Source organism: Stylophora pistillata, chromosome 14 (assembly GCF_964205215.1).
Source record: "Stylophora pistillata chromosome 14, jaStyPist1.2, whole genome shotgun sequence".
In the NCBI taxonomy this organism is placed as follows: Eukaryota; Metazoa; Cnidaria; class Anthozoa; order Scleractinia; family Pocilloporidae; genus Stylophora; species Stylophora pistillata.
Window position 1 is genome coordinate 7,811,146 of NC_142532.1, and position 72,089 is coordinate 7,883,234.

Below are 72,089 nucleotides of genomic sequence, written 5' to 3' on the forward strand. Positions count from 1 at the left end.
ACCATCGCTTTACTCTCACCTGTAACAGTGGCGGGGAATGCGTTGATTTTGGCGGCGGTATGGAGGAAAAATTTTATGAGGACACCATTTCATATACTGCTGAGTGGTTTGGCTTTCACTGATTTGTGTGCGGGAATCATAGCCCAACCTTTCTATTCCGTGACGTTTTTGATGTGTTCAGGGAATTCAACAGTGATATACGACTCGCCAAGACTCCTTACAGCTTTGCGTACAATTGGCGAAGGTAGCGGGATTTATTTTATTGCCGCCACTGTTTTAATCCTAACAGCAATCTCCATTGAACGATGGCTGGTTATTTCTCGCCGATCGTTCTTCACACAGCGCCGCGCGTGTTTCACTATCATCGCATTGATGTTAGCTACGACTCCCACATTTGTCCTTCGTGTTCTAGAGAATGTAAATATGAGTTATGGACGTTCACTACGATTCGTGCTCATCGCAAATATGCTGTCCTGTTTTCTTGTTATGACAATAGCCAACTTAAAGGTTTATCGAAGTATTCGGCGACACCAGAGGCAAATCCAAGGCAACACAATATTGCACAATTTCGGTAGATCGGCGATAAACGTAACGAAATACAAGAAATCTGTAACGACGTTGGTAGTTGTTTTGTTGGCCTTTTTAGTATGTTTCGTTCCATATGTTATATCGACTGCGATATATTTTGGTGTTGGCCACAGGACTTCAGAAACATTTTCCGCTTTCAGAGTAACGGTAGTATTTGTATTTTTGTCCTCTGCTATCAACCCAGCCCTTTATTTATGGAGAATGAATGATATTCGAAATGAAGTAAGAGAGTTATTTTGCTGAGTTTAACCCGTTTGTATGCGAAAAAATAATCGCCAAAACTCGTCAGTACAACGCAACACACGAAACAAATCCATGATGGAGATAGACGGGCAAGACTACGCACGATTAATTCGTCGAGCTTCCATAATAAAATGAAACTCAATTAGACTTCTAAGTGCAGACTGGATTGTCTTGAACTGTAAACAGCAGTAAACGGATTTATGAAAACGTAACTGTTTAATTCGGAACTTAAACGAGGAAGGTGTATCCGAACACTGGTGAATCTGGAAAGTTTCGTAAAGTTTTTTTTCTTCCACTTTCTTTTGAATTGAGGTGTTTTCAGAATCATTCAGTGTTGCTCGTGTATCTCCCTACATCTCACAGTAGATATGAGCTTGAAAATATTTTCTTGTCATTTAGGTCCGATCTTTTCCAACAAGGAGCAAGAATAGAAGACATCCGTAATCCATGTTGAGATTTTAAACTTGACGATCTCTAAGAACTAGACTAAGTAATTTAATGATAATAATAGTTATTACTCGTGCGTAAGGTCTTCAGTCTATCTATTCCTAGGAATGTCGCCTGCTGGGTTGCTGACTTTCTTACAGATCGCTAGCAACGTGTCAAGCTGTCCAGGGACTGTTTCTCGGAATGGGGCCCTGTCCCTGCTGGCGTTCCGCAGGACACTAAACTGGGCCCTTGGTTATTTATCCTAATGATAAATGACCTGAGGATCCGTGGATTCCATTCCTGGAAATATGTGGATGACACTACTGTAACCGAGATCGTGCCACGAGGAGAGTCAAGCAACATCCTGAGTGCTGTTCACGCTGTTGAAACCTGGTCGTGCGATCAACCAATGAACCTAAATGCCGATAAGTGTAAAGTCATGATCATTGAGTTTAAGAAGAACAAGCATACTTTCAAGCCTGTAACCGTTAATGGGAAGGATCTCTCTGTTGTTAGCTCTGCCAAGATCTTAGGTGTGACTCTCTCTAATGATCTTACGCGGAATGATCATATATCTGAGGCTCTCAAGAAAGCCAATAAGAGATTATATTTCCTGGTTCTCATTAGGAGAGCGGGAGTGGACCCTCGTGACATAATAAACCTGTCCTAGAATATTGTTCGCCCGTTTTTCACCATGCATTGCCTGTGTATTTAAGTAATGATATCGAACGAGTACAGAAAAGGGCGTTAAGTATCATCTTACCCGATTGTTCGTACAGTCTATGCTTGAGTAGCTATAATTTAGACACTTTGCAGTCTCGGCGCGAGGAACTGTGTTCTAAACTGTTTGATGCAATCTCTAAAGACCACAAACTATCTCACTTATTTCCTACCAATCATGTAACCGTTATAACCTAGGGAGAATTAGAAAGTACGACCTCCATGGCGTGCGCACCAAGCGTTTTCAGCGCTCCTTCATCCCGAGAATGTGCCGACTAGCAAACAACACTGTATGAATATTCGAATTATCAAGCCTGCCTAGTATTACTCGATCTTAGTGATATTTTATCTTTTTAGTTTCTGATACAATTGTAGTTTTTATTATATTCCTGTATGTATTATACTCCTGTATGTATCTATTACAACACAGTACATCATTGTAAAATATTATGCAATTCAGCCCCTTGAATTGGCTGCGAGGTAATCATTTTTTTTAAACTACTAAAACTATTAAACTAAACTTAAACTATGATTTGACACATATTGGTAGGCTTATTTTCTTCTTTGAATACTCCTGCAATTCACATATTTACTCAGTTATTAGACCGTTTTTCGATTGAATTTCGTAAAACCAAAACCAAAACCAAATTATCTTAACGACCAATCAGAAGGAAGGTAAATACTTTAAGAGCCAATGAGAACTAAAAAAAAAAAGGTTATTGTCGAAAGCGCGGTAAAGCGCGGGAAAACGCGGGCGACCAAGTCCTGTTTATTTTTAATTTTGCATCAGATCAGTGCAAGTGATAAAGCAAAGCAATTGCAGTCTCGGACTACTTATAACACTCTATTGTAATTTGCTCTAATTCGTTAGATAATCATTTTATTTAAATCAATACATCTTATTCGAATTTTCTTTTAGGCTCTTTTGTACTTTTTTGGCTTATTTCACCATGAAGGCAGATGAATATCATACACTACCCGCCTAAACTAGCTTTCGCTATTCTCAACTTAACGTCCCAGAGGATAGGCAAGTTTTAAGTTCTAGGCTGTGGCATTCAGGAGGGCCTTAATGGCGTTGACCGATAGCTGTAAAACGGCCACAAAATTAACTGTTAGGCGTAAAATGTGATAAATTGTACCCATTACGCGTAAACTGAACTGAATACAGTTTTTGTGTAGAAGTGTTTCCGTTCTAAGATGTCATTTTGAAAGTGCCAACAAAATAGACTGTTGTGTAGTGTTTGTGGCTTATGCGTTTTCAACTGGTACACTTTGTATTCTGGTACCGAAAACAAAGAAACTTTGCTCAGGTCCTGCAGAGTCATATTCCGCGAACCAGAACTTTTCGCCCTCGAGATGCATTGACAGCAGTCTATGTTTAGAATATTCATTTTTTTCCCTCATTGTACTTGTGACAGCGGTTTTAAAAGGAATAGTGGTTAGTTTGTATCGATCTGTAGAGGAGAAGCCAATCGAAAGGCATAAGGCGAGAACACAAATTGGAGAGGTACACTACTCCATGTTATCGTTTAAAAAGCATGTCACCGATTTTCTTAGTCTCAACAATCAAACCAAGAAGTTTGATATGGGGTCATTTTTCCTGGCACCATAAAGCCTAGTAAAAATCTGCGGAAAAACAGAAAACTAAGCGCCTTATTTCAACTCGAGTTTGAATACCCTTCTTGTTTCATTCTGATGGTGAAAGCGAGTGGAATGGTCAGTGGTTTAATTAGTGACTTCAGCCCTAACATAGGTTAAATATAGTTACATATTTCATATTTCGTATTCAACGCAACTGCACGCGTATGCTGCCAGGCAGTTCACTAAGTCTACCATTGTAGGTCTTGGTTACTCGACAAGCAGATACATTCTCTTCGTTGGATTAGCATATCTAGCGGAGGACGTCTAGTTATTCCCAGAATACATTTGATTTCTTAAAGCTCAATGGATACTATTCAACGCCAGTATGTCCAATTCGCTCAGCATTTCAATATGGTACAAAGTCAAAAATTAAACAAAGAAACAGTGATTTTAATTCTTTTGATACAAATTTGGCAAAAAAATTTTAATATGGGTTGATAGAGATCCGGCCATCTTTTCTTTCCTCTTTCTTCTTTTGAAATACTTTTGTCACAAGCGAGGCTTTCGCGTCATAAAACTTAAGATCTTTGCACGTGAAGTTAACATTCTCGGAAGAGGCAGCTGCTCTTATTTCTCGTTTAGGGTTTATAGTTTAAATAAATGTCTAATGTATGCGCCTTCATGGCTGCACGTAGTTTTTAGCGCTCCGCTTATTTTAAATTTTAAGCCTTCAATACCTTACTCGAGCTACTAGAATGGTTCAAGCCCCAATATTTCTTAGTAAGGAAGCTATTAAGGGGACATTTTGGTCTTCTTATCGCGGACGACGAGCTGGACGACAAGTCAAAGAACGCGAAATCTATAGGCGCCATTATCAGGCAGTACTATAGTGAGACCGACATATGTGAATAGTCCATTTTACAGTTGTGTGCTTGGTTGCCAAACCTTTGAATGGGAGTGAGGCTGAGGGTGACCTTGTTATGATACAAACCTTGTTGCCTTTCAAATTGAAATCACTTTGTTATCATGCTAACTAGATACAGGTCTCTATCATGACAAGGTCACCTTCAGCCTCACTCCAAATCAAAGGCTTGGCAACTAAGTACACAACTGTAAAATGGCCTATTGTGGGTGTTCGGAACTACACAGGACGTAAAGGAACATCTCCAAATGCAAGATTATTCGCCCCGACGTCGGTTCTGGCTCTAAATCTGCGTTTGTGCCGTCATTTTTGCTGTCGAATGTCATGTCTTTGGTTCCGAAAACGGACGAACTCCGAGTGGCAATCCGTAATGCAAATTTTTGCTTTGGTAGAATTACTGAAACATAGCTCAAAGATCATATTGACGATAATATCGTGTCAATATCGGGCTATAACACCATCCGTCGTGATAGAAAGGATATCGATCATGGCGGGATTTGCAGGTATGTACAAGATTCTATCCGGTTCAAGGTGCTGCATGATTTTATGAACGATGAATTCGAAGTTCTGTGGATGCAAATCTGGCCTAAGCGCCTCCCCAGGGGAATGCAGTCTATAATTGTTGGAGATGTTTACCATCCACCTAGCGCCTGCAAACTTTCAATGGGATACTATCTGTACGAGTCAATGTCCAGGATTGAGGCTCTGTTCTCTGATTGCGGTGTTATTCTACTTCGTGATTTTAACAAGCTGGATCTCTCGTGTATTGCAAACGCTTTCGGTGTTAAACAGGTCGTTCGCTTTCCAACCCGTGGGCAGAGCAAACTGGACTTGGTTTTTAACAATCTCAACGCGTTTTATGATGTGCCCAAAAAGTTATCACCTTTTGGGCTCTCCGATCACGCCACAGTCGAAGTTCAACCTTGAAAAAAATAAGCTACCTTCTCCGAAGGCCGTACTGCATTCGAGAGACTTGAGGGCGACAAAACGATTAGCCATGCGAATATATTTGGAGGAGGAGGTCGATGTTTGTTCTCTGGTGGGTAGCTTGCAGACGTGTCAAAAGAAAACTGACACCTTGGAAACTATTTTTAAGACCGGTAAGGATATTTTACTGCCCCTAACACCCAAGACTGTTTTGAACGACGACCCCCTATGGATCAGCAAACAGTTAAAATCTCTCATCCATCAGCGGCAAGTAGCGTTCGCTCGAGGAGATGTGGTTTCTTTCCGCAGTTTGCGGAATCAAGTAAATCGTCTGCGCAAGTCGTGTCGCGCCAAATATTACGCTCCAAAGTAGAACATTTGAGGAACTGTAACCTCGTATATGGCGGAAATAAGTGAAGACTTTAGGGGGGATAAAGTCCGCCGCTCGAACAGATCCCACCTCTGTCTTAGGGCACGTTGATCCAGGGCATAATTCTGGTCCTACTGCCCTTGCTAATGCTGTTAACGAGGCTTCTCTTACGCCCATGAGCACATTCGCGCCTCTGGCTCAGGAAGCTACGTCAGATGTTTGTTACCCCATTCCAGCCTTGGTTTCCGAATATCGCGTATTAAAGAAACTCTCTGCACTGAATCCAGCCAAGTCCTCAGGGCCGAACATGATACCATTTTGGCTGCTAAAGGAAAATGCGGATTTTTTGGCCCCAGTTGTTGCTGACATCATCAACTGTTCGATTGCAGAAGCCCAACTGCCGCAGTCCTGGAAGCATGCCGATATTGTTCCGATACCAAAACAAGTACTGGTATATGATGTAAACAGGCACTTGCGGCCTGTCTCCCTGACACCTGTCATGGCCAGAAATCCGTGACAGCATGGCCGCCACGCATGCGCATCGATATCGAACTCCGTCTTAGGTTACAAACGAATCGCAAAATCACTACAAGGAAAACAGTGCAATTTCAGCTAACCTTCTTTTAATAATTACACTTGTGTTACAATCGCCAAAGGAGACATGTTCTTCCAGATCGCAAAATAAAGTGGACTATTTGTACTACCTTTCGCTGCATGCTCTGTGGATATTTACGTGTGTTAAAGCGGTTCCCGAAGCGATTTTTGTTGGACGCATAAATCCTCGCATTCCGCCTTACATTTTCTTGCAAACAGCCCAAAGGTAGCATAAACTAAAGGTAGCATAAACTGTTGAAAATCACCACACTTCGCAGGTACGCAGAAACATTCTTCAGGATAAAAATGTTTTGTTTACATGCTAAAATTCATTTATAGTGCAAAATTAGGAGCCATTGAAGCCACTAAATCGGTTCCAAACTTGGTGGAAAACCAGCTAAAATACTGCTGAGGAATCCTTAATGTGACGTCATTTTTAAAGCCCGAGGAAAATTACGAGAAAACGCCATGTTTTTAGTCGGCCGTAAACGGTAGTTTCTAGCTCATTTATCCTCCATCTTGAATCACAAAATACTTTTCTTGAACTTTGTAACCTTGCCTTTAATAAATTATGAAATTGCGTTACACAATCGCGCTGAAAATTTGCAAGTAAAATGATTGACGAATTTAGTCAATGTTGCTCGCGTTTTACCTAAGACGCAATCATATTCACTCAACCAGAAGTAAGATATGAAGCGAGGGAAAAAGAGAAAAGAGTGCTTTTAACCTTGGAAATTCCCTATCCTCTTTTAAAGAATGGCACGAAATTGTACAAGAAAAAAACGTGCTGTTGCGTGACATATCCGAAGGAAGTTTCTTCGCATACATGAGCTTCCGTTCCAAACCGCTGACTGTCACGGATTTCTGGCCATGTGCTATCAAGAGTGGCTGAAGAATTCGTGGTCGAACAGTACGTAAAACCTGCTGTGTTTGCGAAAGTGGATCCAAGGTAGTTTGGTACTATCCAGGGTCGAGCACCACAGAGGCACTCATCAGTATGACGCATGCGTGGAATAGCGCCACCGACGGGAACGGGGCCACTGTAAGGGCAGTGTTAGACGCGCTATGCAAAACGAGTATCCTTCTGTAGGGATTGGTAACGATTTTGCACCAAAACGAGGTCGGTCAGCCCTCGCCATTTGGTTGAATGCTTTTGAAACAAGGATTTTCTCGAAATCCTTATTGATATTTTGCCTTTGTAAATGCTTACACACTGCTGTGTTCCTCATTGTACCTTTAAGGGCCATCGCAATCCAGATGGGTAGAAAGTTTCATTCTTTAACTTCCCGAAGAATGCAGTTTTGCGAAAGAAATGGATCCATGCGATTCGAAGAGATCCTGAAAATATTTTGAACTAACTCGTCGGACTAAAGTGTGCTCCCGTCATTTCAAGAAAACTGACATGAAAAAAATAATTGAATGGTATTATAACACTGAAGCCAGGTAGCGTCCCATGGAAATTCTCGTGCCATGTGGCATCGCAAAAGAAAAGAAAATTGCCTACGAAACGCCAAACAGTAACAACACCTGTCCAAGATGAACCTACAACCGCCGTTTTAATCACAGCGGAACCTATAGAGATTGTACGCGAACCGACAATAGAAGAAATACTTATAGAAGCACAAGCAGAGAATGCTAAACTTAAAGAAAAAATGAATGCACTTGAATCTCAACTTCAGGATCCTCGACTGAGGTCAGAACGATTCGCCAAAGCAAACAAGTTACTAAAGGCTGAGCTCGACTATGGCAAGCCAACTGTAGCAATATTCAATACTAAAATTCATTTTCAATTCAATGAAATTCAATTTCACTTCAAGTTCAATTCAGTGAAAATTCAAGCTCAATTCAATGAAATTCAATTTCAATTCAATGAAAATTCAAGTTCAATTCAATGAAAATTCAATTTCAATTCAATGAAATTCAATTTGACTGAAATGAAAAAAAAATACATTCAAAATTGCTTCCGGTAACTGACCGGAAATGATAACTAGCATACGGGAACTTTCAGGCTTTATGTTTTCTAAATATAGAGGCAAGACCGATACAACGTATATAAGTAAATTTAAGACGGAGCACTATATTTCGGCTGGCCAAACCAGCCTTCTTCAGGTGCAGTTAACTAGCATCATGGCGGACGCAGAGCCAGAATTTGACGTGAAAAAAAGACTTACCTGAATTTTTATCGTCAGTGCTCGAAAGAACAGAGCAGTATATACATAATAATGAAACGGATATCAATGACTTGCAAGCACAATGTGTAGTTCTCGATCGAATCGTTAGTCTTTTGAGTTCTATTGCCTTAACTGACATTGAGCAACTGAAAATGGGATCGAGTGGAAATCTCTAGCTACTGCTTTTACAAAAGCACTACAGGATATTGAAAATCATCTCAAAACTCTAGCAGTAAGACCCTCATCAATTTTTCGACGTAAATGTAAAATTCTCAGAACGGGATATCGTGGGAGTAAACAGGTCGTCATGGAATAATAACCGGGAACATACCTAGCCGGGTATGTACCTTAAGTCACTTGGACTGAGGATTCAAAAAGGAAGAGTTCGTGAGTGTTTAGCAAGGGTGAATCTAGCGAATACAACCTTGAGGTGGGGTAATTGTTTCTCGTAGGCAATACTTCGTCCCATGGCCAAATTCTCTGTGGCATTTAGATGGTCATCATTCTCTCATTCGCTGGGGTTTTGTAATCCACGGATGCATAGTTTCTCTAGAAGAGTTGTGTTTCTCAGATGTAGCAATAACAATCTTTCACAAACTGTTCCGGTGACGCCATGGTGGAAGCAAGAGGTGAAGGTAGAGGTAGTTTTTTTCTTGCCGGTCCCTCCACGAGAAATCAGAGAATTCAAAGACTCTGGAGGGACGTCTTCAGATGTGTGTGTCACCTTTTCTATTACGTGTTTTACGCAACGGATGATATTAGCCCTGCTTAACATTGATAACGCAACGGATATATTTGCGCTACATTTGACATTCCTTCCAAGAGTAAATCTTGCGCTTCACGAATATGAAAGAATACGAAAATGAAGACCCTGCATTAACCAAAAGAATTGCTTACTTTTTAACGAGAATTCTCCAGCAGAAAAGGCTTAACGACCGTCAGAATCTATTTTAGCTACGAAATACAGGAGACATATTATTTATTGACAAAACCCAAGAGTCATTTACTGTACAGAATACGTTCTTTGTTATTATGCCACGATATGCTAACTATAAATCAAAGGCGGCTAGCGTTCGAATTCTGCCTGCTGTTCCAGAATAATATGTGTGGTAAGTTTACCCGAGGAAACTCTCGAGAATATCAACACCACTCACATAGCGAAACAGAACAGACAAGACGGGCCAGTAGTACTGGCAGTATAATAATGGTAAGAAACGCGTGAAGTGTAAAGTATTATATTACTACGCGTTCTTTCTGTTTAATGTGTGTTTAACTTGTTATTTCTACGGTTTTCTGTTTACAGGGTCTTCGTTTTCGTAGTACGAAAATACCGGGGTCTTCGTTTTCGTACTACGAAAACGAAGATCGGGTCTTAGGTCTTAGGTCTTCGTTTTCGTAACACTTCCTCTACCCCACCCCCTCAAATATGTGCTATATGGTCAAAACATTTGAAAGTGACGTTTCATCGATCGTTTCACTTGTAAAAACTAACCAAAGCGATGAGCTAGATTGTATTTACACGTTAATAGAAATGGTTGTGCGCTACAATAAATTGTCCAACGAGTCATACCAAAAATTTTTTTACAATGAAAATCCAAGTCCGAGAGGATCTTCCAACGTGTCAAGAAATATATAGAACTGTGGTCTCCTAGGGTTTCCCGTTCTGAGAATTTTACATTTACGTCGAGAAATTGATGAAGATTTTACTGCTAGAGTTTTCAAATGATTTTCAATAGCCCGTAGTACTTCTGCAAAAGCAGTAGCTAGAGATTCCCACTCGATCCCATCTTGCTCAATGCCAGTTAAGGCAATAGAACTCAAAAGACTAACGGTTCGATCGAGAACTACAGATTGTGTTTGCAAGTCATTGATATCCGTTTCATCATTATGTAGACACTGCTCTGTTCTTTCGAGCACTGACGATAAAAATTCAGGTAAGTTTTTTTTTCACGTCAAATTCTGGCTCTACGTCCGCCATGATGCTAGTTAAACTTACCGCGCGAAAACATAAAGCCTGAAAGTTCCCGTATGCTAGTTGTCATTTCCGGTCACTAGCCGGAAGGAATTTTGACTGTATTTTTTTTCATTGAATTGAAATTGAATTTCACTGATTTGAAATTGAATTTTATTGAATTGAAATTGAATTTTCATTGAATTGAACTTGAATTTTCCCTGAATTGAACTTGAATTTTCATTGAATTGAAATTGAATTGAAATTGAATTTTATTGAATTGAACTTGAATTTTCATCGAATTGAACTTGAATTTTCCCTGAATTGAACTTGAATTTTCATTGAATTGAAATTGAATTTCATTGAATTGAACTTGAATTTTCATTGAATTGAACTTGAATTTTCATTGAATTGAACTTGAATTGAAATTGAATTTCATTGAATTGAAATTGAATTTTAGTATTAATTGAATATTGCTACAGTTGGCTTGTCATACTCGACTCAGAACGACAAGAATCACTTCAGACTTTGGTTGATAATGAAATAAGGAAAGATGAATCCTTTCCAGTTCTTACATACTCTTCTACCCTACAGAAAGAAAGAAGAAACATTCTGATAAGATCGCGAACAAAAGCAAATAAGAGGGTTGCTATGGTTACTAGTCCTTGTTACTCCCAAATAAAACTTTGATTTACATTGTAAAATCGAATGAAGTTTCCCAATAAATCATCAATAAACCATTTTTACTTCTTAAAAAGTCAACATTCCACTATCATGTAAATAATCGATTCTCTATATAGAGATTTTAGTAAGCAGTCCACACATACTCGATTAACTATGGTCCACTCGTCAGCGAAGCTCCGAAGCGACTACAACTCAATACTTATCAAGCATTTAATGGCGACTTCAGAAACAGTTTTATGACTTTTGGATCGATAAAGAAATTTTAAGCCGTACTTAATTCTTTTTAGCATTAAAATGCGTAATTTGGCTGTCGCTAAGAATGAAAGAATCCTGAACCTACCGCCGGCTTACAAGTTTCGTCTTAGTCTTCAAGCCATTTGAGCCAGAGTTTTAACCCATCTACTTTTAAATTACTTGGGTCTCTTTCAGCAAGGGAAGAACCCGGAATATCCGCTTCCGTAAGCGTAGAATTGCTCATATTTCAGTCTAAAACAGTTACTAATAACTCACATCTCTCTAAAACTTCTGAATAGTCACACTTGTGCAAGGCTGACCGACCTCGTTTTGGTGCAAACTCGTTACCAATCCCTACAGAAGAATGCTCGTTTTGAATAGCGTGTATTTGACTTTAAAAAAGCATTTGATCTTATTGATCATGGGATACTGGTCCAAAAGCTTCGCCTTTTTGACATTCACGAAGCTGTCATCTCATGGATTACTGACTTCCTACGTTGCCGAAAGCAGTGAAACTTGGTCAAGATTGTTTTTCAGAGTGGCGTGATGTACCGACGGGGGTCCCCCAAGGCACCTAATTATAGGCTATTCATAATTAAGATCAATGACCTTGACATCCCAGGTTTTGATCTATGGAAGTATGTTGATGATTCTACGATCTCTGAAATAATACCTAAGGGACAAGCAAGCAACATCCAAATCGCTGTGGACGCCTTTGGTTCGCGTGCTGCTTCGGACAAGTTCCAGCTGAACGAGACGAAGTGTAAGGAAATGAGGATTTCTTTTAGTACAAAAGAGACTCTCGATCCTATTGTTATAATGACAAGCAAATCGATATTGTTTCGCGTGCGAAGATCTTTGGTGTAAATGTTTCGAGCGACTTAAACTGGAACCATCATATTGACGAAGTTGTTAAGAAGGCTACGAAACGCCTGTTTTGTCTCTCTCAGTTAAAGCGCTCAGGTCTAGGTTCTGATGACTTAGTACAGTTCTATCGTAGCTGCATTCGCCCTATTACTGAATATGCCTGCCCAGTCTTTCATGAAAGTCTACCTGTGTATCTTTCTCGTGAATTGGAAGCAGTACAAAAGAGGGCGATGCGTCTTATTTTTCCATGTATTCTTTATGACGAGGCGCTAGTTTAGGCAGGACTTGTAACTCTGTCAAGCAGAAGACAAGCCCTGACGGACAAACTTTTTAGGAACATTTTGGAAAACAAATACAGTAAGCTTAAGAATTTACTCCCCCAACAAAATACCAAGTGTACCTCAGAAAGTCACGCATGTTCAACCCGGTGTTCAAGACTTAGAGATTTCGTAAAGACTCATTGTTTCAAATGCACCTAAGGCATAAGATTTCTGATTCCATATTTTAATGGTTTGCGCTTGTAGATCTAGTTTTAATCTCTTTAATTATGTAGTGATTTATATAAATATATATATATATATATATATAACATTAAGTGACTAGAAGGAAACACACATGATTCGCTGCAACTCTGAGTCTCGTGCGTTAAGCACTCATCAGGCGTGATTGACCTGTTTCTATCCGTTGGTCAAGTTAGGTCGCTTTGTTCGGTTCCTTTGTAATGTTGCCACCCGTTGAGGGGAGTCTGTTAGTAAACCAGCTTTCCAAAGTGAGTCGTAAAAAGTAGTTAGTGCTGTAGGTTAGGCTTTGTGCAGAGTCGCAGTCTATGTTGTGGTACGTAAGTCGATGATGTTCCGCAATGTGATTGTTGACATCACCATTCCTCATTCCCCTTTTGTATTCAGTCAGTCTTGTTGCGAGATTTCTACCAGTCTCTCCAACATAGAAGGCTTGGAAGTCGGAGCAATTGATCTTATAAATCGCTCCCTGCCTGTTCCTCGGTTCGTCATTGTCTTTAAGGTTGGTTAGTAACTGACGTAGTGTAGTGATGGGTTTGTGGGTGACGCGGATATTGAAGGGTTGTAGGATGCGCGTGATGTTCTCAGACATGTCTTTTATGTACGGTGTGATTGCTGTAGTCGTAGGAATTGCGGTGTCACTGGAGACACCATGGCTGTGCCGCGTACCTGTTTGTAGTGTTTACCCTTGTACTGAAAGTAAGTTGACGTTAGGCAAAGGTTCAGTAAGTCCATAATGTCGTCTGTCGATAGCGGTGGTGGGTCGGTAGATTGTCGGATTGCAGATAACTTGGCAAGCGAGGCAATGAAGCTGAAATAAGCCGCTTTCATGATGAAAGTTCTCCGGGCATTGAGCAAATCACTATTTTGCTTGATTTACTCTAAATCCTTCAAGAAATTTTTGGTTCTACTTTGTAAAAATGATACAAAGTGATAATATCATAGAATTAACTATTTTTCTTCTTCGATAACCCGTCCTGAGGGGATTGGGGCCCATAGGATCCACTAAGGATAAGTATCAAATCATGAGTTAACCCGTCTGAGATATAGTAATTCAGCCGTCTCCGCTTTTTTCAGTTCTGAAACGTTTAATAATCCTTAACAGATCTCAAAAATTATAAATAAATTTTGACTTCTGTATGAGGTTTGGCTTTTTAATTTGCACAAAATGACGTTTCGAAACTTCCTCCTGTTAATACACCCGAAAGAAATTTCAAACTGTCTTTTAAACCCTGCTGTTCATCCATGTTGTAAATGAGTATAAATTCCCAATAATTTTTCAGTTTAGTTCAGAAAGAAATCTTGTACTGCAAACCCAAGTCCCTAACAGTCGTTACTACATTGTGATTCACTCAACCTCGTTCCCAGAGCCTTTTCCACCCCCAGCTAAGGGAAAATGCCCTGAGGACGATGTTGTGATTCACTCTGTTATTTGACGAAAACTTTATTTTCCTTTCAATTTTAACAGTCCGATCAGGAAGCCGGTGTTATGAACAAGACGATCATGACTAATAACAGGATCAGAGCTTCTAACGTTAATGCATTGCAGGCGAAGTTTTCATTGGAACGTGATCTGCACTTATTTAACTAAAAGAATCGTGTCTGGGATTTGCATTAAAACGCGTATGTTTTTCAGCCATTTCAAAGCAACTCTTTTTAGCAAGGTTTTAATTGTAGATGCTTTATTTCAAAAAGTATAAAAAACCCAAAAATTACGACGCATTCATCTGATTACCATTTCAGCTTTCTCGAGTAAGCTTCATTCAGATTTCTAAAACAAAGAGTACTGTAATTGACACAGGAGCAGGTAAAAATGATTGAGCATACTGCAAGTAGCCAAGTTCGCCAAGGTGTAAAGCTAATGTTTGAAAATGTAATTATAAGAAGTTAAACAGAACAGTTCAGGTACAGCTATTTAGATTGGGAACATCATCAAACTTTGTCTTTAAAACGGAATTCTCTGCTTAACTTAGGTTATTGTACGAACTGCTTTTTCCATGTGATCATCGTAATGCTTTTGCAGAGAGTCCTCAATACGAAATAACTTCTGACAAATCCAGAAGCTAAACTCTCTACCCAAATGTACTTTGCTATGAAGAGGGCTTTTAGCTCGGCCAAAGGAATTGTCATAAACCTTACACTTAAAAGGCTTTTCTCCAGTATGTACCCTGTTGTGACGGCTAAGATTTCCTGCTTGACTAAAGCGCTTATCACAAATCTTGCACTTAAAAGGCTTTTCTCCGGTATGTACCCTTTGATGATATCGAAGATATCCTGCTTCGCTAAAGCACTTATCACAGACCTTACACTTAAAAGGCTTTTCTCCAGTATGTACCCTGTTGTGACGGCGAAGATTTCCTGCTTCACTAAAGCGCTTGTCACAAATCTTGCACTTAAAAGGCTTTTCTCCCGTATGTACCCTGTTGTGACGACGAAGGGTGTCAACTCGGGCAAAGGACTTGTCACAAACCTTACACTTAAAAGGCTTTTCTCCAGTATGTACCCTGTTGTGACGGCGAAGAATTCCTGCTTGACTAAAGCGCTTGTCACAATCCATGCACTTTAAGGCTTCTCTCTCGTGTGTATCATGTGATGATTGCGAAGGATTCTTGCTTGGCTAAAGCCCTTGTTGCGAGCATTGCTTTTCATCGTCCTTTCATCCGAATGAACTTTGATAAGTTTGCGAAGTTTTTGTGCTATACCAAAACATTTGTCACGATGGAGGCATTGAATGTTTCGCTATAATCCTTTTTACTGTTCTTGTCTGTAACAGAATAACAATAAGAAGGTTTATTAGTAATGACATTTGATTCATAATGGTTTTAATTCTGAGCACTTTTGGAGTTGAACCATGGGAAGAGTCGTAAACTGATGGATGATATATTCCGAGGGGGCAAATATCTACAGAAGCTGTAGATAGTGGAGGGGAAATATAGATTGTAGATGCGATCAGGATAATCTTTTAACTCCACTTTAGGATATCTCTGTTATCCACTGGGAAATGACATTAAACAAAGTACATCTAAGCTGTCAAACAAGTTCAACACTCAAATCTTCCTCTTGCAATGAATGCAAGTGAAGATTTCTAAACTGTATTGCATATTCTGTCCATAGTTCAAATCAGAGTGAAATATTTTTTTCCCTTAAACGCATTCTTAGCCTGAGCACAAAAACCAAGAACCCATATCAGGATTATGATATCAGCTGTGGGCTCATACTTTCAGAATTATTTTTATCATTATTATTACTATCATTACAGATAATTATTAGTAACTTTACACCACAGAGTAATTCTTCTCTTTATTAAAAGCAACTAAATCAATAACATCAGTATCACAAAAACTGATCTCTATGTGCACCTTGAACCTTGGAGACTAACATAATTGTGTTGAGTACAAAACAAAATTAAAATGCAAAATAGAAGACTCCAAACATGATTTTGTTATGAACTTTTCCTATTGCAAAAGCGGGAGTGTAAAGAGTCAATGAGAACATTGTTAACACTTTCACTCCCAAGATGAAAAATTATTAGTAACTCTCCATTAATGTATGAAAGCTATCCTCGTAGTAATAAACCTTAATTATGTACTAGTGAAAATAAGGCCTGAAAAAAAAACTCAGGCCCAAACGGGATTTGAACCTATGACCTCTGCGATGTCAGTGCAGTCTTCTACCAACTGAGCTAACAAGCCAACTGGGAGCTGGTCCTTATGTTGGTTTGTATCAGGTTAAGCCCGTTGGAGTGATATAAATCAATGAATTTTGAATACATGAAAATTATGTATGTGTACTGCTGTTTCATGAAATGTATGAAAGGAATCCTCACAATAATAAACCCTACTGTTGTAGTAGTTTAGTAGTGTAATGTAGAACTAATATTACCAACCAACATAATGACCAGCTCCCAGTTGGCATATTTTCACTGCTTAAGTTATCTTGATCTAACACCAAATTCTCATAACTGATTTACCAGGAAATGTTTAGCAGCCAGGGAGGAGAGTTAACAATCAGAAGTTAATCCCTTAGCACTTTATCTCAAGAACATTTGACAGAGGAAATGTGCGAGGTCCAGGCAAGTTAAATAATCTTTTAAATAACCCGGTTAAACAAATAAACTTCAGATAAATAAAGTGTATTTCAGTTGAAACGGTGTGACTTGAATAACCTGGTGTAGGCATTGACTTCTTTCTGATCGCATTCTGGAACATTCGTTTTAAGAGAGAAAAACGTGTAGAAATAAATATGCGCTAACTGAGCGCTGAGTATTCGATACATTACTACACGATCACGATGCTGTACGTGCTAATGCGAAATGTTAAACATAGTCCAAACGATTATTCTAAATCGCGCCGTTTTTAAAATTCGCATTGTTGATGCTATTAACAAACAAAAAAGAAACCAAAAGCATGTAATACCACACATTAACTCTCGAAATTTAATTTAATAAACTCTCTACAAAACCTATTTATATGACGATCAAGATTCTCCACGAGCTCTCGACATTTGAGGGTTCGAACAATTATTATTCGAACCCTAAGTTACATTTTCTTTTTAGTCGTTTACATTAACAACTCAATCGGTTGGTCTTTTCTTTTGTTTTTTGGACAAATATTTCTGAATAAATAGAAGCTGAATTTCAGACAGCAGAAGAAAGCAAGTTTCTTTTGAACGTTTTAACGTTGCGTCTTGAGATAACATTACATTTGAGCAGATAGAAAATTTGTGAACAGGTAGTTAAACAGAAAACCAAGGTGCTTTAAATAAAAAGCGACTCGTAGACTAACACAAAAGCAGGCGAACATCGATCCGAATACAATTGACCAGCCTGGCTCTAACATCGTCAGACGAACAATTAAACGTTCCGGTAACAAATCCATTTCCTTTCGTGACCGTGCAAAGCATCTATTGCTCCCACTGTGTTTTGCAATTTCTCAAGGAAATATGTTTCACTGCCAGTTTTCTTTTCGTATCAAACTTTGCCTGTTGTTACGAGTTAATTTTATTTTTTAAGGACAATGGCACTATAGTTGTGATCCTCATTGAATGGCTTAAATTGCGTTCGGCAAGTGGTGTGGAGTTCTGGCGAGGATTTTTCGGGGGATAAACTTTTGCCTTTAGGAGATTTAGCTCAAGAGATATTAAAGACATAAATTGGGTCGCACTGACTTCAAAGGTTCAGTTGTAACGACCACTTGCTTCTTCGTCTACTCTGACTTTTCATGTTATGATTTTGAAACATTGAGAAAATTCCAGTTTAGCGCTTGCCTAGTAGCATTAATGTGTTAGCTGGCTTTGATGACTCTCGGCAAAAATCTTTCTAAAACTAACATACAACAGAACACGAAAGCAAACTAGTGCGCAGAACAAAGCAAAGTGAGATTTTATCACACTTTCTGTGTCATCAAGACTACGTACCGCGATGAAGACGAAACAATGCTGCTTGGTAATTACCTAACTGTAAGAATTTTAATTGGCTTGATTCCTTCTGTTGCAGTAAGGTTCGATTATGTTCCTAAATAAAGGCTCTAAACTGCGAGCTTCTTATAGAGTGTTTCCGTCCAACTCCTGCGTGATTATGGGGCTGTATTCTGTAGTTTAGCCAAAACTAGAATAATTGGTAGTTGTTAGCAAAATGTACCTTACGTGATACCTCAACTATTCTGTATTCACAAACGAAATAGGAACCAGTTTCTATTAAAGAAGCCGTTGGCAGGCGGAGCATGTTAAGTTAAGAGACGAAAACTACTCCCATAAATCACACTTTCCACCTCATTTTCTGTCCCTCAAGCCTTGAAAGGACAAGCTACTCGAAATGAAGCGCGAACCATCGAGTTTGGATTCGAGTTTGAGTTAGATTTCAAATTACCAATCAAGTTGAACTTCTGTTGAAGGAAAAATATTTTTTGGCCAACTGGGAACTGAATAAGTAATCATAATTATTACTTCTCACTGTCGATTAGATTAAGGAGGGTGTCATGATACTTCAGACCTTAAACAATCAAAACTCAGATCTAGAAAATCTGAGACACCTAACTCCTTCTTTGCGCGATTACAAATTTACTCTGCTCAACGATTTAAAACGTGCAAGATAGCACGGTTATGAATGACATCTTTTCAATGATATTTTTAGTAGAAAGAAAAAAGCAGATCACAATACATAATTGGCTCTTGTTCGCGAAATGAAATGAAACACTATGTCTGGTGAAATTTGTTTACTAAATGTCTATCATTGAATGTGCAACACAGTTCACAACACAGTGACCGGATGCGCGCGTTACCTTTGTAATAATTTCAATAATTTATTCATAACCATATCATGTCACAAAGATTGGATACTTCTAAAATGTATGGCTGACAAAAAACTGCACTAATAAATTGGTTGAGGACCGTAGATGACGAAGGTGGAGATGGCCTAATGGTGACCACAATACAAAATATCCAAAAACAAAAACTGAAACGTACTTTGTAAGACATTAATTTTCTGAGATAAAAATGGATTAAACTTTATTTGAGATATCATTCTCAGTTATAATTGAGTAGCTCCTGTTTAAATGGTCGTTCCATACGGATGGAAGACAGTACAAACAGGTCGTTGGCAAAGGTTTACCACGAATGACTAACAGTGGTTACCGCTTAATCATGGAGGTGAAAATTACAGCAACTAACGGGAACAAAACTTTCGGGGTTTTCACATCCTACCTCTTACTACAGGTTCCACCGTATCTATAAACGTTACCACAACTCGAAGTGTAACTCGAAATCCTACTCAAACTCGAACCCAAACTAGAATATAAACTCGAGCACACCTCACGCTTACAATTCAAATGCCAGAGGGGGTGTTAGCGCAAATGTTACCATTAGTTCTGAAATCGTAACAGTAGTAGCAGAAGAAGCAGTAATGATGTAAGATAAGGCTCTCTCTCTTTTAAGCAGATTCATACCAAGCAGAAAACTACCGAATCTCAAACTGATCAATATGTTTAGCAAGCTGGTAAAGCGATGGTCGAAAAATAATTATTTTTTTAGAGAGCATGATTCTCGTTTTCTCTAAATTGATACAGCAAAGAGGCACTTGTTTGTTGTTGGCCTGTTTCTTCTCAAACTGAAGGAAAGAGCATTAGTTCACTTGTAAATTGCATGTGCTTTCGACAGAAGTCTATGAGGTCTATAAATAGTTACCTCGTAAAAAAAATGGGACAGGAAAACCCAAAAGTGAGTTAATGTGCAGGGTATTTGGCAATTTGTTGAGCGAAAAACAAATTAAACTAAAACCAACGTAGCGGTGTGATTTAAACGGGGGACAAGAGTGTACATATCCATACGTTCGACTTTCTTGTTGGAAAAGAACTTTTGGAAGAGCTGAAAACTACAATAAAATAACGACTGGAAAAATTACCTAGTACAGACTTAGCATTGGACATACCTTTTGAATCAGATATTGAAGTAAAGGCCAAGGGCACGCCAAGATATTCTCTCAAAAATCCGCGAAAGAGCAGTTTACGATGGAACCAATGTTAACAGACGTGTGATATGGTCAGTTCTGATCACAACAGAAACCTTGATACATATAAAGGCGTGGCTACAAATCTGTGCTTCCGGTGTCGGTAAGTTCTATTGTTTTAGCCACAATGCACTTCTTTTCAAACAAGTTTCTGCAGACGCCGTTAATTTTCGGTTCATCTCCTTGACAAAAATTCTTTACATTATTTACTCTATACATCATGTTGACGCTTCTTGTTTGGTCGGAGTTTTCGAAAAATCACCATTCTTCTTCTTTTCATCATGGGCGTATTTTACGCGCGTTTCGCACAGCCCTGCTCCACGTGCAGTCATGTCAACTAAAAGAAAAACCGTGAATGAGGGTCTATTTTTCGGTTGTTGGTTAAAATTCAGTCACTTTGTCGGTTGTCGGTTAAAATTTTCGATCTTTGACGGTAGTCGGTAGTATTCTTCGCCCTTTGTCGCTAGTCGGTTAACCCCATTCACATCCTCCTTTATGTCACCTATTTCAATCATAATCCAAACTTTCGTCGTCCTCTCTCGCTTCCTCACTGGTTGCCTTTCTTTTCGGAAGCGTTTATCAACTTCTGCTTGTATGTGTACCACCTGCATCCGGCGCCTTAAGCACCACGATAGGTTGACCGGCCCAGTTTGCAACTTCTTGGAGTGTGCAATAAAATATGAAATAGGGCCTGTTTTAGGTACCCTCGTTAGCAGATCTTAGCAGGCTCAGGTGACGCTAAGCGTTATCTCTAAATCTATTCCTTAACCCACAGAGAAAAAAAGCTGCAAAAGTTGATTGCTCATTCAATGGTTGATTGTTTCTCGCCGATCATTCTTCAATCAGCGACGAGCATGCTTAGCAGTTTTCGCATTGATATTAAAGCTGCGACTCCTACAACTGTATTACGCGTTCTTCAGAATGTAAATATAGTTTATGGACGTGCACTTCCATTCCTGCTTATTAGAGTTGCCGTGTCCTGTTATCTTATTGTGATGATAGCCAACTTTGAGGTTTACCGAGGTGTTTGTCGACACTAGCGACAAATCCAAGACAACGCAAAACTGCATGATTTTCAGTTCGTAGATCGGCGATAAACGTAACGAAATACAAGAAATCTGTGACGATTATGGTCTACATTTTGTTGACTTTTTGTGTATGTTTCGTTCCATATCTTATAGCGACTGCGATACATTTTGGGTTCGGCCACAGGTCCTCCGAAACATATTCTGCCTTTAGAGTGACGGTAGTGTTTCTTTTTTTGTCAGTTGCTCAATCAAACCATGGAGAATTAATGATATTCGAAAGAGTGAAAGACAATATTTTTGAAGAGGTTTAGCTGTTGCTGACAACATCTAAAGAGAAGGGAATCGAAACTCAGGGCTTCGCAAGTAACATTCAACCCGAGGGAAACGGGCAGGTTTGCTCTAAAATGAAATGTCGCATTAGAAGTTGCGTTGAAAATATTTCATTTGCTTGAACAGAAAGACACTGCTACCAAAATTGAAAAGAAAAGGAAAATGAGACGACGTTTGACTATAATAATAAAATATGCCTGCTATAGCGAGCTGTTTTTGAAATGATTGAATAGTTTTAAGTCAGACATTACTGTTGCATTGTTCATCACAACTTGCACAGCACTATGTAATATTTCTCAAATTTAAAAAGGCTCCAAGTTGGTTATACTAACTTCATTGTTTCGCCTTCCAAGTTATCGCTTTCTATTATATTGTTTTGTTTGTGATCATGAAATCTCAACAGACCCCATACGAGCAAAAGTTATTGGATGTGTGACAATTAATAGCTTGCCATCTTAGACTGTGGCTGTTAATGTTTAGCCGAAATTTTTTCTCTGGAAGAAAAAGTGATTAAACAGAGCATCAGGGGAAGTTTTACTAACTTATCATATATTTTTACAGTTTATATTTGTTACTCAAATGCAGCCCAAGTTTTGAAGTTGCGCATCATATCACTTGATCATTATCACCTGTTTCAGTGGCGTTGTGAGGTGATTCAACTGCATGGGAACTGCTCAGTGTCTGCATTCAGTTCAACCAAAGATAACTTTGGGGGCAGTCAGTTTTATTTAAACTATAAACCCTAAGTGAGAAATAAGAGCAGCTGCCTCCGGCCGAGAAAGTTACCTTCTCGTGCAAAGATGTAAAATTTTATGACGTTAAAGCCTCGTTTGTGACAAAAATATTTCAAAAGAAGAAAAAAGGATGGCTGGATCTCTGTCAACCAATATTGGAATTTTTTGTCAAATTTGAAAAGAATTTAAGTCAATGTTTCCTTCTTTAATTTGAACTTGTTGAGCGAACTTGAGCGCGAAAAGTTCTGGTTCGCAAATTATTACTCTGCAGGACCCGAGCAAAGTTTCTCTGTTGTCGTTAGCAGAATAAAATGCGTAACAGTCGCAAACGCATAAGCCACAAGACACGACAGAACAGTATATTTTGTTGATACTTTCAAAATAATACATCTTAGAACGAAAACACTTTTACAGTAAACTATATTTTACGCCTAACGGTTAAAGTTTGTCAAATTCGACGTCCAACGGGTACAATTTATCAATTTTTACGCCTATCAGTTAATTTTTTGCGGCCGTTTACTGCTATCGGTCAACCCCATTGAGACCCTCCCGAAAGCTACAGCTTAGAACTTAAAACTGACTTGGCTACTTTTTGGGACGTTAAGTTGAGAATAGCGGAGAAAGCTAGTCTACGCGGGTAGCGTATAATATTCATCCGCTATAGAAAAAATCGCACTACCCCGCACTCGCACAGATCCGATGCAAGATTAAAACAAAACTGGACTTGGTCGCCCCCGTTTTCCCGCGCTTTGCCGCGCTTTTGGGAACTGGCTTGTTTGTTTGTTTTTTTTTTTTGAGCTCTCATTGGCTCTTAAAGTATTTACCTTCCTTCTGATTGGTCGTTGTCATGATTTGGTTTCGGTTTTACGTCACTCAATCGGAAAACACTCTAAAAACTGAGTAAATATATGAACTACAGGAGTATTCAAAGAAGAAAGTAAGCTTACCAATCATTATTAACTTTAAATTACTAGTTCTTAGATATCGTCTTTAAGTTGAATTTCTCAACGTGCAATACGGATGTCTTCTCTTCTTGCTCCTTGTTGGAAACGATCGGACCAAAATGACAAGAAGATTTTTTCAACCTCATATCTGCCGCGAGATGTAGGGAGAAGCACGAACAACAATTCTGAAAATATCTCAATTCATTAAAGATAATAATGAAAAAAAAAAACTATACAAAACTTTCCACATTTACAAGTGTTTGGATACAACTTTCTCATTAAACAGGTATGTTTTCATTGCAAATTCGTCTGCCGTTGTTTAACGTTCAAGACAATCCAATCTGCTCGGAGAAGTCTAATTGAGTTTTATTCTACCTATAGAAGGTTATCGATTTAACGGCGCATAGTCGTGCCCGTTTATCTCTATCATGGATTTGTTTCGTGTGTTGCGTTTCGCGTTGTACTGACGAGTTTCGGCGATTATCTTTCCTTATACAAACGGTTTAAATTCAGCACAATAGCTGTCTTACTTCATTTCGAATATCATTCATTCTCCATAAATAAAGAGCTGAGTTGATAGCAGAGGACAAAAATAGAAACACTACCGTTACTTTAAAGGCTGAAAATGTTTCTGAGGTCCTGTGCCCGAAACCAAAATATATTGCAGTCAATAGAACATATGGAACGAAACATACAGAAAAGGTCAACAAAACATATACCAACGTCATTACAGATTTCTTGTATTTCGCTACGTTTATCGCCGATCTACCAAAATTGTGCATTGTTGTGTTGTTTTGGATTTGTCTCTGGTGTCGACAAATACTTCGATAAACCTTAAAGTTGGCTTTTGTCATAGCAAGATAACAGGAAAGCATATTTGCAACGAGCACGAATCGTGCTGAGCGTCCATAATCCATATTTACATTCTCTAGAATACGAAGGACAACTGTGGGAGTCGCAGCTAGCATCAATGCTATGATTGTGAAACATGCGCGGCGCTGTGTGAAGAACGATCGGCGAGAAATAACTAGCCATCGTTCAATGGAAATTGCTGTTAGGATTAAAACAGTGGCAGCAATAAAATACATCCCGCTACCCTCGCCAATTGTACGTAAAGCTGTAAGGAGTCTTGGAGAGTCATACTCTGCTGTTGAATTCCCTGAACACATCAAAAACGACACAAAATAGAAAGGCTGGGCTATGATTCCCGTACACAAATCAGTGAAAGCCAAACCACTCAGCAGTATATGAAATGGTGTCCTTCCAAAATTCTTCCTCCATACCGCCGCCAAAATCAATGCATTCCCCGCCACTGCTACAGGTTAGAGTAAAGCAATGGTGATAGAAGTCGAGAAGAAAATGATGCGTGGGAAAGCGTCATTCCTGTCTTTGCTGAAAATATGTGAGGTGCACTGCGTGAACAAGCTGCTTTGATACTCTGAAAGTATACTAGAGCTGTTAAACATGTTTTTGTGTGGTGAGTTTTTCGATCGATCTGTTTTCTTGCTAAACTTCGAGGAGATGAAAGATGTAAAATTATCTCACGACCTGAGCAGACTTTCTATAAATAAGAAGCTACCTCATGAGTAGCACTCTCACGGGAAAATACATCAATGGAATATAATTCGTAACATTTACTGATAGGAATTTAATACGTATGATGCACGATCCTCGCAGTAGATAGCGCTATTGATGCAATACGGAATATCAGACCTGAAAAAAATCAGGCCTGGCGGGACTCGAACCACTGACCTCTGCGATACTAGTGCAGCGCTCTACCAATTGAGCTAACAAGCCAACTGGGAGCAGGCCGTTAAGTTGATTCGTAATAAATTCGAGTCCCGTACAGGCCTGATTTTTTTCAGGTCTGACTTTCGCTATTGCATAGATAGCGCTATCTACTGCGAGGATCGTGCATCATACGTATCTAATACCGCAGTTTAAAATATATGAACTTCATATATTCATTCTATCTCAGGAATTTAAAGAGCAGTTTTATGAAATTTTTTTCAACTTCACAAATTCATATGTACTATCATTGACAGCAAACGCCAAAAGTAATTAAAACTGCATCTAAGTTTGTTTCTCTCATCACCCGTTCTCTTGAAATAATCAGAGGGTACAATTTTGACTGAATGATTATTTGTGTTTTGATTTCCGTCTAATAACTTTCTCTCTGGATTCCGAACGACTTGTGCAAATACAATTTTATTCTTCTTGACAAAAGAGCAAGATAAAATAACTTTGCATTTCTTTCACACAAATAACTAGGCCCTTGAATTCATTGCCAGTTCGGTTATTTCAAATTAATCATCGCAGATGATAGATTCACATAAAATGAACAACTTGAAAGATTTATCCTTTTTTGGATGTACCAGGACCAGATACTTAAAATGTAGTGCATGTAAATAATAATGACACTGGAAGTAACAAAAGACAAATTGATAAGCAAGAGTGAAGATTCCCACTGGAAAATAAAAACTCTAAATTAATTTTTTTTTTTTTTGAAAGGTTGTCAGTCGTGACACAATATTCACATTTATCAACTGCAAAACCTTATTAGTTTTATCGAAACAATGGCTGCAGCATTTGAAATTTGTAATAAAAAGGTTAAGAATGAGGATATGGGAATAATCCCGCTAATTAATAGATCTTTACTAATATTATGACAACGTTCGTGGACGCACTAACACTTCAAGGACAAAAATGGTTTCAAAAATAATTGTATCTTATAGGTGATTTGTACGTAGTCCATTTCTCACTTCAGTTCTCTATGTGGTAGATAAAATCCATCGCTAATAAAATTCATGCCTTGGAATATCAGACTCAAATCTTGTTTTCCTAACTGGCCGCCGTTATTAGCGCTGCAAGACTCGCGCTTCTTCGCCCGCGGAAAGATTTGAGAGTCAGATCTCTCAGATGAGTTGGGGAAAGGTTTGCCGGGGATCTGGCACTAATCAGCTTGCAGACTTACCGCATTCACTTGGAATTAAACCCAGGGATGTACACCAGATCATAGTAACTATGACCAGATGTACACTGGCTCATAGCGGTCCCTGAAAATAACCAGTGTGATCCGCTTTTCAAAAGTCTAGAAGAATATAAAAACGCTGACCGTGAAGTGTCAAGTAGATATGACTTACACGAATCGCAGTGAAAGCTTTGTGACATAGAAAATCTGTTTAGGAGTCTTGCAGTAACACATTCTTTGGTTTTGATCTTTTTTTCTCGTTGCCTTGTTTGCTTTTAATTAGTAAATAGCTTGTCTTTGAAAAAATGATATAAAATACAAAGATGATTAAATCCCGCATTTTCGAATCTCCACGAATGACACCTTTCTCTCCTCGTATACCTTAGCGGCATTTAATCCACGCGGGCTCCACGCGGGCTAATGGTAAGTCGAGAGCAGACTGGAAGCTAGGGTTAAGCCCCGTCTGCACGAGCAATTTTTATATGGCAATTTTTAAGTGGCAATTTTTATTTTCCCGTGTAGATGATGAAAAATGACCAATTTTTATATGACAACTGCGCTTGCTGAAAAGCTGGTGTGTTAGTTTTTATGTGGCAAATAAAAATTGCCACCTAAAAAAATTGTCCGTGTAGACGAGACGCCATATAAAATGTGACAAACGCGCCTAAAGCTGCAACACATCTGGCACGTCTTCTGACTTTCGCCATCTTGCTTTTTATCTTTCCATGAGCATCTCCGCTGTGTGAAATTATTACTAACGCAAATTAACAACAAATATTTGTCGAGCCCTCTACACGGGCAAATAAAAATTGCCACATACAGTTGCCACATAAAAATTGCTCGTGTAGACGGGGCTTTAAAGTGGCTCGTGCTAGTTTCCTCGCGCAGGGAACAGATAACTCTTGCTTCACGCGCGAGAGAAAACGTGCGAAAGAAGTGCGGGATCAAAAGACGAAAATTTAAAACAAAGATGGTGGCGCGAGGATTTTTTCTACTTTTGTGAGTTTACCTATGAGCGTGTATTTGATGTGTTGAGCGGCCACTGTGAATGCTGGAGATAGAAACTAAGATAAAGAAGACAATTTTCGGAGAAGTAAAGGTTGCTTCACTTCACATCTAAAAGAAATATTCAACCGATATGAAATCTTGCGACGGCGAAAAAAGAAGACCTCAAGTAAAGGATAATCTACCTGAAGTGGAAGAAGACTTTGAAACTTCAAAGAAAATAATATGATATAGCCAGAAGTCGTGTATAGGATTTTAAGATGAGCCTGGGAGGCTGTCTTTGACAGCTGTTTAATGATTTTCTTTAACATTAAACGTCTGTAAACATCAGATCGTAGGTGCTCGCGCTTACGCATGCGATAGAAATGTTGATCTTATAGAATCCGGATTTTTGAGATGCACTAGAACGCGCGTCGGAATTGCTATACTCACAAAAGCTATTGCATGAAAACAAGTCCGGTGAACCCTTCTTTTTATTGTTCCAATATGATTATAACGTCGAAAGGAATCATTAGAAAAAAAATAGAAAATTCTACGAAAGGAAATTTCCGATGTGTGAAAATTGCCTTTATTCTAGATTTTCTGAAATTCCGCTCTGTAGAATTTTTTAAAAATCTTTATGCATTTTCCTTGACAAGTGCCAAAAGCAATCACTGAAAAACATCACGGGGTCGCCGGGTTAGTTTTCGAATTATTTAAGCCACACGCAACGAATCGGCTAGTCCACTGCAGTCAACAAAATAATTCGTGTAGGGGTGGGGTTAGTGTTTTACCTTTTTATTCTGCGACGTCACTATGTAACGCATACGTGAGGTAATGACCAACTAGGCACTTTTAAATGCGCTCGTGCACGATGCAAAACGTGTCCTTTCATTCACAACACTGATAAGATATCGGGACCTAAACGATCCATTAAGATCACCGATCACTTCACGTGCACCTCCGCCAATGTAATCTATTGCATAGCTTGCACTTATTGCAAAAAGATATACATCGGCGAAACAGGCAGAAGACTAGGTGACCGATTCCGAGAACACCTTCGAGACGTGGAAAGGAATGACAAGGATACATAGAAACCAGTCGCTAGACATTTTAATTTATCTAATCATTCTAAGCAACATATGGCAATCTGCGGTCTTTCCTTATACTTAGATAGCACGAAAAGCCGTAAAAATCTTGAACAAAAGCTCATCTTTCAAACCGGCAGTCTAAATCCCACAGGGATCAACGAACGCTTTTCATTGCACTAATTTATTCTTGTTTTTCTCGTCGCCATGTTCCCACCAATAACGTAGCTCCATTCTCTGCCATTAAAAGCACACAACCCACAATTCCTCCATTCGCTCCGACGAACGGCTAACGCTCGAAACGTCAGCTTTTGTAATCGTTACGGCGGCCAATTTACCACTTCAACTTTGTTGATATATCCAAATTATTTCGTTATTCCCACCGACGCAGTCCCAAACAGTTTCTTTCGAAACTATCAGCCTTTATTCAGAGCGGGTAAAAGGTGTAAATTATTTTCCTTCGCGCGCAAATTATTTGGAATTTTGAAAAAAGATGTTAACGATAAACGGCTTGTGAATACCACTATTATCCTTAAATAGTGTGAAGCTTGTTTAAAAAGTTCGAAAATTAATGTGAAATCAAGCACAAGGAACAAATAAAGTTGTCGAAGGTTCAAACGTGTGCGACTAACCTTGCTTTCTAGTCGCTAACATGACACTTCTAACAGTTGGCTTTGAAATAGCTTTGTAGAGCGTGCGGTTGGGATAAAAACAAACAATAATATTGCCGATTTAATTCTTGCTTTCTCATTTTCATTCAGTTATGCGATTCAAGTAAAATTGATTACCTGACTCGTGAATTCCGCGTTAAATTGCACGCGAAAACCAGAGTTATTAGAGAAAACCGATATCGCACTCATCGCCGTGCGATATCGGTTTTCCCGTGCAATTTAACGCGGAATTCACGAGTCAGGTAATCAATTTTCCTATAAAACCCTTATGTTTTTTAGACATTTCAAAGTAGCACTTTTAAGCAAGGTTTTAATTGTAGATGCTTTAATTCAAAAAGTAGAAAAAAAAAAAAAAAAACCAAAAATTACAACGCATTCATTTGATTACAATTTCCACTTTCTCGAGTAAGCTTCATTCAGACTTGTAAAACAAAGAGTGCTGTAATTGACACAGGAGCAGGTAAAAATGATTGAGCATACTGCAAGTAGCCAAGTTCGCCAAGGTGTAGAGCTAATGTTTGAAAACGTAATTTTAAGAGGTTAAACACAACAGTTCAGGTACAGCTATTTAGATTGGGAATTGTCTCTAAACCGGAATTCTCTGCTTAAGCTAGATGATTCTACGAACTGCTTTTTCCATGTGATCATCGTAATGCTTTTGCAGGGCGTCCTCAGTACGAAATAACTTCTGACAAATCCAGCAGCTAAACTTTTCACCCAAATGTACTTTGTTATAAAGAAGGCTCTCAGCTCGGCCAAACGACTGGTCATAAACCGTACACTTAAAAGGCTTTTCTCCAGTATGTACCATGTTGTGACGGCGAAGATCTTTCGCTTTGCTATAGCACTTGTCACAGACCTTGCACTTAAAAGGCTTTTCTCCTGTATGTACCCTGATGTGACGGCGAAGATTTCCCGCTAGGCCAAAGCACTTGTCACAGACCGTGCACTTAAAAGGCTTTTCTCCAGTATGTACCCTGTTGTGAAGGCAAAGAGTGTCAGGTCGGCCAAAGGACTTGTCACAAACCTTACACTTAAAAGGCTTTTCTCCAGTATGTACCCTGTTGTGACGGCGAAGATTTTGCGCTTGGCCGAAGCACTTGTCACAGACCTTACACTTAAAAGGCTTTTCTCCAGTATGTACCTTTTGATGATCTCCATGGTGTCCTGTTTGGCTTGTTGCGAACATTGCTTTTCATTGTCCTTCTGCGAAGTTTTTCTGCTATGTTAAAACATTTGTCTCGATGGAGGCATTAAATGTTTCGCCATAAGCCTTTTTACTCTTCTTGTCTGTAACAGAATGAAGGTTTATTAGTACTGACATTTGATTCATTGTGGTTTTAATTCTGAGCACTTTTGGAGTTGAGCCATGGGAAGAGTCATAAACGGATGGATGAGATATTCCGGGGGGGGGGGGGGGCAAATATCTACAGAAGCTGTTGATGGTGGAGGGGAAATCTAGATTGTAGATGTGATCAGGATAATTTTTTAACTCCACTGCAGGATCTCTCTTATCCACAGGGAAATGCAACATTAAACAAAGTACATCTAAGCTGTCAAACAAGTTCAACATTCAAATCCTCCTCTTGCAATGAATGCAAGTGAAGATTTCTAAACTGTATTGCATATTCTGTCCATGGAGAGTGAAAGCTTTTTTTTCCTAAAACGCATTCTTAGCCTGAGCACAAAAACCAAGAACCCATATCAAGATTATGATATCAACTGTTACCTTACACTTGCAGAATTATGATTATTACAGGTAATTATTAGAAATTTTAGACCACAGAGTATTTTTTCTCTTTATTAAAGGCAACTAAATCAATTTCACCATCGTCATCATGATCACAAAAACTGATCTCTATGTGCACCTTGAAGCTTGGAGACAAACATAATTGTTTTGAGTACAAACTAAATTAAAATTAAGAATTGTTTCATGCTTCCGTGGAAAGCCTCTATTGCTCCCATCGTGTTTTGCAATTTCTCAAGAAAATATGTTTCACTACCAGTTTTTCTTTTGTATCAAACGTTGCCTGTTGTTACGTGATAAATTGTTTCTGATAGTTTCGAAAGAAACTGTTTGGGGCTGCGTCGGTGGGGGTAACGAAATAATTTGGATATATCAACAAAGTTGAAATGGTATTCTACCTAATCATTCTAAGCAACATATGGCAATCTGCGGTCTTTCCTTACACTTAGGTAGCACGAAAAGCCGTAAAAATCTTGAACAAAGCTCATCTTTCAAACCGGCAGTCTAAATCCCACAGGGATCAACGAACGCTTTTCATTCCATTAATTTATTTGTGTTTTTCTCGTTGCCATGTTCCCACCAATAACGTAGCTCCATTTTCTGCCTTTAAAAGCACACACAACCCACAATTCCTCTATTTGCTCCGACGAAGGGCTAACGCTCGAAACGTTAGCTTTTGTAATCGTTACGGTGGCCAATTTACCATTTCAACTTTGTTGATATATCCAAATTATTAACACTAACTTCAAAGGTTCAGTTGTAACGACCACTTTCTTCTTCGTCTACTCTGAGTATTTATTTTATGACTTTGAAACATTGAGAAAATTCCAGTTAGCGCTTGCCTAGTGGCACTAATGTGTTAGCTGACTTTGATGACTTTCGGCAAAAATATTTCTAAAACTGACGTACAACAGAACACGAAAGCAAACTAGTGCGCAGAACAAAAAAAGGTGAGATTTTATCACACTTTTGTGTCACAAAGACTACCGCGATGAAGATGAAACAAATACCTAACTGTACGAATTTTAATTGGCTTGATTCGTTCTGTTACAGTAAGGCTCGATAATGTTCCTAAATAAAGGCTCTAAACTGCGAGATTCTTATAAAGAGAGTGTTCGCGTTCAACTCCTGCGTGATTATGGCCCTGTATTCTGTAGTTTAGCCAAAACTAGAATAATTGGTATTGTTGGCAAAATGTACCTAACGTGATACCTCAACTATTCTGTATTCACAAACGAAATAGCAACCAGTTTCCATTAAAAAAGCCGTTGTTGGCAGGCGGAGCATGTTAAGTTAAGAGACGAAAACTACTCCCCTAAATCACACTTTCCACCTCATTTTCTGTCCCTAAAGCCTTGAAAGGGCAAGCTACTCGAAATGAAGCTCGAACCATCGATTTTGAATTCGACTTTGAGTTAGATTTCAAACTACAAATCAAGTTGGTTCTGTCCTCGTGTACCGGTTCACGAGAGCCGATACAAAAGACCGAACAATACACAACAGCTAATCAATGACTCCTAAACAAAGAAAGAACAATAGTAATTCCCTTGTGAACCGGTACGCAAGGACAGAACCATCAAGTTGAACTTCTGTCGAAGGAAAAAAAATTTTGGCCCACTGGGAACTGAATAAGTAACAATAATTATTACTTCTCACTGTGGATTAGAATAAGGAGGGTGTCGAGATACTTCAGACCTTGAAAAATCAAAACTCAGACCCAGAAAATCTAAGACAACTAATTCCTTCTTTGCGCGATTCCAAATTTACTCTGCTCAAAGATATAAAACGTGCGAGATAGCACGGTTATGAATTACATCTTTTCAATGATATTTTTTGTAGATAGAAAAGAAGAGATCACAATACATAATTGGCTCTTGTTCGCGAAATAAAATGAAACACTATCATTCTTGTGAAATTTTTCTACTAAATGTCTATCATATTGAATGTGCAATACAGCTCACAACACAGTGACCGGATGCGCGCGTTACCTTAGGAATAATTTCAATAATTTATTCATAACCATATCATGTCATAAAGATTGGATACTTCTAAAATGTATGGCTGACAAAAAACTGCACTAGGTTGGGGACCATGACGGCCATGGTTGAGGACCGTAGATTACGAAGGTCGAGATGGCCTAACGGTGACCACAATACAAAATATCCAAAAACAAACACTGAAACGTACTTTGTAAGACATTAATTTTCTGAGATAAAAATGGATTAAACTTTACTTGAAAGATCATTCTCAGATATAATTGAGTAGCTCCTGTTTAAATGGTCGTTCCCTACGGATGGAAGACAGTACAAGCAGGTCGTTGGCAAAGGTTTACCACGAATGACTAACAGTGGTTACCGCTTAATCATGGAGGTGAAAATTACAGCAACTAACGGGAACAAAACTTTCAGGGTTGTTACATCCTACCTCTTACTACAGGTTCGACCGTGACTAAAAACGTTACCCCAACTCCAAGTGTAACTCGAAGTCCGACTCGAACTCGAACCCAAACTAGAATAGAAACTCTAGCATACCTCACGCCCGCATTTTAAATGCCAGAGGGGGTGTTGGTAATGATGTCAAATGCCAGAGGGGGTGTTAGTAATGATGTCAAATGCCAGAGGGGGTGTTGGTAATGATGTCAAATGCCAGAGGGGGTGTTAGTAATGATGTCAAATGCCAGAGGGGGTGTTAGTAATGATGTAAAATAAAGCTCACTCTTTTTTAAGCAGATACATGCCAAACAGAAAGCTACCGAATCTCAAACTGATCAATGTGTTTAACAAGCTGGTAAAGCGATGATCGGAAAATAATTATTTTTTAGAGCGCATGACTCTGGTTTTGTCCAAATTAATACAGCAAAGAGGCACTTCCTTGTTGTTGGCCTGTTTCGTCTCAAACTGAAGGAAAGCGCATTAGCTCACTTGTAAATGGCATGTGCTTTTCGACATATCGGGTACCACATATCGTGTACCACATTCAAGGGAGGCCTAGTACTGTCAGCAAACAATTCATAACATGGCGGATTATCACCCAAAGGCAATACTTTAGTTTTAGATTCGTTTATATTTATAAGTAATTACGCTTGAACCATGACTGCAGCACATCGAATTTTCTCTGAGATCTTAACTCTAATGCATATTGAGTAGGGTGTGACAAATACAGTGACGTATCATCAGCATAAAGCCTTAGTTTAGCATCTGTGACAAAATAAGTGAGATCATTAATGAATAGGTTGAATAGTAGAGGTCCCAATATTGATCCTTGAGGAACACCATGTTGGATTGTTTTCCAATCTGAGTAGTTATTACCAATATTAACTCGTTGCAACCTAACATGCAGATGAGAACGAATAAGGTTCACTGCGCTTTCGGTAAAGCCATAGGCTTTCAACTTGGAAATAAGTAGGCTGTGAGAGATTGAGTCAAAGGCCTTTGATAAGTCCACTGCAATGGCAATACAATGATCCTTATTATCCAGAGAAGTTCTGAAATCATCAGTCATGTTAAGGAGAGCAGTCGCACATGAGTGACCCTTCAAAAAGCCTGATAGACTATTACTTAGTATCCACTTTGCAAATTCATACATTTGGTCATGCAAAACTCTTTCAACGATTTTAGAGAAGCATGTTAACACAGACACTGGACGATAGTTTGCCTTATCGGTAGGACTATCCTTCTTGTAAAGGGGACTCACATTGCTGCGTTTCCACAAACTTGGCCAAGCGTGGATGGTTATGCAGTGATTTATAAGGTTGGTAAGTGGTACTGCCAATGCCTCAGAGGAAACAGTAATAACCCTTGGTGATATTTTATCCGGACCAGTGGCCTTTTTAGGATTCAGAGAATCTATCAGTTTCTTTAAAAAAAAATTTATGTTTTTGGAAAAAGTTCTTTTGATTTTCCGGCGAATATTAGTTCCTGTCTGGATGTGAATGTGAGCTGCTATTCAGCGACTAGCGAGTTGTCAGTTTGTAAAGCTTGCTACCGACAATTGATCAAGTTCAAAAAGGCCTCTGTTCATCTTGAAGAGCTCAAAGATAAATTGAAGGGAATCTTCAAGGATCGAGAACCTCCCAGAAAGAAGCGCTTACTAAGCGTTGAGAGCGACGGTGGAGAAATCCAAGCCTCGTGCCGTGGGAAATACTCGAAATGTTTACAATTCGATCCGATCAATACGACTTGTACCTCTAATGCTACAGCCAATTCTAATATTTCTACCACGATCAGCCGACAGGGACGTTATACTCGGGCAAGATTTCCTGCTAATTCTATTGCTGTATTAATTTAGATGCCCCAAAATTATATCATTGGATAAACAAACACAAGAAAAACATGCTCAGGGGTATCAGAGCTAGATAAACAGAGTAAACAAAACACTTTTTTGTTGTTGCCTCGTGGGAAAGTGAATTCTGTAGTCCATAGCTTTGAGAATTCACACTGTCTATTCAGTATGCCACTGCAGTGTTGAGTAGTCTATAAATAATCTGGAACAACACAAATGTACAATATATGAGGGCCTAGTGACAAGTATGTGCCAATGATGACAAACTGTTACAGCCAAAAAATGTCAAAACAGGACCCTGAAAAAGTCTGTTAGCCCAGATTTTAACCCAAGAAGTACCCAGGTGCTGCAACTACTGATATAAATGAAATTGATATAAATGTCTTCATACGAATCTGATCTATTCAAAAGTCTGAAAGATTTGCAATCTCACTGAATAGTGACTAATAGCAGTCTAAAATTTTTGCTCAATATGCAAGCAGAATACAATTTGATACTGGCAGCAGCACCAATGAAGAGATTCAATTTTCAAAGAATCAATTGATCAATATAACCCATGGAATCTTTCATAGCATTCTTAATCAAATTCAGACCATTATCATAAATTATTTTTCTCTCTTACATGTACACGTATACAGTAATTTCTTCACAAGTGAAATGTAACTAATCTCAAACAGATGTTCCATCTTTTGTGACTTCACATAACAATACTTTCAATTGCTATGATAGAGTATGAGTAGCACACAATTAATTTTATGTCACTTATCAGACAAAGAAATTGACCAGTAATCTGATTTAAAAAATATGATGAATTTATTAGATCACTCATCTTCTTACCACAATGTAGTTGGAGGGCCAAAAAAGCTGTACTGTTCTCCCCAACCCCCTCCCCCACAGTGTTTTCCACCACTCTGTGTTTTGTTTTTGTTATTGCCAAACTTTTTTGCCCTGCCCTTTGCAGGCCCTCTTTCTTTAAGTCCTTAATCTCCCTCTGCCCAGTACATAATACAGTTAAGTCAAACACGTTAATGTCACTTATTAGTAATCAGTGATCCAATGCCATATTCTCAACATTTGCCAATACTACTGGTGGCATTACATCATTTCATATTTCTAACTCCACTGTAGGATCTCTGTTATCCACAGAGAGATGCAACATTAAAGAAAGTACATCTAAGCTGTCAAACAAGTTCAACATTCAAATCTTCCTCTAGCAATGAATGCAAGTTAAGACTATTTCTAAACCGTATTGCAATGAATGCAAGTGAAGACTATTTCTAAACCGTATTGCATATTCTGTCCATGGGTTCACATCAGAGTGAAAGTTTTTTTTCCTGAAAATCATGCATTCTTGGCCTGAGCACAAAAACCAAGAGCCCATTTCAAGATTATGATATCAACTGTTGGCTCGCACTTGCAGAATTATTTTCATCATTATTACTATTATTACAGATAATTATTAGATATGTTATAACCCAGAGTAATTTTTGTCTAAAAGCAACTAAATCAATATCATCATCATCAGTACAACAAAAATTGATCTCTATGTGCACCTTGAACCTTGGAGACAAACATAATTGAGTTGAGTACAAAACAAAATTACAATGTAAAATATCTCATAATTGAAGACCCCAAACAAGATTTTGTTATGAAATTTTCCTATTGCAAATGCTGGAGTGTGAAGAGTCACTGAGAGCATTGGTAATCCTTTCACTCCCAAGATGTAATTAGTAATTCTCTTCATTAAATGTACGAAAGTGATCCTCGCAGTAATAAACCCTACTTATGTACTAGTGAAAATAAGGCCTGAGAAAAATTCAAGCCCATATGGGATTTGAACTTATGACTTCTGTGATCAGTGCAGTCCTCTATCAACTGAGCTAACAAGCCAACTGGGAGATGGTCATTATGTTGGTTTGTATTAAACCTGTTGAAGTGATATCAATCAATGAATTTTGAATACATGAAAGTCATATAAGTGTACTGCAGTTTCATGAAATGTTTGAAAGCAATCCTCACAGTGATAAACCCTACTTGTGTAGTGTTTAGTACTGTAATAGAAAAGTAACATTACTAACCAACATAATGACCAGACCCCAGTTGGCTTATTTTCACTACTTAAGGTAATTCCCTTTGAAATTGTTCTACTATCAAACTTTTTTTGAAACTTGGTATAATTAACATTCATGATATAAACATTAAAAAAATGCAATAAAAGAATGGTGTAACAGTACTTGTTTAAGTGTCAGCAGGCTCTTAAAAAGGGGTATTTTTACTGGTTGTGCATTAAAAATTAAAATCACCTTCATACACAATTTAGCCTTGGTAACTTGAAAGACACAAAATTTTATTTTTAAAGTAAAGCGTCTTTTATCAAAATAAGCAGTATTGCTTAATTTTAGCTGTTTTTGATTGCCTGGCTGTGGGGATTTTGCACTTTTTCGGACAGTTTCGCGGTTAGCTTGAAGTCCTTGCCTTGGCCAAAATACACCAAGTACGGAACTATTTTACAAAAAAAATTAATGCTCTACTATCAAACTTTTTTTCTTCTTCAAATATGTTCTTTATTAGACTGTTCATAGCAAATACTTGGAAAAAAATCGGGTGGCACCATGCTTGTTTCCTCACAAACTGCAGCGAAAGGTGGACATGGTTTTGAGATCGTAGTCAGGATGGAGAATTTGCACGGTGAGGACTGGGACAAGACACAAAATGGTGGCCATCGTGTTCGATGTATGCACTCAATACACATACATACATTTATTTGATAAAGCAGGATGTGTTACATAATATGGCAGCCAAGGGCTGATGTGGACCTACATCCAAAAATTATAAAAAATACATATGCATATATATTATGACAATATTGGTAATAAGAAAGAAAAAAAATAGGTTAAGATTATATAAAATGTACAGGATAAAATCAAGTTAAAAATATACAAAGTCATTGTGTTTGTTAGCTAGCATAGGAGCTCTGAATGAGAAATTATTGATGTCCTTGGAAAATCTACGTAAAATTTGCTTGAAATTGTCTTTACTTATTGTCTCATTTATATTGATTAATCTATTAAGAAATGTCCAAATTGTTGGTCCTCTACATTAAATAGATTGTTTGCTAATTTCATATTTTACATGTGGAATAACAAATTGGCTGACCCTTTGGGAAGATCTACTGCCAGATTTTAAAGTAAATAAAGATGCAAGGTTGTCAGGAACATTATATTTGATGACATCAAACACAAACAGCAGTAAACGCCTGTTGTAGAAGTATGACATGTGAAGCCAGTTAAGACTTTGAAGATCATCTTGTTCGTGAATTAGTCTAGCTGCTCTTTCATGTATAGGATTCGAGAAGCTTGCTTTTGGTTGATTTTATGTGTTTGATATCGCCAACACAGAAATTCATACTTGGAAAGTGTGCAAAAATAACAAAGAATGAGGTAAGTCAAGAATTGATGAGATTTTGAAGCTATAAACCTTTAGTTGAAACTATTTTGTAGCACTGGCGTTTTGTTAATTCCAGTGAGCTAGGGTTCAATATTTTTTGGTTTGGGGCAACAAAGGCTTGACAAAGAAACTTGAAGAAAACACTGTTGATTTCTGTTCTTTGTATGTTTTTCTGTTTGGTTTCTATACACAGCAAAATGTGAATTCTTCACCCATCACTCTAACAGGAGTGATATACACAGTACAATGTAGTATACTCTGAAAAACTACAGACTGTACTTTAAAATTTGCTTTTTATGCTTCAGAACCACACTTCAATGTCTCACTGGTCCTCATTTGACTACTACATTTTCCGTGCAAATATTATTTCAGGACATTAATTGCACAAATCACAATTTTAATTAATTTGCATTACCTATAAAGTACTGACATAATTTGCACCAGCACCCGCTTGTTTTAAGAGACTCTGGGTTTGTTGTCAAACCTCTCCATCAGAACTTGCTTCAACCCTTCTTCCTTGCCTCTTTGGTATACCACTTGTAGGTGAGGGAGACCATGCCATGTCGTATGACACTCCTATCTCCACATTTTCCTTTTCACTATCATCTTTCCACAGGTTTCTTTTGCTTTCTAAACTTTCCAGACATAATTCCTTTGCCAACTTTTCAATTTGGGGCCCTACTTCCCTCTTGCTAGCCTTCAGCGCCGACTCTCCAAGTGAAGGTATGTTGATGGATGACAACAACTCCTTTACGTGGGTAGGACCTGTGCCTGTGTGTAGCATCCTTCAAATATGTCGATTCAACTTATTAAAAAATTGGCTAGATGGTAAATGGATGCTTTAATGGTGGAAAACAATATTTTAGCAATGTTAAATGTAAACAAACCTGCAGCGAGCTTTGTGTTTACATTAAAGATTGGTCTCCCTCGTGTTGTTCCGGTGCTGCGGTGGTCTTGTTTGTTCGACAGATATTTGTCTCTCCACACTCAGAGTTAGAACAGCATATGCAGAGTAGTGATGCTAGCCGAGAGACTGTTTCTTTTATGCAGTTGGAGAGCCATAGAGCTGCCCCACATTCTTCACAGCCCCATCCAAAGCCTCAGCAAGGACATTTAATTCTACAACTCGGCAGCCGTGAAGTGGAAATGCACTGCAGACTTCCGAATCGCGCACATTCTTTTCATTTTCTTGTTTTTCAAGAGCAGATCAGGAAGATTCACGGAGATCCAAAGTTAGCGTGCCCATCGTGACTGTAACAGACGAGGATGGGACTCCCGCAGAGGTACAATTTGCCGAGAACGCAACGGAGGAAAATTTGGGTAATGAAGGGTTTGGTGATCAGGCGGGTGAATTCTTCTTTGATGATTTTGATGTCTATTGTGGAAATTGCCCTGAGGAAGATGTTGATGATATGGACAAATCACCTGAGCATAACCGCATGGACGATGAAGAGTTTGAAGGAGACCTTCCAAAAAGTGATAATGTTACAAACAAGGAAAGTAATTCGGACTCTTCACTCACGGATGGAACTGTTGATCTTTCACAAAGTGGTGAAAATTCTGGCAGTCATGCGAATGACATTTCAGAAGTTGCACTCACGCCGAGAGGTAGTCAACTGAAAGATGATCTGGACATTTCCGACGTTGCTGAACTTGGCGAGGACGTTCTGCGACATAGTACACCAAGTGAGTTTGTTGTGACAACCACAGATGAAGTACATTAGACGCCAGGTCTGTTAGAAAGAACAGCTGATTCTACTGAGGTGTTTGCTAATGTTACTACTAATGATTCTCCGTGAATCTCACTCCATAGACTGTTCCATACAATGGCTCCCCTATATCTCATGGAAAATTTACCATAATTTGATCTATTAAATTCAATATGTATCTGTGACACTATTCGTCTATTGTAAGAATGTAAGTTATCATTGGTAATAAAAAAGTTATTAAAAAATACTGGAAGCTTGTCATGGTAATATGATACATGAAAACTGCTGTCAGGTATGTGTTTAGTTCTTAGATTTTTAGTATTTCTAACGACTGAAACAAAGGTCTTCTATCTTCATTATAATTTGAGAAGGTCATGATCCTCACAATTTTCTTCTGTATCTTGAAGATAGAGAGAAGTCTACTCGGATAAGTACTCCCCCAAATGATGTTACAATAATTCATGTAGGGGTAAATCATGGTATGATATAAAGTTAGAAATGTTTTAGAGGTTAAGTGATGTCTTGCCCTGGCCATTATGCCTGTCATCTTTGAGATTTAACTAGCAATATGGTTAATATGGTACTTCCAAGAGAGTTCTTCATCAATGTATATTCCCACAAATTTTGTATATTTCACTTGGTCAATTGTATGTTCGTTAATAATAACATTTGCTTTGTGTTTTAGCTTTTTTCTATTACTTTTAAATATTATGAAATTTGTTTTATTAATATTCATAGACAACTTAGTAGTTGTAGTTAGCCAAGCTGTTACTTTTTTGAGTTCTTGATTCATAGTTTTATATAGGGTCATTACATCATGTAATGTTCAGGAGTTCGCTTATACAGTTCGCTTGCAGTTCGCTTACAGTTCGCTTACAGCTCGCTTAGTTTGTTCGTTATCCTAGATTTTCTCTCACCCCGTTCTCACTTTACAGTGCATAATAAATACTCGAGTCTACGTCTCCTGGGGCCTTGGGCGTGGACTTGGAGGCCTGGACACTATACCTCCCCCTTTTCTTTAGTGAGGCTTGAAGTCTCTGTAAATTGTTTCCCACGTGGACGTTCTGGCTCGTACTGATCTTCGGGGTTCCATTGGCGCGATTGTCGGTCCCCTGTGCGTCTCTTGCATGACTATATTTCCTTCTCCAGGAACCTCCCCTACTTCAATATGGCGGTTCGTTGGTCGCCTGTTCATCGGTTGTCGTTCCTTGTCACAACCCAAATCGTCGTGCTCCTCCTTTCCAGCATACTTGAGTACCTTACAGTGGGAAGAATTGCGGGATTTGACTTCCTTTCCCCTCTTCACAGTGACCATGCTCCCTTTTATTCCAACGACTGCATATGGTCGTGGATCATACGGCGGGGTCAACGTGTTACCCCTATTCTGTTTCAAAAGAACACGGTCACCAATTTTGATCGAGCTTTGTGATGTGTGTCTGCGCTCATCAGCATAAGCTTTCATTTGCTTCTTCTTTCTCTCGTCTCTTTCACGGATTAGTTCATGGCGTTGTTCTTCCTGGGGAACGACCCTTTCTGGCAGTTTTCGTCTTATCTCTCTCCGGAACGTGAGCTTGTCGGGACTCTCTCTCGTCACAGGATGGGGTGTGGCACGATAGTTGCCAACCGTCCTTTGGATCTCTTGTTTAAATGCTTTCCCCTCAATCATGGCAACCCTCGCGCTCCTTTTGACCGTCTGGATGAATCGTTCGACGTCACCATTTGCCTCCGCCCATCCGGGTGTGACTTTCCTGTGCCTGAACCCTTGTTCTTGGGCATATTTTGCAAATTTGGACCCATTAAATGGGGGGCCGTTATCTGTCTTCACCTCTTCTGGAATTCCATAACTAGTGAAAACACGTGTGAGCTGGGGAATTACAGCCTCTGCGGAGATACTTGTGACAAATTCTACGACAGGATACCTTGAATACTGGTCCCAGAACACTAAAGCCATGTCCTTATTTGGAAAAGGTCCCGAAAAATCCACACTGATCTTCTTCCACGGACCTGTTGGCAGATCCGACATTTGGAGTGGCTCTCTGGTGTGGCAAGGGATGGTAGCTTGACAAGCTAGGCAATTCCCAACGTGCTTTTCGACCATCTTATCGATTCCGGGAAACCAAACGTGGGCACGAAGCAATTGTTTCGTACGAACGATGCCCTGGTGACCCTCATGAGCAATTTTCACCATAGTTTCTCTGAATTCTCGAGGGACTATGATTCTTTCATCCCGAAGGACAAGACCGTCAGCCACAGCCAATTCATCGTAAATATTGAGGTACGTTTTCATGTCTAGGTTCCTGTGGTCAATCTTCCTCTCCCGTATACAGGTGATTAACCTTTTTAGTTCCTCGTCGTTTTCCGTTGCCTTTACCAGGTCCTCTTTGCTGATAGCCAGGGGAATGTCACTTGCGACCACGAAATTCACGTACTGCTTGACATCCTTGGTAGTGCCTAGTTCCCTTCTAGTGAGGTTTCACGAGGCAGCGGGTTCCTAGATGTATAATCGGAGATATTCGTCTTTCCGGGCCTATATTCGACCTTGAACTCATAATCGAGCATTCGTACCATCATTCTTTGCAGCCGTATTGACGTCTGATGCCTAGGGTTGTTCAGGATGACTTCGAGCGGTTTGTGATCGGTGACTATTTTGAACGGCAAGCCATACATGAATACATGAAATTTCCTGCACGCAAAATCTGCCGCAAGCACCTCTAGCTCGATTTGGGAATTGTTCCGTTCCGCATCCGAGAGGGCCCTGCTTGCGTATTGCACCACCCTCCAGCCTTTGTCACTCGACTCACGTTGGACCAAGGTCGCTGAGATTCCTAACGGACAGCCATCCACATGAACTTCATGCTCTACAGCAGGGTCAAAATAGACTAAGACTGTGTCTGAGCTAAGGCCTTCTTTCAAACTCTCGAACGCTTCCTGATGATCTCTCGTCCAGGCAAAAGCGTTGGCTTTGAGTAAACCTCTCAGAAGGTCGGTTTGAGGGGCATACTTTTCCATAAATCTCGCGTTGTATTGCACCGTACATAGGAATGAGTTCGGTTCCTTCGCGTTGCGAGGAGGCTCGGCCGCCTTGATAGCCTCAACCTATCGCGGGTCAGGGGATGCTACATCTTTAAAAAACTTCAGCCCGTAATACACACAACTTTGCTTATTGAATTCACACTTTCCCTTGTTATACGTGATCTTCTTTTCTCTAGCCTTCTTGAATAATTTGTCTAGATTCCGATCATGTTCCTGTTGTGTTTTTTCGTACACAAGAATGTCGTCACTGATGTTGAGGCATCCAGGTATGTCTCGGGTGATCTCCCTGCTCACGGTGTCTTGAAAGATTTCATCCGCGGATCTCGTGCCAAAATTTAGCCTTTTGTATCTGTACAACCCGATGTGCGTTGAGAATGTGGTGATGTCCCGGCTGTTCTCTTGCAGTTCCAGTTGATGATAGCCATGATTCATATCCAAGTGGGAGAAAACAGTTGCTCCATTGAGCTCATGTGTGATATCCTCGAGAGTAGGCATAATAGTATGGGTCCGCGGAATGGCTTTATTGGCCTCTCTCATATCTACGTTCAGTCGAATTTCATTCGCCGTTCTCTTGGGTGTAATCACGACTGGGGATACCCAACTGGTAGGCTCTTCGACCTTCTCGATTACATCATCCCTTATAAGTCTCTCCAGCTCCGCCTCCAGTTTTGGCCTGACGCTGAACGGGATCCTCCTGTGAGGTTGAGCAACTGGTGTTACTGTACGGTCAACGTGTAGATCTACCTGCACTCCTTCCATTTTCCCGATCCCCAGGAACAGGTCTGCGTATTCCTCAAGTAATTTGCTTGTGAACATTTCAGAATCAGTTCGTATTGCATTCGTAATCACTACCAGGCCAAGACTTTCGGCAGTCTGAAATCCTATCAAGGGTTCCGTGTTGGTGTTACCTTTAATGAAGTGGAACGTTGCCGGGATGATTCTCGTGTTTGACTCTACGACTGCATCGAATTTGCCCATAACTGTTAATGGCCTGAACGGGTTTTCATTCGTTTGGCACGAGCGCAAAACACTTGTCGACTTCTCCAATTTGATCTTATTTGCCAGTAGCTGCTGAAAGGTGCATTCATCCATTACGTTAACCGACGCTCCCGTGTCGATCAGCACTTTGACTTCGTGGTTTTCGATTTTTATACTTCTTATTGGCCTGGGTTTTGTGTTGCTTTCGACAGCCTCAACTTCTTCGATCCCACAAAGGGGTTCCGCGTCACTGCTATCTGATTGCACCTCCTGATGAACTGTCTTTACGATACTCTTATTTACTTTCCTTTTACTCCTACAGCATTTGAAATTGGAATTTCTTCTTTCCTCCCGCGTGTGGAAATGCGCCTCCACAAAAGTAACACTCTTTGTTGATACCAGTCGCGCTCTTTTGCCTTCCTAAAAAGACCCTCTTCAACTCTTCCTCAGTATTGTTCCCTCTACTTTGTTGCTCCATTTCGATTCTCTTCGCTTGTTTATCCGACAATTCCTGTGCTCTAGCGTAATCTAACGCCTCCTGAAGCGAGTGCGGCTTACTGAGCAAGCGGCGTCTAACTCTCTTCGATTTTCCCTTTTCAATTAACTGCATTTGTATTTCAACTTCACGCCAACCCTCTGGAAATTCGCACGGAGCAGCTGCTTGCTTTAAACCCGTGGTGTAATCATCGTACGACTCCTCTTCTTCTTGGGCTAACTGCCGAAATTGGTATATCCTAAAAAAATAATGTCTTTTAGGCTCAAAATACTCTGGAAGTTTCTCTCCTGCGGTTTCGAAGTCTTCTCCCGTATCCTCTAGTGTGTCGAAGATGTCCTGTACTTTGGGACCAGCACAGTGTAGGAGTAGTGCTCGTTTTCTCGCTTTGTCCTTTATATTCATCGTTGCAGCGTACACTTTGAATCTTTCGAGATATTTCCTGAATCGAGTGCCGAACGATGTCGGATCTACGTCCGGGTCAAACGGTCTGAAGTTGAGATTTGTATCATATGCGGCTATTCGCAGAGATTTCTCTATGGAAACAATTCGATCGACCGCCTATGAGATGATCCTCGTCGCCAATGTAATGTTCAGGAGTTCGCTTATACAGTTCGCTTACAGTTCGCTTACAGCTCGCTTAGTTTGTTCGTTATCCTAGCTTTTCTCACACCCCGTTCTCACTTTACAGTGCATAAAAAATACTCGAGTCTACGTCTCCTAGGGCCTTGGGCGTGGCCTTGGAGGCCTGGACACTACAGTGATTTAAGAACAAATTTGTGTCATCTGCAAATATAATAAATGATAATATCTGGGAGCATTCGGTTATATCATTTATGTAAATTAGAAATAACAGAGGCCTCAAGACGGAACCGTGTGGTACTCCACACTTGATTGTTAAACTGTTCGAGTTGGTTGTCTTATATTTTACAAATTGTGTTCTACATGTTAAGTAGTTCTTAAACCAGTCAAATGCAACTCCTCTTACCCCATAGTGCTCTAGTTTTTGAAGTAAGATATTATGATCCACAGTATCAAATGCTTTGGAGAGGTCTAGAAATACACCCATGGTAAATCGTTTAATATTATCAATTGCTTTTGATATCTTGGTCACAAGTTCTAAAATAGCTAGGTTTGTTAAGCGCTTTTTACGAAATCGATACTGACTTTCACTCGAAATGTTAAGTTTATCTAGGACACTAACAATTTTCTTATACATTAGACAAATTCGTATTGGCGATGTTATTGACAAACAAAAAAGAAACCATATGCAAGTAACGCCAGTCATTAACTCTTGAAATTTAATTTAATAAACTCTCTACAGAAGCTATTTAGATGACGACAAGATACTCCACGAGCTCTCGACATTTCTGGGTTCGAATAATTATCCATCGAATGTGTCGAAGCTAAGTCTTAAATGTTGAGTAAAAATGACTAAGTATCAACTATTAACGTTAAAATCATTTCTCACGCAACTGGTGTGGGTGTAAAACTACAGCTTACCTCAGAAAGATGCAAAAATTCGAAGCAACAAGTCTGCATGAAGACATCACACGCACTGCTCAATTTTGGCGGTTAAATCCAGTTTCCTCGCGGTATGGTTCGGAAAAGATTTCACACTGGACTGGACTTTGAAATTCTCCTCATTGTTCAAACAAACAAAACGAAAGACAGATAGCCCTTTTTACAGTTCCCGGCGCCATATTGAATGTGTAACCGCGCAAACATGATAGCGAGGTTAGTGTTGAGTCGCGTTGCGAGTTCTAGTGAGAGTTTAGTGAAATGTGGCCATGGTGGTGCTCTGTCCTTTTCATCGAGATATTTGGACAATGAATGATACTTTCCCTACGCAGGATATTCCTCCTTCTTCATCTAAAAGAAGAGGAAGACATTGTGCCGCTTTTTGGTTGTGCTAATAGCTATTATGACACAACAGGCAATCCAACAGGTCTGCATTTCTTCTCGTTTCTTAATGACGTCCAGCAGCGAATCAGATGGTGCAATCTCCTGAAACGCCAGCATGGAAAGGACGGATTCTTCATCACAAAATCAACCTTTTTGTGCTCAGAACATTTCAAAACAGAAGACATGCGAAAAAACGTGGGCAGGTCGCTGGAAATTGGAGAAAGGTTTATAATGTTTGTACGGTTGTTTTGTTGCTTGGATACCGAAAGAAAATGCCTGCTTTGATTTTCGGTATTGAAGTGTTTATGCTGGGATATTTTTCTCCTTATTAAAAAGGTGACATTTCTATTTCTTTGTGCACTGTGGTCTTATACGATATCTGTGAATTGAATGTAAAATTATAAAATTGTAATGTAAAATTAAAATATAAAATTATAAATTTATAAAATGATGAGTTTAATTATTATATATATGGGCAGAACCATCTCGATTTAAGTGGTCAGTACCGAAAAAGCTCTGGAAAATGCCTGCTAAAAGGGTCCTGTAGCAAATTTGACAACTCATGGAGAGTCATTTGAGGTTGAACAGGAATTATTTCACCAAGAAGTTAAAGCACCTGTGTCAACTGTCAATGCTGCTTCACCTTCACCAGCTCAAATTTAATGCTCAAATTGATTTAGGTGTAATCTTTCCTTACATTAAGAAATATTAATATTAATGTTGTTAGTACTCAGGGAAAAAAGATGATGTTAGGCTTGTGAAATCAAGATAAGGAACCATTGTACATTGTGTAAATAAAGGAAGTGATTGGCATGACAATACGTTGTGTCTCGTGGCTTAAGCGTTTACAACTGTCACACTTTTTATTCTGGTACTGGAAATATAGAAACTTCGCTCAGGTACTGCATTGGAATACTATTTCACACTATCAAAAGCCTTGCTTTTGATAGTGTGAAACACGATCTCCTCTCACACAAATTGAAGCAACTCCCCCTAAATCCTTATATAGTTAACTGGTATCTAAGCTTTTTGGAAGACAGGCAGCAGAGAGTCATTAGAAATGGGTTTATTGGTAAATGGAAAAGTGTCGACAAAGGTACCACCCAAGGAAGTGTCAGCAGGCCGCACTTGTTCAATGTCTTTCTCAGTGATTAAGAGATACACTTGGACAATAAGAGCGTGCTGGTAAAATATGCAGATGATACAACCATTATCTCGCCTGTGATAGGTGATAATGCCAAATCTATCGCACTGATTAATCAGTTTTCCCAGTAGTCTAGGGGTAATGGTATGAGTAGCAATCCATCTAAGTCCAAGGAAATCATTTTCCGCAAGAAAGGTTGTACAATAAAGTTTCCGATTGTGTCTGGAATACCACAGACAAAAGAGCTTACTATTTTAGGGGTAACATTTCAGGAAGATAGTAGGTTTATAACACATATTCGGAAAAAACTAATCAAAGCAAACAAGTGCCTGTTCATTTTAAGATCTTTAAGGAAAGAAGGGTACAATCAGGCCGAAGTAGACCATCTATTTCTAAATCTGGTTCTACCAAATATATTATACGGGCTGTCCGTATTTGGCGCTGTAAATTCCGAATTAACAACAATCCAATGTTTCTTAGATCGATGTTATAAGCGCAAGTGTACATCCGACCACATTAATGTCTATGAATTGTTAGATCAACAAGACACACGTATCTTCAAGAATGTTTTTAATAATACAATACACCCTTTAAGAGCTATAATGCCAAAGAAGAAATCAACCAAGTACAATCTGAGGAAAGAGACAAGTCACCATCCTAAAATAAACACTGATAGGTTCAAAAACACGTTTGTCAATCGCTTAATTTTTAAACATAATCTAGTCTTATAATTTTTATCTTGACTTTCTCTGTAATTTATATATATAGCTTCTTTTAATGTTGTAACATAGGAGATGTGATTATTTATCTTATGCCTTTATAAAGTTTCAATTCAATTCAATTCAATAATGTGTGAAACAAAACTTTTCGCGCTCCAGATGCACCGACAGACAGTAGACTATATATAGAATATGTGGTTTCTCCTTTCAGTGTACTTGTGACTGCGGTTTTGAAAGGAATGACGGTTAGTTTCCATCGACCTAGGGAGGAGAAGCTAATCCGAAAGATATAAGGCGACAATACAAATTGGAGACAGACACTACTCCATGTCATCATTTCAAAAACAGATCATCGATTTTCTTTCTCTTAACAACCAAACCAAGAAGTTTGGTCTTTGGCAATTTGAACTCGAGTTTAATTACCCTTCCTGCTTCATTCTGATGGTGAAATCGAGTTGAACGGGCAGTAGTCTAAGTTGTGGCTTCAATGCTAACACGAACTAAATGTGGTTACATATTCTATATTTCCCATTCATCCCAACTGCACGTGCATGCTGCCAGAAAGTTCACAAATTCTACCAGTGCCGGTCTTGGTAATAATTTTAGATCTTTGCACGTGAAGTTAACTTTGTCTCGCAGTTGCTCTTACTTTTCGCTTAGGTTTTATAGTTTAAATAAAACTGATTGCCCCCCAAGTTATCTTTGGATGAATTGAATGCAGACACTGAGCAGTTCCCATGCGGTTGAATCACCGCACAACACCACTGAAACCATCCTCGGAGACCCAGGGGCTGAGTCGATTTCAAGTTAGAGCACGAAGAGCCCCTGGGGACATTGTCTTACAAGACTAGTTCCAAACGGTCGCAGTCGTTCTGCCATCTGATTGGTGCCAGAAAATCTTTGTGTTTTTCTGCCCAATCAGAGTGAAGTGTGCTTTAGAGTCCTTTCGTGTGTTTTAACATAAACTAGTATCTCAGTTGCTCGCTGTTTGTTTGGACCGTGCGACCGAGATTTGCTTGAGGTGAAAAGTTTCAGTCTCAGCGCACAATGTAAGAGAAATCGATCATGTCCGCGAAAATCTTACCGGAAATTGTACTGAATACTTTCGCAGGTATCACTAGAGAACGTGTTTTAAAGTTTGCGAGGTTTGTATACAACACGATGGTTGCAGTCATTGACATGTCGCTTTAAACGTTAAACAAAATTTAAGCTTAAACCTTTCTAGATTTTTTGCATAATTTGCTGTGACTAAAACTTTGCCAATCCCGGGAAGTTATTTCGTCGCACGGGCCACGCAGGTATGTCGTGCAACTGGTTCTTGCGCAACTTTCCGTGCGTGCCAAAATCAAATCTCATCTTCGCTTGAAAAAAAAGAAAAGCTGAGCGTGGAAACTTTTGCTTATTAGATGTGGGTAGATGATCCTGTTCTACTAAGCTGACATTTGCAATAAAGTAACCCCACCCTTTCCATCCAATATTTCTTGGTCTTTGGTTTTGTTTTTCCCATTGAAAACAGCATCGGATCGATTCCCAATGATCGAAGGTATTTAACTTGGGTCTTAAACAATCGACAGAAGAGTTGAAATGACAGTGACCAAGGGACAAGAAGAGAATCCGTGGCCTTCCTAGCTCAAATATTTCAACACTCTAGGCAGCAGTTGAAAGATTAAACTCTTTCCAAAGCCCTTCGGTAACTGCCCGAAAACATCTCTCCTTCCTGCGATGTTCTCGTTAATAAGTTTTTGTACAGATTTTAATTAGCTAACCGGAAACACAGCTAAGCTTTCTCTTAGCACTTGCTGGAGGTCGTCCACGAACTCAACGTTCTCTGCAACCTTGGCCGTATTGTCTTTACTACTAAGATTAGATTTTGGCGCGCACAGAAAGCAGAAAGCTACGTAGGCGAATACACCAGTTGCTCGACATACCTGCGTGGCCCGTGGGACAAAATAACTTCATGGGATTGGCAAAGTTTCAGTCACAGCAAATTATGCAAAAAATCTAGAAAGATTTAAGCTTAAGTCTCCTTTAACGTTTAAAGCGACATATCAATGACTGCAACTATCGTGTTTTATACAAACCTCGCAAACTTTAAAACTCGTTCTCTAGTGATGCCTGCGAAAGTATTCTGTATAATTTCCGGTGAGATTTTCGCGGACAATCTAATCGACTTCTCAAACATTGTGTGCTGAGACTTAAACTTTTCACCTCAAGCAAATCCCCGTCGCAAGGTCCAGACAAACATAGCGAGCAACTGAGCTACTAATATATGTCCGTGTTAAAACGCACGAAAAGACTCTAAAGCACACTTCACTCTGATTGGGCAGAAAAACACAAAGATTTTCTGGCACCAATCAGATGGCAGAACGACTGCGACCGTTTGGAACTAGTCTTGTAAGACAATGTCCCCAGGGGCTCTTCACGCCCTAACTTTAAATCGACTCAGCCCCTGGGTCTCCGAGGATGCACTGAAACAGGTGATAACGATCAAAGTCATAAGATGCGTAACTTCAAAACTTAGGCTACGTTTGAGTAACATATAAACTGTAGAAATATCTGATTAGTCACTAAAATTTCGACTGATACTCCGTTTAATCACTTTTCTTGTAGAGAAAAAGATACAGCTAAATGATAACAACCACAGCCTTTTATGGCCAGCTATTGTCACACGTCCAATAACCTGAATCATCACAGTTCCCGCAGGTCAGAGTAAAGCAATGGTGATAGAAGTCGACTAGAAAACGAGATGAGGGAATGAGTCATTCCTATATATATATCTTTTCGTAAGGTACACGGCGAGAAAAAGCTACTCTGATGCTGAGAATGAATACGAGTGTTGTTGAACACTGTTGAAGAGTTAAGCGTCAAGGAGATGATAGATTTAAGTTATTCCTGGGTACCCTCAGAGTTAGAAGTCCCCTATACTAAATTTGGTAATGCTTTTTACAATCCGTTCTTGCTCTGTGGTCTGTAGACACCATTTAGGATATTGCTTCTTTTAAAAGCAACTTAACTGACCTTGCGAATTTTGTTTGTCCACATTTTGAACATTTCAAGTCGCAATTAGTTTTTCTATTTGCAGGCAAGTACCAAAGACTGAAAAGAAATAGTTGAACAGTGAAAGCAAATATCGAATAGACCATCTTAGAGTTCTTATAGGGCTTGTGAATCTGATATTTGAAGTGCTGAAAGTGTTTTGACACAGCTATATTTGTACTATTGGCTATTGTAACCGTTTTTGCTGCAAGTTTACTTCCTCCATCCTCCATTTAGAAAAATTTCGAGACGCTAGCTTGAAAATGATGGTCAATTCGACGAGTTTTCTGTGCAAGATGTAGGAATTACACAATTATGACTAGTCTTTGTAAATACAGTCCATCCTGTTTTAGCGGTCAGCTGTCAAATTTCCCATTTTTTCCCCTTAACTTCTCCGCTAGCTTGTAATTCTCATCTCTACTAAGCGGTCGTGGTCACCTTTTGCAAAGTCCCGACGGCCTGTTTATATTGTCCTTCCCCTGTTTGCACGGTGTCACCTAGAGCGGAAACACTCAAATAAAACTAACGATAAGCTTTTAAGTTTAATCCATCTCCCGAAATCAATGCTAATAGTATTTCTGAGCGAGTTTTTGTTCATTCAAATTTGGAGCAAAATGGCTTTTTATATCGTTTTTCACTATATATACCTCTTACTGTGGAGTGAGCCTGTATTAAGCAGTCAACCTCTATTGAGTGGCCACCATGCCATACCTTGTAAGTGACCAATCAATACAGTACAGGTTCAACTGCAGATAGTTTTTGTCCCATGTACCTTACAGCATAGGAAGTTATTCTCCCCACGAGATAACTTGTCAGACAGTAATCTTATAGCAAATTACTTGTCATGTAGCTCCTGAGGCTTGAGAGAAGAATTATTGCTTGTTATTTATCCTTTCTTCTGAAGAGTGCTACATTTATCTTAAGTCCGTCCGATGAGCAGAATTGAAAAAGCTATTATTAACATCCGGCTTTATGCATCAGAAGAGATAAATTGACTTTTACAGTGTAAAATAAATTGAAACTAACTTTGGTCAGACCTCTTTGCGTCCTCACGGATATGAATTGGTGGACTTGAATTGGAAAGCTGCATGGTTCTTTAAAAGGCTCTTGAAAACTTCGCATGAATTTCATTTCATCAGAAATGAAAGCAATGGAAAGTCCTACATTTAATTATTTTAAAGCTCAAGTTTCTACTTCCAGGCTTCTCTGCGCCAAATCACCAGTACGAAAAGTAATTGAGAAATAACTTCAATTAGTATCCTTTGCGCGCTGGCAGAAGGCGTCGAAAGCTACTTTTTTCTGTCTAGCTGCTGAGTATCTATAAAAAGGACTGGGATACAGTTATTGACTAATTAAAGCCCACCTTCATCATTATTCTCCCTCTTACCTCTATGAATTAGTTTTAGAGGTGTATTACTTTTTCTCGAGTATTCAAGAACGAGATCCGTATTTTCCGTGCAGTCAACATTGCAGAATACCATCTTATATATCATGAAAAGATATGAAGCGCCCTTCTTCGTTTGCTTAATAAAGATAAGCGACTGATGTAATAAAGCTTGTTAGAAAATTCAATTTTCCCCTTGATCCCGCTGTTCTGAAGGTTTGATTGATGGTTTGATCGATGGTTTGATTGTCTGTGTTCGGAAAGAACTCTCTCAGAGCCTAAGTGATATAGAAAAAATACTTGAGATTTCAGTCACTTCTGCTATAATTTCATATGCTCGACCCAAGTTTCTTTTCCGTTGTATTTTAAAAAACCATTGGAGTAGAAGGCCAGTGCCATGAACAATACGACTGGCAATTTGAGTTCACTCAGCCTTAAGCCGAGAAGGAACACAATGATCCATTCGTATTTAAGTCATCCTTCGACTCAAAATCAAGGGAAAGTTCTTACATGATTCACTCTCTATTATTCGACAGCAACTTTCTTTTTCTTTGAATTTTAAGGGAACCGGTGTCATAAACAGCATAATAATAATAATAATAATAATAATAATGATAATAATAATAATAATATAGTTTATTTCGGACCACTTGCAGCCTAAGGCTAAATTACTGGTACAGTTCTAAAAATAGACACGCTGGAAACCTAAATAAATAAATACACACAATACTTTACACAGGTTGATACTTAACGGTAACGAAATTTTTAAAACGCTCAGTTCTGACAAGTGTGCGGTGAGAAGATTTGCCTGATCGCAGACACATTTGCGTTGTGCTGTGAAGTACCCGCTCATGAATATGGGGGTATAAGGGATGGCCTGGGAGAATTTTACGAATAAACCGCTCGCATGCAGCTGCGCGGCGCGCCGACAAGGTCTGAATGGCGGCCTTTTCAAGCGTATGATCGTATGGAAGGTCAGGCCATATAATAGAAAGAGCTCTTTTCTGGACGTCTTCCAGTGCATTTTCCAGGTACTTTGGCAAGTCAGCAAACACAGCTGACGCGTACTCCAATATAGATCTTACAAGTGCACAGTATATGGCAACGATGTCTTTGGGTGGAACGCCACACTTACGCAGCTGCCTTAACGCAAACAGTCTACGATTGGCCCTTTTCACCAACAAGTCAATATGCACCGTCCACTAAGATCCTCCGAAACATGAATGCCGAGTAGTTTAAACGACGGAACTTGCTGGACAAGGGATCCGCCGACCATAATCGGCATGGGCACACAACTATTATAATGAAGAAAGTCAACCGTGAGGACTTTACATTTACGCGGATTGAGGCACATGTTATTCTGACATGCATAAGAGTTCATATCATTTACGATGTAATTCAATACTGAGGGGGAATTTCTAGGAATTATCTCGATGACAGTGAGGTCATCCACGTATTTAGCACGAGGAGCCCAGGCACTCGCAAGATCGTTCACCATGACCGCAAAAAGTAGAGGGCCAAGCTTCGTGCCCTGACGGACACCGCCACGTAACGTGCGCGCGCAAGAAAAGGTGGTACCAATGCGTGTAACCTGGGATCGCTCGTGCAGAAACGAAGCTATCCACCTTATGAGGCAATTATTCATCTCAATTATGGATCTCTTGTTATTAGTCATTAGCATGACTAATGACAGGATCTCACTCCTTTTTTAGCCGACATCGCGCCGGCCTGAGGATAACATTTGCTTGTTATTTTAAGGATATTTGCATTTACTATTGATTTTGTTAAACAAAACTCAATCCAAATGGAATTGGCGGGGTAATTTTAATAAGCACTTTTCTCTGATTTGAAACCTAATTATCTCCAAATTTTTGCGCGGCTACCCCCAATTTTATTTTAGGATTTTGATAGCCCTTGGTAAAATGTATTTAGCTTGCATAATCATTGGCCTGGCAAAATTAGATCCCTATTAGGAGGCGTAAACCTTAAGAAGAAGCTCAAAGTGCTGTTTTTCGTTCAACAAAATGTCTATACATAACCCGTAGAAGGAAGCACCGCTGACTACTTAAAATCGTTTTAAACTTTGAACGTCTAACTTTCCTGAAGTTGAATTAGAAACCCTTGCGTACGAGTCAGTTTTTAAACGTTTGGAATTTGACTACAACCAGTCCCTTTACGGCAACACGACGGACTTCGGCGGGGTCGTTACAGTTATCTGCCTTCCCCTCCTCTCTCCCCTCCCATCCTCCACGTTTTCGCTCTCGCCGTATTTTAGGCGCGTCCAAAACTACGAAAGTCGGCTTCTCACTTTAGAAAACTCCATAGAAACACTTCCTGCGCACGTTATTTCCCTGCCCTCTCCTCCCACCGTCCACTCTAACTCTAAATCGAAAATGGTTGGTTGGATATACGATCAAGAGCTTGTAACGTTAATGCATTATATTGTAGGCTAAATTTTCCACGGAACGTGATCTGCACTTATTTAACTAAAATAATCGTGTATGGGATTTACATTAAAACGCCTATGTTTTTTAGACATTTCAAAGTAGCACTTTTAAGCAAGGTTTTAATTGTAGATGCTTTATCTCAAAAAGTATTTTAAAAAAACCCAAAATTACAACGCATTCATTTGGTTACAATTTCAGCTTTCTCGAGTAAGCTTCATTCAGATTTGTAAAACAAAGAGGACTGTAATTGACACAGGAGCAGGTAAAAATGATTGAACATACTGCAAGTAGCCAAGTTCGCCAAGGTGTATAGCTAATGTTTGAAAATGTAATTGTAAGAAGTTAAACACAACAGTTCAGGTCCAGCTATTTAAATTGAGAACATCATAAAACTTTTGTCTCAAAACCAGAATTCTCTGCTTAACCTAGATGATTGTACGAACTGCTTTTTCCATGTGATCATCGTAATGCTTTTGCAGAGCGTCTTCAGTACGAAATAACTTCTGACAAATCCAGCAGCTAAACTTTTCACCCAAATGTACTTTGTTATGAAGAAGGCTTTCAGCTCGGCCAAACGACTTGTCATAAACCTTACACTTCAAAGGCTTTTCTCCAGTATGTACCCTGTTGTGACGGCGAAGATTTTCCGCTCGGCTAAAGCACTTGTCACAGACCTTGCACTTAAAAGGCTTTTCTCCAGTATGTACCATGATGTGACGGCGAAGATGTCCCGCTAGGCCAAAGCACTTGTCACAGACCGTGCACTTAAAAGGCTTTTCTCCAGTATGTACCGTGTTGTGAAGGCGAAGGGTTCCAGCTTGGCCAAAGGACTTCTCACAAACCTTACACTTAAAAGGCTTTTCTCCAGTATGTACCCTGTTGTGAAGGCGAAGGGTGTAAGGTCGGCCAAAGGACTTGTCACAAACCTTGCACTTAAAAGGCTTTTCTCCAGTATGTACCCTGTTGTGACGGCGAAGATTTTTCGCTTTGCTATAGCACTTGTCACAGACCTTGCACTTAAAAGGCTTTTCTACAGTATGCACCCTGATGTGACGGCGAAGATTTCCCGCTAGGCCAAAGCACTTGTCACAGACCGTGCACTTAAAAGGCTTCTCTCCAGTATGTACCCTGTTGTGTAGGCGAAGGGTGTCAGGTCGGCCAAAGGACTTGTCACAAACCTTACACTTAAAAGGCTTTTCTCCAGTATGTACCCTGTTGTGGCGGCGAAGACTTCCTGCTTGACTAAAGCGCTTGTCACAAACCATGCACTTTATAGGCTTTTCTCTCAGTCTCATGTGTCTGCTGTGATGATTGCGAAGGATTCTTGCTTGGCTAAAGCGCTTGTTGCGAATATTGCTTTTCATTGTCCTTTCATCCGAAGGAGCTTTGATATGGCTGCGAAGTTTTTCTGCTATTTTAAAACATTTGTCACGATGGAGGCAATAAATGTTTCGCGATAAGCCTTGTTACTGTTCTTGTCTGTAACAGAATAACAATATGAAGGTTTATTAGTACTGACATTTGATTCATTGTGGTTTTAATTCTGAGCACTTTTGGAGTTGAACCATGAAAAGAGTCATAAACGGATGGATGAGATATTCCGGGGGGGGGGAAATATCTACAGAAGCTGTAGATGGTGGAAGGGAAATCTAGATTGTAGATGCGATCAGGATAATTTTTTAACTCCACTGCAGGACGTCTGTTATCCGCAGCGAAATGCAACATTAAACAGAGTACATCTAAGCTGTCACACAAGTTCAACATTCAAATCTTCCTCTTGCAATGAATGCAAGTGAAGATTTCTAAACTGTATTGCATATTCTGTCCATGGAGAGTGAAAGTTTTTTTTTCCTAAAACGCATTCTTAGCCTGAGCACAAAAACCAAGAACCCATATCAAGATTGTTATCAACTGTTAACTTACACTTGCAGAATTATTTTTATCATTATTATTACGATTACAGATAATTATTAGACATTTTATACCACAGAGTATTTTTTCTCTTTATTAAAGGCAACTAAATCAATTTCTTCATCGTCATCAGTATCACAAAAACTGATCTCTATGTGCATCTTGAACCTTGGAGACAAACATAATTGTTTTGAGTACAGACTAAATTAAAATTAAGAACTGTTTCATACTTCCGTGCAAAGCCAGTTTTTCTTTTGTATCAAACTTTGCCTGCTGTTACGTGTTAAATTGTTTTTTAAGGACAATGGCGGTATTGTTTGTAATACTCATTGGATGGCTTAAAATATTAGCGTTCGGCAAGTGTTGAGTTCTGGCGAGGATTTTTCGGTGGAAGAACTTTTGCCTTTCGGAGATTTAGCTCAATAGATTTTGGAGACTTTAAATAGGGTCGCACTGACTTCAAGGGTTCAGTTGTAACGACCACTTTCTTCTTCGTCTACTCTGACTTTTTATTTTATGACTTTGAAACATTGAGAAAATTCCAGTTTAGCGCTTGCCTAGTGGCATTAATGTGTTAGCTGACTTTGATGACTCTCGGCAAAAACCTTTCTAAAACTGACATACAACAGAACACGAAAGCAAACTAGTGCGCAGAAAAAAAAGGTGAGATTTTATCACACTTTCTGTGTCATGAAGACTACCGCGATGAAGATGAAACAAATGCTGCTTGGTAATTACTTAACAGTAAGAATTTTAATTGGCTTGATTCGTTCTGTTACAGTAAGGCTCGATAATGTTCCTAAATAAAGGCTCTAAACTGCGAGATTCTTATAGAGTGTTCACGTTCAACTCCTGCGTGATTATGGCCCTGTATTTTGTAGTTTAGCCAACACTAGAGTAATTGGTACTTGTTGGCAAAATGTACCTAACGTGATACCTCAACTATTCTGTATTCACAAACGAAATAGCAACCAGTTTCCATTAAAGAAGCCGTTGGCAGGCGGAGCATGTTAAGTTAAGAGACGAAAACTACTCCCCTAAATCACAATTTCGACCTCATGTTCTGTCCCTAAAGCCTTGAAAGGACAAGCTACTCGAAATGAAGCGCGAACCATCGAGCTTGGATTCGACTTTGAGTTAGATTTCAAACTACAAATCAAGTTGAACTTGTGTTGAAGGAAAAAATTTTTTTGCCCAACTGGGAACTGAATAAATAATCATAATTATTATTTCTCACTGTCGATTAGAATAAGGAGGATGTCAAGATACTTCACACCCAGAAAATCTAAGACACCTAATTCCTTCTTTGCGCGATTCCAGATTTACTCTGCTCAACGACTTAAAATGTGCAAGATAGCACGGCTATGAATTACATCTTTTCAATGATATTTTCAGTACAAAGAAAAGAGGAGATCACAATACATAATTAGCTCTTCTTCGCGAAATGAAATGAAACACTATGTGAAATTTGTCTACTAAATGTCTATCATATTGAATGTGCAATACAGTTCACAACACAGTGACCGGATGCCCGCGTTATTTTTTAAATAATTTCAATAATTTATTCATAACCATATCATGTCAGAAATTAAGATTGGATACTTCTAAAATGTATGGCGGACAAAAAACTGCACTAGAAAAAAGGTTGAGGACCGTAGATTACGAAGGTCGAGATGGCCTAATGGTGACCACAATACAAAATATCCAAAAAGAAACACTGAAACGTACTTTGTAAGACATTAATTTTCTGAGATAAAAATGGATTAAACTTTACTTAAAAGATCATTCTCAGATATAATTGAGTAGCTCCTGTTTAAATGGCCGTTCCATACGGATGGAGGACAGTACAAACAGGCCGTTCGCAAAGCTTGACCACGAATGACTAACAGTGATTACCGCTTAATCATGGGGGTGAAAATTACAGCAACTAACGGGAACAAAACTTTCGGGGTTTTTACATCCTACCTCTCACTACAGGTTCGACCGTGTCTAAAAATGTTACCACAACTCGAAGTGTAACTCGAAGTCCGACTCGAACTCGAACCAGAACCCAAACTAGAATATAAACTCGAGCATACCTCACGCCCCGAATTTACATGCCAGAGGGGGTGTTAGTAATGATGTCAAATGCTAGAGGGGGTGTTAGTAATGATGTCAAATGCCAGAGGAAGTGTTAGTAATGATATAAAATAAAGCTCTTTCTTAAGCACATACATGCCAACCAGAAAGCTACCGAATCTCAAACTGATCAATGTGTTTAACAAGCTGGTAAAGCGATGATCGGAAAATAATTATTTTTTTAGAGCGCATGATTCTCGTTTTGTCCAAATTAATACAGCAATGAGGCACTTGTTTGTTGTTGGCCTGTCTCGTCTCAAACTGAAGGAAAGAGCATTAGCTTACTTGTAAATGGCATGTGCTTTCGACAGAAGTCTATAAAGGTCTATAAACTGTAGTTGCTTCGCAAAAAAAATGGGACAGGAAAACCTAGAATTGAGTTAATGTGCAGGGTATTTGGCAATCTTTTGAGCGAAAAACAAACTAAAGCAAATGTAGTGGTGTGATTTAAACGGGGGACAAGATTGTATATATCAATACTTTCCTCTTTCTTGTTGGAAAAGAACTTTTGGAACAGCTGAAAACTGCAATAAAATAACGACTGGAAAAATTACCTAGTACAGACTTAGCATTGGACATACCTTTTGAATCAGAAATTCAAGTAAAGGCCAAGGGCACGCCAAGATATCTTCTCAAAAATCCGCGAAAGAGCAGTTTACGATGGAACCAATGTTAACAGACGTGTGATATGGTCAGTTCTGATCACAACAGAAACCTTGATACATATAAAGGCGTGGTTACAAATCTGTGCTTCTGGTGTCGGTAAATGTCATCTTAAGCCGCAATGATTTGCATTATTATAACAAGTTCTATTGTTTTAGCCACAGTAAACTTCTTTTCAAACAAGTTTCTGCAGACGCCGTTTATTTTCGGTTCATCTCCTTGACAAAAATTCTTTACATTATTTACTCTACACATCATGTAGACGCTTCTTGTTTGGTCGGAGTTTTCGAAAAATCGCCATTCTTCTTCTTTTCATCTTGGGTGTATTTTACGCGCGTTTCGCAGAGCGCTGCCCCACGTGCAGTCATGTCAAATTAAAGAAAAACCGATACCAGTGCAATAAGAGGGTCTGAATGGGGGTTCTACTTGTCGGTTAAAATTCAGTCACTTTGTCGGTAGTCGGTTAAAATTATCGATCTTTGTCGGCAGTCGGTAGTATTCTTCGCCCTTTGTCGCTAGTCGGTTAACCCCATTCACACCCTCCTTTATGTCACCTCTTTCAATCATAATCCTCTTTACCAAACTTTCGTCCTCTCCCGCTTCTTCTCGTGATTTATGTTTTCTCCTCACTTCTCACCGGTCGCCTTTCTTTTCGGAAGCGTTCATCAACTTCTGCTTGTACGTGTACCACCTGCCTCCGGCGCCTAAAGCAGCACGACGGTTTGACCGGCCCAGTTTGTAATTTCTTGGATAATGTGCACTAAAATGTGAAATAGGGCCTGTTTGAGTTACTCTCGTTAGCAGATATTAGCAGGCTCAGGTGACGCTTAGTCTCCCTCGCAGTCGTTTTTAGTCTCGTCACGCAACGCTCCTTCTGACAAACGGCTGCTCACATTCGATCAACATTCCTTTCCATTTGCTGTCTTTGCATCAATGAGATCACTGACATTGTTTGTTATGCGACCAATCAGAGCACAAGAGATTGTAATCAATATCGTTATTCCCGCGTTTTCAAATTCTACATTTCATCGTAGTTTCTTGCTGGAGGAAACGCAGAAGGAGGTTTTGCAAAGTGATCGTTGTTTTATTTGTTCCACTTCAGTTGAGACAAAAGAAAAAATTTACGTTTTAGGAAAAAGTTCTTTTGATTTTCCGGCGAATATTAGTTCCTGTCTGGATGTGAATGTGAGCTACTATTCAGCGACTAGTGAGTTGTCAGTTTGTAAAGCTTGCTACCGAAAATTGATTAAGTTCAAAAAGGCCTCTGTTAATCTTGAAGAACTCAAAGATAAATTGAAGGGAATCTTCAAGGCTCGAGAACTTCCCAGAAAGAAGCGCTCATTAAGCGTTGAGAGCGACGGTGGAGAAATCCAAGCTTCGTTCCGTGGGAAATACTCAAAATGTTTACAATTCGATCCGATCAATACGACTTGTACCTCTAATGCTATAGCCAATTCTGATATTTCTACCACCATCAGCCAACAGGGACGTTATACTCGGGCAAGATTTCCTATTGGTTATATTGGTGTATTAATTTAGATGCCTCAAAATTATATCACTGGATAAAAAAACACAAGAAAAACATGCTCAGGGGTATCAGAGCTAGATGAACAGAGTAAACAAAACACGTTTTTGTTGCCTCGTGCGAAATTGAATTCTGTAGTCCATAGCTTTTGAGAATTCACACTGTCTATTCAGTATCCCACTGCAGTGTTAAGTAGTCTATGAATAGTCTGGAACAACACAAATGTACAATATATGAGAGCCTAGTGACAAGTATGTGCCAATGATGACAAACTGTTACAGCCAAAAAATGTCAAAACAGGACCTTGAAAAAGTATGTTAGCCCAGATTTTAACCCAAGAAGTACCCAGCTGCTGCAACTACTGATATAAATGAAATTGATATAAATGTCTTCATACGAGTCTGATCTACTCAAAAGTCTGCAAGATTTTCAATCTCACTGGGTAGTGACTAATAGCAATCTAAAATTTTTGCTCAATATGCAAGCAGAATACAATTTGATACTGGCAGCAGCACCAATGAAGAGATTCAATTTTCAAAGAATCAGTTGATCAATATAACCCATGGAATCTTTCATAGCATTCTTAATCAAACTTTAGACCATTATCATAAATTATGTTTCTCTCTTACATGTACATCTATACAGTAATTTCTTCACAAGTGAAATGTAACTAATCTCAAACAGATGTTCCATCTTTTGTGACTTCACATAATACTTTCAATTGCTATGATAGAGTATGAGTAGCACACAATTAATTTTATGTCACTTATCAGAAAATGAAATTGACCAGTAATCTGATTTAAAAAATATGATGAATTTATTAGATCACTCATTTTCTTACCACAATGTAGTTGGAGGGCCAAAGAAGCTGTGCTGTTCTCTCCAACCCCCTCCCCCACAGTGATTTCCACCACTCTGTGTTCTGTTTTTGTTATTGCCAAACTTTTTTGCCCTGCCCTTTGGCCCTCTTTCTTTAAGTCCTTAATCTCCCTCTGCCCAGTACATAATACAGTTAAGTCAAACACGTTAATGCCACTTATTAGTAATCAGTGATCCAATGCCATATTCTCAACAGTTGCCAATACTACTGGTGGCATTACATCATTTCATATTTCTAACTCCACTGTAGGATCTCTGTTATCCACAGAGAGATGTGACATTAAACAAAGTACATCTAAGCTGTCAAACAAGTTCAACATTCAAATCCTCCTCTAGCAATGAATGCAAGATAAGACTATTTCTAAACCGTATTGCAATGAATGCAAGTGAAGACTATTTTAAAACCGTATTGCATATTCTGTCCATGGGTTCACATCAGAGTGAAAGTTCTTTTTTCCTGAAAATCATGCATTCTTAGCCTGAGCACAAAAACCAAGAGCCCATATCAAGATTATGATATCAACTGATGGCTCGCATTTGCAGAACAATTTTCATCATTATTACTATTATTACAGATAATTATTAGATATGTTATAACCCAGAGTAATTTTTCTCTAAAAGCAGCTAAATCAATATCATCAGCATCATCAGTACCACAAAAATTGATCTCTATGTGCACCTTGAACCTTGGAGACAAACATAATTGTGTTGAGTACAAAACAAAATTACAATGCAAAATATCTCATAATTGAAGACCCCAAACAAGATTTTGTTATGAACTTTTCCTATTGCAACCGCAGGAGTGTGAAGAGTCACTGAGAGCATTGGTAATCCTTTCACTCCCAAGTTGTAATTAGCAATTCTCTTCATTAAATGTATGAAGGCGATCCTCGCAGTAATAAACCCTACTTATGTACTAGTGAAAATAAGGCCTGAGAAAAAGTCAAGCCCATATGGGATTTGAACTTATGACTTCTGTGATCAGTGCAGTCCTCTATCAACTGAGCTAACAAGCCAACTGGGAGATGGTCATTATGTTGGTTTGTATTAAACCTGTTGAAGTGATATCAATCAATGAATTTTGAATACATGAAAGTCATTTAAGTGTACTGCAGTTTCATGAAATGTTTGAAAACAATCCTCACAGTGATAAACCCTACTTGTGTAGTGTTTAGTACTGTAATAGAAAAGTAACATTACCAACCAACATAATGACCAGACCCCAGTTGGCTTATTTTCACTACTTAAGGTAATTCCCTTGAAATTGTTCTACTATCAAACTTTTTTTGAAACTTGGTATAATTAACATTCATGATATAAACATTAAAAAAATGCAATAAAAAATGGTGTAACAGTACTTGTTTAAGTGTCAGCAGGCTCTTAAAATGGGGTATTTTTACTGGTTGTGCATTAAAAATTGAAATCACCTTCATACACAATTTAGCCGCTTGTTTTAAGAGACTCTCCATCAGAACTTGCTTCCACCCTTCTTCCTTGCCTCTTTGGTATACCACTTGTAGGTGAGGGAGACCATGCCATGTCATATGACACTCCTATCTCCACATTTTCGTTTTCACTATCACCTTTCCACAGGTTTCTTTTGCTTTCTAAACTTTCCAGACATAATTCCTTTGCCAACTTTTCAATTTGGGGCCCTACTTCCCTCTCGTGAGCCTTCAGCGCCGACTCTCCAAGTGATGGTATGTTGATGGATGACAACAACTCCTTTACGTGGGTAGGACCTGTGCCTGTGTGTAGCATCCTTCAAATATGTCGATTCAACTTATTAAAAAATTGGCTAGATGGTAAATGGATGCTTTAATGGTGGAAAACAATTTTTTAGCAATGTTAAATGTAAACAAACCTGCAGCGAGCTTTGTGTTTACATTAAAGATTGGTCTCCCTCGTGTTGTTCCGGTGCTGCGGTGGGTCTTGTTTGTTCGACAGATATTTGTCTCTCCACACTCAGAGTTAGAACAGTATATGCAGAGTAGTGATGCTAGCCCAGAGACTGTTTCTTTTATGCAGTTGGAGAGCCATAGAGCTGCCCCACATTCTTCACAGCCCCATCCAAAGCCTCAGCAAGGACATTTAATTCTACAACTCGACAGCCGTGAAGTGGAAATGCACTGCAGACTTCCGAATCGCGCACATTCTTTTCATTTTCTTGTTTTTCAAGAGCAGACCAGGAAGATTCACGGAGATCAGAAGTTAGCGTGCCCATCATGACTGTAACAGACGAGGATGGGACTCCCGCAGAGGTACAATTTGCCGAGAACGCAACGGAGGAAAATTTGGGTAATGAAGGGTTTGGTGATCAGGCGGGTGAATTCTTCTTTGATGATTTTGATGTCTATTGTGGAAATTGCCCTGAGGAAGATGTTGATGATACGGACAAATCACCTGAGCGTAACCGCATGGACGATGAAGAGTTTGAAGGAGACCTTCCAAAAAGTGATAATGTTACAAACAAGGAAAGTAATTCGGACCCTTCACTCACGGATGGAACTGTTGATCTTTCACAAAGTGGTGAAAATTCTAGCAGTCATGCGAATGACATTTCAGAAGTTGCACTCACACCGAGAGGTAGTCAACTGAAAGATGATCTGGACATTTCCGACGTTGCTGAACTTGGCGAGGACGTTCTGCGACATAGTACACCAAGTGAGTTTGTTGTGACAACCGCAGATGAAGTACATACGACGCCAGGTCTGTTAGAAAGAACAGCTGATTCTACTGAGGTGTTTGCTAATGTTACTACTAATGATTCTCCGTGAATCTCACTCCATAGACTGTTCCATACAATGGCTCCCCTATATCTCATGGAAAATTTACCATAATTTGATCTATTAAATTCAATATGTATCTGTGACACTATTCGTCTATTGTAAGAATGTAAGTTATCATTGGTAATAAAAAAGTTATTAAAAAATACTGGAAGCTTGTCATGGTAACATGATACATGAAAACTGCTGTCAGGTATGTGTTTAGTTCTTAGATTTTTAGTATTTCTAACGACTGAAACAAAGGTCTTGTATCTTCATTATAATTTGAGAAGGTCATGATCCTCACAGTATTTCCCTCTGTATCTTGAAGATAGAGAGAAGTCTAGTCGGATAAGTACTCCCCCAAATGATATTACAATAATTCAAGTAGGGGTAAATCATGGTATGATATAAAGTTAGAAATGTTTTAGAGGTTAAGTGATGTCTTGCCCTGGCCATTATGCCTGTCATCTTTGAGATTTAACTAGCAATATGGTTAATATGGTACTTCCAAGAGAGTTCTTCGTCAATGTATATTCCCACAAATTTTGTATATTTCACTTGGTCAATTGTATGTTCGTTAATAATGACATTTGCTTTGTGTTTCAGCTTTTTTCTATTACTTTTAAATATTATGAAATTTGTTTTATTAATATTCATAGACAACTTAGTAGTTGTAGTTAGCCAAACTGTTATCTTTTTGAGTTCTTGATTTATAGTTTTATATACTAGGGTCATTACATCATGGTGATTTAAGAACAAATTTGTGTCTGCAAATATAATAAATGATAATATCTGGGAGCATTCGGTTATATCATTTATGTAAATTAGAAATAACAGAGGCCCCAAGACGAAACCGTGTGGTACTCCACACTTGATTGTTAAACTGTTCGAGTTGGTTGTCATATATTTTACAAATTGTGTTCTACATGTTAAGTAGTTCTTAAACCAGTCGAATGCAACCCCTTTTATCCCAGAGCGCTCTACTTTTTGAAGTAAGATATTCTGATCCAGTAGCAAATGCTTTGGAGAAATACACCCATGGTAAATCGTTTAATACCATCAATTGCTTTTGATATCTTTGTCACAAGTTCTAACATAGCTGGGTTTGTTGCGCGCTTTTTACGAAATCCATACTGACTTTCACCCGAAATGTTATGTTTATCTAGGACACTAACAATTTTCTTATACATTAGACAAATTCGTATTGGTGATGTTATTGACAAACAAAAAAGAAACCATATGCATGTAACGCCAGTCATTAACTCTCGAAATTCAATTTAATAAACTCTCTACAGAAGCTATTTGGATGACGACAAGATACTCCACGAGCTCTCGACATTTCTGGGTTCGAATAATAATCCATCGAATGTGTCGAAGCTAAGTCTTAAGTGTTGAGTAAAAATGACTAAGTATCAACTATTAAAGTTAAAATCATTTCTCACGCAACTGGTGTGGGTGTAAAACAACAGCTTACCTCACAAAGATGCAAAAATTCGAAGCAACAAGTCTGCATGAAGACATCACACGCACTGCTCAATTTTGGCGGCTAGATCCAGTTTCCTCACGATATGCTTCGGGAAAGATTTCACACTGGAATGGACTTTGAAATTCTCCTCATTGTTCAAACAAACAGAACAAAGAGATAAATAGCCCTTTTTACAGTTCCCGGCGCCATATTGAATGTGTAACCGCGCAAACATGCTAGCGAGGTTAGCGTTGAGTCGCGTTGGGAGTTCTAGTGAGAGTTAGGGAAATGTGGTGGTGCCCTGTCCTTTTCATCGAGATATTTCGACAATGAACGAACTTTCCCTACGCAAGATATTCCTCCTTCTTCGAAAAGAAGAGGAAGACACTGTGCCGCTTTTTTGTTGTGCTAATAGCTATTATGACACAACAGGCAATCTAACAGGCCTGCATTTCTTCTCGTTTCCTAATGACGTACAGCAGCGAATCAGATGGTGCAATCTCCTGAAGCGCCAGCATGGAAAGGATGGATTCTTCATCACAAAATCAACTTTTTTGTGCTCAGAACATATCAAAAAAGAAGACATGCGAAAAAACGTGGGCAGGTCGCTGGAAATTGGAGAAAGGTTTATAATGTTTCTACGGTTGTTTTGTTGCTTGGATACCGAAAGAAAATGCCTGCTTTGATTTTCGGTATTGAAGTGTTTATGCTGGGATATTTTTCTCCTTATTAAAAAGGTGACATTTATATTTCTTTGTGCACTGTGTTCTTATACGATATCTGTGAACTGAATGTAAAATTATAAAATTGTAAAGTAAAATTAAAATGTAAAATTGTAAATTTATAAAATGATGAGTTTAATTATTATATATATGGGCAGAGCCATCTCGATTTAACTGGTCAGTACCGAATAAACTATGGAAAATGCCTGCTAAAAGGGTCCCGGTAGCAACTGTGACAACTCAAGGAGAGTCATTTGAAGTTGAACAGGAATTATTTCACCAAGAAGTTAAAGCACCTGTGTCAACTGTCAATGCTGCTTCACCTTCACCAGCTCAAATTTAATGTTCAAATTGATTTAGGTGTAATCTTTCCTTACATTAAGAAATGTTAATATCAATGTTGTTTGTACTCAGGGAAAAAAGATGATGTTGGGCTTGTGAAATCAAGATAAGGTACCATTGTACATTTTGTAAATAAGGGAAGTGATTGGCATGACAATATGTTGTGTCTTATGGCTTAAGCGTTTACAACTGTTACACCTTTTATTCTGGTACTGTAAATATAGGAACTTTGCTCAGGTACTGCATTGGAATAATGTGTGAAACAAAACTTTTCGCACTTGAGATGCACCGACAGACAGTAGACTATTTATAGAATATGTGTTTTCTTCTTTCAGTGTACTTGTGACTGCGGTTTTGAAAGGAATGACCGTTAGTTTCCATCGACCTAGGGAGGAGAGGCTAATCCGAAAGATATTAGGCGAGAATACAAATCGGAGAGGGACGCTACTCCATGTCATCATTTCAAAAACAGATCATCGATTTTCTTTCTCTTAACAACCAAACCAAGAATTTGGTTTTTGGCAACTTGTACTCGAGTTTAATTACCCTTCCTCCTTCATTCATATGGTGAAATCGAGTTGAACGGTAGGTAGTCTAAGTTGTGGCTTCAATGCTAACACAGGCTAAATGTAGTTACATATTCTATTCTTGGTTACTGGAAGAACAGAGCAATTCTCTTCGTTGGATTAGCATGTCTAGTGGATAATGTACAGTTATACCCATAATAGATCTGATGGCGGTGATTGTTCAACGCCAGTATGTCCAGTTCACTTCGCATTTTCAATGTGCTACAAAGTTCAAATTAAACAAAGAAACAGCGACTTTAAGTCTTATGATAAAAATCTAGTAAAAATTTCAATATTGCATGAAAGAGATCCAGCTATCTTTTTCTCTCTTTCTTCCTTTGAAATAGTTTTGTCACAAGCGAGGCTTTCACGTCATAATAGTTTTAGATCTTTGCACGCGAAGTTAACTATCTCTCGCAGTTGCTCTTACTTTTCGCTTAGGGTTTGTAGTTTTTATAAATAAAACTGATTGCCCCCAAGTTATCTTTGGATGAATTGAATGCAGACACTGAGCAGTTCCCATGAAGTTGATACACCTCACAACACCACTGAAACAGGTGATAACGATCAAAGTCATAAGATGCGTAACTTCAAAACTTAGGCTACGTTTGAGTAACATATAAACTGTAGAAATATCTGATTAGTCACTAAAATTTCGACTGATACTCTGTTTAATCACTTTTCTGGCAGAGAAATAAATACAGCTAAATGATGACAACCACAGTCTTTTATGGCAAGCTATTGTCACACGTCCAATAACCTTTGCTCGTATGGGGTCTGTTGAGATTCACAAAAAAAGAATTGAAAGAGATAATTTGGAAGGCGAAACAACGACGCTAGTACGTACATACCACCTTGGAGTCTCTAAATTTTGGAAATATTTCATACATCTGTGCAAGTTGTATGATCAATAATGCAATACTAATGATGCTTCAAACTATTCAACCATTTCAAAGAGAGTTGGTTATAGCAGGCGTATTTTATTATTTTAGTCAAACCTCGCCTCATATTTATTTTCTTTGAAATTTTGGTAGCAGTGTCGTTTGTCGTTCTGTTCAAGCAAACGAGATCTTTTCAACGCAACCTCTAACGAAACATTTTCATCTTAAAGTAAACCTACCCTTTTCCCTACGGGTTGAATGCTACTTGCGTAGCCCTGAGTTTCGATTGTCTCCAACCTAGATGTTACCAACAACAGCTAAACCTCTGCAACAATATTGTCTTACTTCATTTCGAGTATCATTCATTCTCCATAAAGAAAGAGCTGGATTGATTGAAGAAGACAAAAAAAAAAAAAAAAACACTACCGTCAGTCTAAAGGTGGAATATGTTTCGGAGGTCCTGTGGCCAACACGGAACGTAACATACAGAAAAAGTCAACAAAATGTATATCAACGTCGTCACAGATTTCTTGTATTTCGCTACGTTTATCGCCGATCTACCAAGAATTCAACTGCGGTGTAGAACTCGCCAACACTTATTTAACCCTTATGTTCAATCGGTGAGGGTAGCGGGAATTATTTCATTGCTGCCCTGTTTTTAATCCTAACAGTGGTGTTCATTAAACGATGGTTGATTGTTTCTTGCCGATCACTTCTTCAAACGGCGACGAGCGTGCTTTGCAGCTTTCGCTTTGATGTTATCTGCGACTCCAACAGCTGTATTACGCATCCAAGCTAAGAGAATGTAAATATAGTTTATGGACTTGCACTACGATTCATGCTTATTACAGTTGCCACGTCCTGTTATATCATCAAGATGATTGCGAACTTTAAGGTTTACCGAAGTATTTGTCGATACCAGCGGCAAATCCAAGACAACGCAATACACTGCGGCATAATTGAACACATCAAAAACGTCACAGAATAGAAAGGTTGGCCTGACTCCCGTGCACAAATCAGCGAAAGCCAAACCACTCAGCAGTATGTGAAATGGTGTTCTCACAAAATTATTCCTCCATAATGCAGCTAAAATCATCACATTTGATACACATGGTGATAGAAGTGGACTAGAACACGAGATGAGGGAATGAGTCATTCCTATCTATTCGTAAGGTACACGGCGTGAAAAAGCTACTCTGATGCTGAGAATGAATACGTGTGTCGTTGAACACTGTTGAACAGTTAAGCGTCAAGGAGATGATAGATTTAAGTTATTCCTGGGTACCCTCAGGGTTAGAAGTCCCCTATGCTAAATTTGGTAATGCTTTTTACAATCCGTTCTTGCTCCGTCTGTAGACACCATTTAGGATATTGCTTCTTTTAAAAGCAACTTAACTGACCTTGCGAATTTTTTTTGTCCACATTTTGAATATTTCAAGTCGCAATTAGTATTTCTATTTGCAGGCAAGTACCAAAGACTGAACAGAAATAGTTGAACAGTGAAAGCAAATATCGAATAGACCATCTTAAAGTTCTTATGCGGCTTGTAAATCTGATATTTGAAGTGCTGAGAGTGTTTTGACACAGCTATATTTGTACTATTGGCTATTTTAATCGTTTCTGCTGCAAGTTTACTTCCTCCATCCTGCATTTAGAAAAATTTCGCGACGCTAGCTTGAAAATGATAGTCAATTCGACGAGTTTTCTGTGCAAGATGTAGGAATTACACAATTATGACTAGTATTTGTAAATACTGTCCATCCTGTATTAAGTTGCACCGTATTAAGCGGTCTCCTGTATAAGCAGTCAGCCGTCAAATTCCCCATTTTTTCTCCTTAACTTCTCCGCTAGCTTGTAATTCTCATCTCTACTAAGCGGTCGTGGTCACCTTTTGCAAAGTCCCGACGGCCTGTTTATATTGTCCTCCCCCTGTTTGCACGGTGTCACCTAGAGCGGAAACACTTAAATAAAACTAACAACAAGCTTTTAAGTTTAATCCATCTCCCGAAATCAATGCTAATAGTATTTCTGAGCGAGTTTTTGTTGATTCAAATTTGGAGCAAAATGGCTTTTTATATCGTTTTTCACTATATATACCTCTTACTGTGGAGTGAGCCTGTATTAAGCAGTCAACCTCTATTGAGTGGCCACCATGCCATACCTTGTAAGTGACCAATCAATACAGTACAGGTTCAACTGCAGATAGTTTTTGCCCCATGTACCTTACAGCATAGGAAGTTATTCTTCCCACGAGATAACTTGTCAGACAGTAATCTAATAGCAAATTACTTGTCATGTAGCTTCTGACACTTGAGAGATGAATTATTGCTTGTTATTTATCCTTTCTTCTGAAGAGTGCTAGATTTATCTTAAGTCCGATGAGCAGAATTGAAAAAGCTGTTATTAACATCCGACTTTATGCATATGAAGAGGATAAATTGACTTTTACTGTGTAAATAAATTGAAACTAACTTTGGTCAGACCTCTTTGCGTCCTCACGGATATGAATCGGCGGACTTGAATTGGAAAGTCGGATGGTTCTTTAAAAGGTTTTTGAAAACTTCGCATGAATTTCATTTCATCAGAAATGAAAGTAATGGAAAAGTCCTACATTTAATTATTTTAAAGCACATGTTTCTACTTCCAGGCTTCTCTGCGCCAAATCACCTGTACGAAAAGTAATAGAGAAATAACTTCAATTAGTATCCTTTGCGCGCTGGCAGAAGGCGTCGAAAGCTACTTTTTTTCTGTATAGCTGCTGAGTATCTATGAAAAGGACTGAGATACGGTTTTTGAGTAATTAAAGCCCACCTTCATCATTATTCTCCCTCTTAGCTCTATGAATTAGTTTTAGAGGTGTATTACTTTTTCTCGAG

At 39.0% G+C, this 72,089-nt stretch overlaps 1 protein-coding gene and 1 pseudogene across 2 annotated transcripts; both read right to left on the reverse strand.

Annotated features, from left to right (window-relative positions):
• Nucleotides 1–14,768: 14,768 nt before the first annotated feature.
• On the reverse strand, nt 14,769–46,344 carry LOC111329477 (uncharacterized; annotated as a pseudogene). Its single transcript, XR_015995182.1, has 3 exons — nt 46,242–46,344; nt 29,761–30,340; nt 14,769–15,452 (listed from the first exon to the last, which is right to left on the reverse strand). The product of XR_015995182.1 is annotated as an uncharacterized LOC111329477 (transcript).
• A 9,131-nt stretch (nt 46,345–55,475) lies between these two features.
• On the reverse strand, nt 55,476–66,916 carry LOC148716352 (uncharacterized). The gene is made up of 2 exons (XM_088744852.1): nt 66,712–66,916; nt 55,476–56,852 (listed from the first exon to the last, which is right to left on the reverse strand). Exon 2 carries the CDS (start codon nt 56,735–56,737, stop codon nt 55,799–55,801), a length of 939 nt encoding a protein of 312 aa, XP_088600978.1. The 5' UTR covers nt 56,738–56,852; nt 66,712–66,916; the 3' UTR covers nt 55,476–55,798.
• Nucleotides 66,917–72,089: the final 5,173 nt, after the last annotated feature.

Bases quoted from the DNA above. Each gene is read 5' to 3' on its own strand.
- LOC148716352 (XM_088744852.1), bottom strand. From the start codon at position 56,737: ATGAAAAGCAATATTCGCAACAAGCGCTTTAGCCAAGCAAGAATCCTT.